The 72,089-nt window shown below is 34.0% G+C and overlaps 4 protein-coding genes across 4 annotated transcripts; all 4 read right to left on the bottom strand.

Annotated features, from left to right (window-relative positions):
- Positions 1-3,782: 3,782 nt before the first annotated feature.
- LOC107961828 (receptor-like protein EIX2) lies at positions 3,783-6,983 on the bottom strand. The gene has a single exon (XM_041082166.1). It carries the CDS (start codon positions 6,981-6,983, stop codon positions 5,463-5,465), a length of 1,521 nt encoding a protein of 506 aa, XP_040938100.1. The 3' UTR covers positions 3,783-5,462.
- Positions 4,152-5,261, bottom strand: LOC121210080 (receptor-like protein EIX2). The gene has a single exon (XM_041082168.1). The coding sequence runs from the start codon at positions 5,259-5,261 to the stop codon at positions 4,152-4,154; it is 1,110 nt and encodes a 369-aa protein (XP_040938102.1).
- A 23,823-nt stretch (positions 6,984-30,806) lies between the features above and the next one.
- LOC121210079 (receptor-like protein EIX2) lies at positions 30,807-33,972 on the bottom strand. Its single transcript, XM_041082165.1, has 2 exons — positions 33,931-33,972; positions 30,807-33,242 (listed from the first exon to the last, which is right to left on the bottom strand). The coding sequence occupies exons 1-2, from the start codon at positions 33,970-33,972 to the stop codon at positions 30,807-30,809; spliced, it is 2,478 nt and encodes an 825-aa protein (XP_040938099.1).
- Positions 33,973-48,303: 14,331 nt separating this feature from the next.
- On the bottom strand, positions 48,304-50,709 carry LOC107961838 (receptor-like protein EIX2). Its single transcript, XM_041080014.1, has one exon. The coding sequence runs from the start codon at positions 50,638-50,640 to the stop codon at positions 48,310-48,312; it is 2,331 nt and encodes a 776-aa protein (XP_040935948.1). The 5' UTR covers positions 50,641-50,709; the 3' UTR covers positions 48,304-48,309.
- Between the last annotated feature and the right edge of the window lie 21,380 nt (positions 50,710-72,089).

The raw sequence follows: 72,089 nt of genomic DNA, 5'->3' as shown, positions 1-72,089 counted from the left end.
TGCACTTACTAATGTTAATAAAATTGATTTTTCTAAGCAAAAAAGAGAAAGAGAGAAAGTAGGATTCGAGAGAAAAACAAGATATCTAAGCTTAAAATTGACTTTAATCTTGGTTGGTAGCTACATTAATGGAGCTAATTCAAAGGCATTAAAGGTGCTAAATCAAAAGGAAGTATATGTTGTGACAAGGAAGAAAAAGATTCAACGTCCACTTAAAGAAGAAAAAATCGAAGGGTGAGCTAAAGGGATAAAGATAGCCTTACTTATGCGTAGGTCTGAGGCATTAGCTATCTTTTCTTCAACCCCAAACTTGGTCAAGGTGTGGGCTCGTTGTTCCACCTGTCGTTCCTTCCCTTTCTTAGCCAACTCCTCCTCCTTCCGGGCTAGGGTTTCTTGGGCTAAGTCTCGCTCAGTTTTGTACTTTTCAGCCTGGTCGCTCCAGTACTTAGCATCATTCCGGGCTTTCTTCTGATCGGCTTTTAGCTTCCACTCAACAGCCTTGACTCTGTCCTCAGCAGCCTTAACTCTCACTTCAGCAGTACTAGATGACCTATGTGTATTAATTTTCTAGAGTTAATATAAAAATATAAAAAAAAAACCTCTCAAAAAAAATTAATTTAATAATTTTACAACTATATTGAAATTCGAATTCAACACCAATTATTCAATCAAACTCTTTTACCAATAGATAAATATGTAATATGGATTTAAATTATTAAATTAAAGAAATATTTTTTCCCAACAAAAGTGTATATGTGGAAGAAGAGAAAAAAAAATCAATTACTCTGCAAACTCTTAACTGTAGTATATAGATAGCATGGTACCGACCATTGCTAGCAACTGGGAATATATAAAGTTAGCCGAAACAAGAAAATATTATTCACATACATTGGACCCATATTTCCAAAAAAAGAAAAAGGCATTTAATTGATAGGCTGATGGACATTTCCTTTCAAGAAAAGTTTCTAATTAATTGCATTTAGAATTTGGGGGCCCCATATTCTGACTATATACAGCTTACCCTGTTTAGTAATTATGAAAAGAAAAAAAACATAAAACCATTAAAGGAAAAAATTTAAGGTAAGTTATAAAAATAGTCATTTTTGTTTATTTTAGGTTATATTTTAGTCACTTATGTTATTATTTTGTTACGAAGTGATCACTCTTCCGTTAAGTTCTGCCATCTCCCAAACGGTAATCCTACATGACAGTCTAACTAGATTTTAAGTGCCAACTTGGATTTTCTAATGGGATGAGAATAGATTTTTTATTAAATAAATTTAATTAATTAAAAATTTTAAACCCTAAATCTTAGTTAAAAAACCGTTCATCTCCCCCTTTTTTTAGTTTTCTTTTTCAATTGACTAAAAAAGCTATTATCATAAAAAATTTGTATTCATGTACAAAAACAAAAGAGGATTCAATGGAGAGTCCAGATATGTCTTCTTCACCGACAAATTTATGTTCTAAAACTTAAAATGAAGTGGTTGTCGACAAATAAGAAGATGGTAATCGTTTTTGTTCCTAATCATTGTATTTTCCAATTCTTCACGTTCTTGAATAATTAGTTTTTCAATCCAATTTTTTCTGATCTGATTCGGCTTGTTTGTTCACATCCCTTTGTGGGTATCCCTTTTTTCTGATCTGAAATTCTTTTAGTAGTTAATATTCATATCAAGAACTTTAATTTAGGGTTTTTATTAAATAATAAAAAATCCAATCTTTTATTTTTCAGTATTGAATAAAAGAGATAGAGGAATGTAAAGAAGACATACATCTATCTTAATGAAACAGTTAATTTGATTTCAACTATTTTGATCTTAATAATAGCTTTTCCAGTCAAATGAAAAAAAAAACCATTGAAAAAAAAAGAGATTGAAGAAAAATTAAAAAGAGGAGATGAATAATTTTTTTAGTTAAGTTTTAGGTTTAAAAATTTTAATTAATTAAATTTTTAATTAAAAATCTATTTTCATCCATTTTAGAAATCCAAGTTGACATCTAAAATCTAGTTGGACTGCCATGTAGGATTACCGTTAGAGAGATAACGGAACTTAATTGTAGAGTGATCACTTCGTAACAAAATAGTAACATAAGTGACTAAAACGTAACATTTCAAACATAAGTGACTAAAATGTAACCTAAGGCAAACAAAAGTAACTATTTTTATAGATTACCCAAAAACTTATATTAACAATTAAATATAAAAAATCACAGATGTAATATGAATTTCAATTGAAGAAATAATCTCCATTTTCATTTTAAACATTTCCAACAAAAATTGAGCTTTCGAACAGGGGCGAAGGCAGAACAATTTTTTAGGAGCTGAATAAAATTTAAAATTTTTATAGTCTATATCTTTATAATTTTTAAATGATTAAATTAAAATTTTAAAATTTTAGGGGGCCAAAGTATAATTTTATCTTTACTAAGTTAAAATTTTTTAAAAAATTTAAGGACCTAAATAGAAATTTTATATTTTAAGAAGAGGAATAAAGTTGACAGCCAATTTGGGAAGGAAAAAGATTTAATAGAAAAATTTTAATATGATTTTTTAAATTTAAAAAGTATAAGTACTTATTTCCTAGATATACAAATTTAGAATATTTTAACCTACAAATTTTAACGTTATAATTTGACCTAAAAACTAATCAATCCAATGTAAAACATGAATAGAAAACCATACTACTAATAAATTGGTATTCTAATAAAGCCAGTCATTTTTTTGTTTTCTCTTTATAATTTTATTTTTAAAAATAAATAATTGTAAAAGATGACTTACAAATTCTTCAAAGTAGAGTGTTGTAATAAAGCCACAATTTACTCTTATTTTTTTCTTTTTAGAGTTGAGATTAAAGTTTACTTTAATAGAATCGGATTCAAATAAAGACTTAGTACAGGAACCAAGGTGAAGGGTTTGATGGAAGTTAAATTATTGGGTCAAAACAGATGGTTTGACGTGAGGTTTTTTCGGAAATTTCAGTGATGAGTGAAAGATTCAAGCTTTCACAACAAAGAAAAATATAACAGCTTTGGGTTCTTATCAGCTTATCCTCCTAACAGGATGACAAGTTAAAAGGGGAGTCCAAAGCTACCCTATAAAATATATCTTCGTTAGGTAAGTGACAGAACGTTGGTATAGAATATAATAAACATTAATCATTTAGGATATAGGATGTATTTAAAATTTAAGAATATTATATTATATTTCAATTTTATTATTTTTAAATTTTGTAAAATTAGGTTAACAAGTGCCCAAGGTTGTCACCGCTGTATAAGGGACATGAACCTCTTTCAGAACATGGTGCATAAGGTGAATACTAGACTGATGCAATATCCATATTTCATAAATAATTCCAAGAATTAATTCAAAACAAGACCTCTATGGTTTAAGAATAAATTCAAATTAACTAAGTCATTCGTTGCATTGGGGTACTCCAAAATCAAAGTGATATGGGGTAACATCCAAAATAAGGTAATGAATAGATAAAGGAAAAAATGTTTTGGATTAATTATAGAGAGGTTCCTAAGTTTTCGTCAAAAGTTAAAAGAAAGTGTTATGTGTCATCATTCAACTAGCTAATATGCCACATAAACAATTCATTAGTGGATTAACGAAATTTTTAACGGTAATGACTAATTCGATCAATTATCTTAATTAGAGTGACTAAATTGAAAAAAATATTTTAAAGTGTCTAAAATAGGACATACCCTATTTTAGAATGACCTTGGGTGTAGTTTACCCTTATAATTTTATACATGTCTAAAATTAGTAATTTTGTTTTGAGAGAAAAAAATTCATTTATGAGAAAGTCACAAAACAAAAACGAATACAAAGAGGAGAGAGATTACTAAGCCCGAGCCAACAGGCTCACCCTATACACCCAAACCTATCGTCCACAATCCTCATTCGTATCAACATAAGACATAATTTCAACATTCTTCAAAATAGATACAAGCGGAAAAGCATCCCATTACGTGTGGGTTGCATATAACAAAGCAGCTCAGGCAAGTGAGTGGGCTACCTTATTAGCACATTGATGAGTCCAAAAAAAAAGACAGATGCTAAAACTAATCTTTCAGCACTAGATGATCATGTAGCAGTACACCTAGCTCAGATGCATCAATTATACATGTTTTTTTCCGTCAAACTACATTCCCATAGCAGCCCAAAACACATACAGCTTACCACAGATTTGGTCCAGCTTTCGATAGTATGCAATCCTCCAAGACCTACTAAAAAACAAGGGAGCCACTACACTCCAAAATCCCAATACAAAGCCAAAAAAAATGCTGACATAAAGCCAATTCACTTTACTTCCTTTATTTCCAACATCAGTTGGAATACTTTTTGAGGTGCAGTTCTTAGTGAGAGGACGTCCGCAAAGATGATTGCCCACATAAGACAAGTTTTCAAAGCTTTGAAGCTGAGTGCTTGTTGGGATATGTCTTGTCAAATTGTTGTAGGACACATTGAAGTGATTCAAAAAATTCAAATTGGAGAAACTTGAAGGGATTTCACCATTTAATCGATTCATTGACAAATCAAGAGATTCCATTAACTCCATGTTGCCAATGTTGTCTGGTATATTTCCTGTTAGGAGATTCCTAGAAAAATTTAAAGACAATAGTCCAACGAGAGTACCAATTTCTTTGGGGATCTCTCCTCTAACATGATTAGCTGAAAGGTCTAAGCTGGTAACAAGTCCTAGTGTGCTACCATACTCATCCTCTCGACCTTTCAACACCAATAATGCTTTCAAATAAAATGAGTAATCAATGAAATACGGTGTAGAAAGTTCATTATTGATTTTGATTTTTGTGGCCATTTCACTTAAATTACTGAAACATTTTGGAATAACTCCAGAAATGTTGTTGTGGGCAAGGTCCAAGTTTTGAAGAAATTGAAGATCACAAATTTTGTGAGGAATATGACCATCAAAGTTGTTTGATCGAAGGCTTAGAACCACAAGGTTCGAGAGCTTATCACCAATCCATGCTGGTACACTTCCACTGAAATGGTTTTCACTAAGATCAAGCATAACTAAACTCCAAGAATTTCTCAACGTGGAGGGTAATTCTCCAAACATGCTATTGTTTCGAAGGTTTAACATACAAGGATTTGTATATCCCAAAGTAGGTGGGATTTTCCTTGTCAAATTGTTGTTTCCTAAATTTAAATAAGCTAAATTTTCCCAATGATTCCAACAATCTGGAATTTCTCCAGTGAGTAGATTTATATCAATGTAAAGAGCTACCATCTCCTTTAGTGATGGATTACAAATTAATTCAGAAAGGGGTCCTGAAAATGAATTATTTGACAAAAATAAATATCTTAAAGTTGAGAGTACTCTTGGCAATGGACCTGTAAAGCGGTTGGAACTCAAGTCAATAGAGTTTGTTACATTCAAATATGAAATCCCTCCGGTAACTTGATTATAGGAAAGATTTAAATATTCAAATTAAGTGGGAAGATTCACAAACCAAGTGGGCATGACGTCTGAAATTCCTACATGGGAGATATCCAAAGAAGACAATTCTTTTTGGAATTTTAACCACAGGGGAAACTTTGAGCCAAGATGCCAGTGACCCAATTCAATAATTTGACATTGAAATGGGGGAATCCAACTTGAGTTTGGTTCAAATCTAAGCCTATTGTGTGACGCCTTTAGAGTTGTCAATCTCGTGAGTTTAGAAAAATGGGTTTCTATAACAACTCCTTCCAATAGATTATACCCAAAATCTAGAGTTACCAAACTTTCCAATTGTCCAAAACATAGAGGAAAAGTACCATTTAATTGATTTTCTGAAACATCAAAGTATTTCAAAGATGATAACTCCCCTATCGATGATGGAATGGGACCAGAAATGTTGTTTTGAGCAAGGGACAAGTAAGATAGATTTTTAAATTGTCCAAGTTGATAAGTTAAATGACCAGAAAGTTGGTTATCTGCCATATTTAATGACTCTAAGGAACCCAAACAACATCTAGACAAACTCTGTAGGATTTCTGATATGTCTTGCTTAATTTTATTACTAGAAAGATGAAGAAATCGAAGATGGTTTAAACTATACAAGGAGTTGGGTATGGATGAATTGAGAGAGTTCTGATGAAGATCAAGAACTTCAAGAAACGAGATGTTCCCAAAGTAATCAGGAATTGGTCCATCCAAAGAATTGAATATAAGATCAATGGACACAAGACCATGAAGACTAAACATCGACTTAGGTACTGAAGATAAGCTGTTCCAAGAAAGATCAAGAACAGCCAGTGATTTTGAAGAATTAACACTAATCAAATATGGATCATCTTCTAAAACGCAAGCTGACAAGTGCAACTCTAGCAGAGAAGGATGTTTAAATGTTACCTGTAGCCAATCAGTTGCTTTAGAAAGATTCGCGTAGCTCAAATCAAGGTACTGCAAGGAAGAAAGTCCAGAAACCCAGTGAAGACTTTTTGATTTGAGATCATTACCTCGAAGATCAAGATACTGCAACTTTGAAAGATTCCCCAGGTTATGAGGAATTGCTCCCTGAAATTGTGCTCGAGAGAGGTTAAGATATGTTAAACTCTCCAGCAAACCGAAAAATTTCGGGATATGTATGCTGCTAAAATTGTTATTGCTCAAGTCCAGGGTACTGAGATGGTTCAACTCCAGCAGTGAAGGATTTATTTTGCCTCCTAGGGCTGACTGCTCGTAAGGTGAAAGAGGAGCAGCCAAGTGCAGTTGGTGGACGTGGCCTGTTAAGTTATGGCAGACGACACCAATCCATTTACAGCAATCCCCTCCTTCAACCCAAGAAGATAACCTGTTTGAAGGATCAATAAGATGATTCTTGAATTTCAAAAGAGCTTCTCTCTCACTTGGAATGCAAAGTAGGTTGGAATTAGCATCACAAATGGTAAAACAGATAGCGGGAATGAGAAGAAGAAAAGGGAAAAAGGAAATAGGAAGAGGAGTAGTCATGGTTGCAATTGCCATGGCTCACAACTCTAAATATATAGACTAAACTTAGCTAAAACACAAAAAATACATGAAGCGCAAGGAAGTTTCTTCCAACAAAATGCATTTAATTGATAATAGTCCGTCGAAAATTTGCTATCAAGGGAAATTTCTAATTAATTGCATTTAATTGTCCATAAAATGTAATATGAATTCTATTATTAAATTAAAAATGTATGCTATCAAGGAAGTTTTTTACAATACCCTAAAAGTCTATGAAGAAAGTCCCACTCCCACCTTTAAGACTTTTTAGGTCTTAAAAGCGAAAGGATATAAAAAAATAAAAAATAAAAAAGAAAGAAAGAAAAGAAAATGGTTTCCAAGTTTTGTGTTTATTATTTGTTTATATCAAACTATAAGTATAATTTTGAAGGTTAAAATATACTTTTAAATTGCTATACACTTTTATATATTTGGATTTTAATTTCGTAATTTTAATTTCAAGAATTTATTCCATATTATTGTTAATTTAAAATTTCAGGTTCAATAGTTATTAACATTAAAATTATTCTATTAAATATTCACTTGATAGTTCTATAACAATAAAATTATATTAAAAATTCTAATTAAGATTAAAAAAAAACACTTGTTGAAACTCAACTAAGTTTATGGAATAAATCTCACTCCCATGGTTTACTTGCTACTCAAATTAGCTCTCAAAGCATTTTCATTTAAGAAAAATCCACGTTAAACTTGATAACACCACAAGGGGAAGCTCAGGGGCAAAGCCAAAACAATTTTTTAGTGGGGCCAAATGAAATTTTAATTTTTTATAGTTTATATCTTTATAATTTTTAAAGGATTAAATCGAATTTTTATAATTTTATGGGGGCCAAAATACAATTTCACCTTTACTAATTTAAAATTTTAAAAAAATTTAGAGGACCTAAATGACAATTTTTCATTTTAGAGAGGCAAGAGCCCATGCTAGCCCCTAGAGTCGCCTCTGGGGAAGCGTGTAGTACAATTCAAAAGTTATCTGGTTGTCAATTATCCATTAACTTTCATTATCTCCTTAACAAAATAATGGCATGGGATGTTGGTTCAAAGGGTTAGTAATTAAGTTTGTCTCTAAACTATAGTTCACATTTAGAATTTTTTTAAAGAATAATTCCAAAAAAACTATAAATTCATTATTTATTTGATAAAATTATAATATTTTTAAAAATACAATTATACAAAAATTAAAAATTCAAAAAAAATCATAAAAATTACCTAATTCCAGGAGTACCCATTGGAAAATTTACATTATGTTTTATATTATATTAGTTTCTTCAAACCAATTATATGTTACAAAATTATAATTAAATATAATTTTTATAAAATTAAAAAGTGAGAATATTTTTAGTATGATTATAGGTGTCTTTATTCGTTTTACAATCAGAGTGTAACATCACGAAATAAGGCCTAAGAGTTTGGGCCAACGAACCTTTATTGTCTATTAAGGGCTGAGATTGATTGGTTAACAATTAGGGATTGATTTGCGAAAAGGATAAAAGTAGGAGTATTTGAATAGTTATTTGTCCAAAGAGTTGAGGAAACAATTTCCTTCCTTAAATGGAATAGAGTCATGCATGTAGGACTTCTTCTGTCATTAGGAGACCCTTACGTTCTAAACTATCCTAGTTACATATGAATTTAAATACTACCAACAAAGTTTTAAACCTATATCATACCAAAACCCTACCATTAGCCAAACCTTCATTGAATTCTTTCTTTATGTTTTCTGTCAAGTTTCTGCAAATAAAAAACCAAGCCCGTTTTTCTTAAAGGCTCAAGGTAAGACTCTGTTTCTCTATTGGATTAGACATTTAGAAGTAATTTTAGAACTTTTAAGAAAGTCCGCAACAAAGGAAACTAGGTTCACCAAAAGACTAGCATGTGTGAACCTAACCTTGCTTGTGTTTATAAATGAGTTTTAATGTGCTTTGATTGTTAGTGATTGTGTATATTTGTGAAGTTGCAAACCTGACAGAGTTGTCTACAAGCAAAGACAAGGGAAAGGCAAAGCTTGTTTAAAGCTTTCGACAAATTGGTGAGTGTTCAGGGATTGCCACTTGTATGTGTGAACCATAGTGTTAATTAGGAGCTTAGGGACTTAACCTAAGTTCCGAGAGTAAGTTTTCTTTAAAACTCTGTTTTATTATTATGTTTGAATATGTGCTTTTATGAACAATGATATGTGAGCTCTATGCTGCGAGCTGGTTATTAATAGTATTTTGCGAGCTCTTTATGAATTGTGAGCTCTATGTTTAAGTAAATGTTTTGATACTATAGTTTTTGTAACCGTTGGATAGAATGGCATGCCATAGGATTATGAGTACTCACCTTTGTGTTTTATGGTTTGGGTGAGAGGCCTTGGGACAGGTTAGGAGAAATAAGGGAATGTCGAGTTAAGCTCCATTCATTGAGATATACTGGTGTGATGGAAAGTGTTAGCTTAACGCTACACTTAGGAGATATGTCAAACTCTTTCAGTTAAAGAGGGGAGTCATAAAGAGATCTGCTTATCCAACAGAAAAAAAAAGAAGTGAATGAGATAGTGTTTTTCCAAAATATTATGTTTTACTAACTTATACTAATTGACAGAGTGTATCTGCAAACCAAACTTCGCGTAAGTATGGTGAACCCAGTTTTCAGAACAAAAAGCTTGATAAAACTCTAGTTTAACTTATGTTTTTGTGCATGCTATGTCATTTTTCTGTTCATTGACTGAGTTGTCCCAGTATGGCCTAAACCGAATTGGCAGCAATTAAACCTGCTTGGAGTGTTGATGACAATGGTTCTTCGATGGTTGAGTAATGAAAGAATTACACTCCTACTGAGACTCTACCAGAGAATTTAATTTTAGATTAATTATTCCAAAAATAATATTATTTTAATATAGTTAATATTAAATTTAATTTAATGTTTATATTGTAGATAATTATTCTATTAACTTAATAAGATCTAATATTAAAGTGATTAAGTTTAATCATAGTTGAACTCTCTAAACTTTCCTTATATAAAGAAAGCCTTGGGTTATTATTTTTTACACACTTGAATTGAGGAGAAACTTGTAGAGAGAAAATTTTCTGAAGAAATTATTTTAGAAAATTTCTAGAGATATTTTTCTTATTTACAACTCAGTCTAAAAGTTTAGAGAAATTGTGAAATTACCCCACTGGTAATGTTTGTGAAAGTTTTCTAATTCGAAGTGAGCCCACACTCCATAGACTTGAGCCTGAGGATAACGGAGAAGACTACTCAGTCGAAGTGTTCATCCTAGACAAATAAAAAAAGGTACTATTTGATTAAGTATTTATTACTTTAGATATAACAACCAAGTTCTTATTTTAGAAAAAAATAAAAAAGTCTGGTTTTTTCCTAAATTTATTTTTCGCTGGGTTTTTCGAACCCGGTTTTCCAACATTGTAGGTGTCCCTTGATGGTCCAAGGACACGTCTTTTTCACCGATCTAATGGAACTACCCTTTTATGGTTTCAACGTAATCCTTGGAATGGACTGGTTAATTGAGCATAAAGCCAAGATAGACTTTGAATCGAAACAAGTTACTTTACGGTGAGGTGATAGGATAAAAATTGTTGTGGTTGGAGAGCTAGCCCAAGTTTTTTCTAATATGGTCTCGACAATTAGAACTGAGAGGATGATGGGAATAGGTTGTAAGAAACTAAGGGTACATGATTTTCGCACTGTTTTGGATTTTCCTAATGTGTTTCTCGATGAGCTACCTATTATACCACCAGATCGCGAAGTAGAGTTCAACATTGAGCTTCATCCTAGAATTGCGCTAGTGTCGATTGCGCCATATCACATGGCACTGGAAGATCTTAAGGAGTTGAAGCTCAAGTTACAAGAGCTGCTCGATAGAGACTTCATTTGACTCAATGTTTCTCCTTGGGGCTCGCCAGTTCTATTTGTGAAAAAGAAAGATGGTTTGCTAAGGCTATGTATAGACTATAGACAACTTAACAAAATGACCATAAAAAATAAGTACCCACTGCCTTTAATCGACAATTTGTTGACCAACTTCAAAAAGCTACAATATTCTCAAAAATTGATTTAAGATTAGGATACTACTAACTTAAAGTGAAAGAGTTCGACATTGAGAAGACAATGTTTAGGATTCAATATAGGCATTATGAGTTCTTGGTTATGCCCTTTGATCTCACAAATGCACCAGTGGCATTCATGGACTTGATAGTTCCATGAATTTTTAGATCGATTCGTAGTTATTTTCATAGATGAAATCCTATAGTACTCGTGAACTGAAGGAGGGCACAACATCTATCTGCGAGCTGTGTTGCGAGTACTACAGGAAAAACAACTATTTGGTAAGCTGAGTAAGTGTGATTTTTGGCTACGCGAAGTATCGTTCCTAGGACATGTGTTCTCAGCAAAAAGAATTCATGAAGACCCAAGGAAAATCGAAGCAATTGTAGAGTTGAAGACACCAAAGAGCATTATGAGGTTCGAAGTTTCTTAAGTTAGTCGGATACTATTGATGGTTTGTTGAAGGGTATGTCGTCCCCTACACTTTGATTTTTTGTCTTGGTGGTAGGCATGGTAAGCATCTCTACCGTCTCACTACTGTCCAGATTAGGCATACTACCTAGAGAATAAGGCTCAGCTCGAGCCCCTCTATGACGTCCACCATGCCCTCGTGTACCACCACCTCACATACCACGTGTGCTCATTTAACTTATCTAAAGTTCAAAAATCTTAAATTTAGCTTAGATTATTTTTAAATCCTAAGTCTAAAGTTTAGTAGAAGCACTTATCTTAAAGCAGAAACTATTTTATTCTATAGTTTTTAAAGCTTAGCAATTTTACTAAAGTAACTACAGTAAGAGTCATTATAGTAAAAATTTTCTTACTTGGATTGGCGTTGGAGTCTCAAATTCTTTTTACGAACTCAAACATCAAAATTAATCAAAATTTGAATTTATTATTGTTAAAAATAATTTTCATTAAAATTTACCCAAAAATCACAGCCTAAGTTTTAAACTTGGCTCTAATACCATCAAATCTAACACCCTAAATTCGTCATAGACATTATGACCAAATCTTGAAGGTTACATTAATAAGTTGAAACTTTGGTCATTTATTTTCAAAATGTATCTCTTTCCAAAACCGAAAATAAGAGATTTTATAAAAACTTTCCTCTACTCTTTAGTAAGAGAATTTGCCAATCATAAAAATGTATATGTGCAAATTTGAAACATCTACTTAGAAAAATTGATTTTTATAAAATCATCATGCTACGACTTTATTTACTTGCTTTGGAAAACGCATAGTCCCAATTAAAATTTTGTAGCAGAAAGTTTCTTAGAATTGTTTAACCTTGAAAATTGATTGTTTAAGTTAAATTATTAGAAATTGTGCCAATTTTAAAATAACTAATTAAAATACTCAACAAATCCCAAAAACCAAAGTTAAAGTCTTAAAAATAGTCCAATAGTCCATAAGTCCATAAAATCTAAAATATTTTTTTTAAAGAGTTTAATATAGAAAAAGTGAACTGAGCTCCCAAGCACTTCCAAATCATAAGTTTGAGGATTACCTGAAAAATATTTATCAAATAGAGTGAGATATGAAGCTCAGTGTGTGCCTTGGCCCACAAGCTAAAATCACAAATAGAATCATACTTAGATACAAATACTAAAGTAGATAGATAAAAATTACACATGCTTAGCATGACATAATCAAACAGAATAAGCTGACCTCCATCAGCTACACACTAACTCCAACCAATCACAGCAAAAAAGGCTACAAGAACTCATCCATCCATCATATTATAATGTGATTCTATGCCACTCAAATAATATATAGCTATGTTTTCAGAATATATATTATGGGTGTAATGCCAGAATTTGATGGTCACTAAACTAACTATAATTACGACAAAGGCAACTTCACATATCGAACAATAGTATAGCTATGGTGAGCAGGGAATATCGTATCTACAGGGACTAAAAGTACTAGGAATTACTAATTTTATATTATTTAGCCGACAAATTGATGAGATTGTTTTTAATCTAAAATTAACTAAACTAATTTACTAAAAATGCAGCAGAGAATGAATTAAGAAAATAATTGAAGATAACCAATGAGATAGACAATACCCAGGAAAGAATCCACCTAGACTTCACTTATTATTCTGAATCTGAATTAAACACTTGTGTCTTGATCCGTAGAAATCCCTAAATTATGTTAATCTCTTTCGAGAGTAAGAACAACTGACTCTAGATTGATTAATTGAAATATCTTTCTAATTAAAACCCCTATTATCGCATTAACTCGATCTATGAATTCCCCTATTAGATTTGACTCTAATCCGATAGATTTATGTCATTCTTTTTCTAGGATTGCATGTAACTCTACTCAATTATGCTAGACCTACTCTTAAACAAGGACTTTTGCTCCACTAAAATAAGCACATTGAACATGAGTTAATATCCTGAAAATATTAAAACACGAAATAAGCATACATAATTGAGAACAAGAATCAAGTATTTATCATGTAAATTAGAAATCAAATAATAAGATTCATCATAGGTTTCATCTTCCATAGGTATCTAGGGAATTTATTTCATAATCTTGAATGAAAACATCTCAAAATTAGGATAACAACAAGACATAAAGAAACTCAATAGAACTTCGAAGGAAATTAAATGGAGATCTTAAATCTTGAAAAATATCTGCTTCTAAGTTTATTCTGATGGTATTCTTCGAGTTTCTTTGATCTTCTCTGCGTGCTCCCTTAGAACTTCTCCTAATTGATATTTATAGACTTTAGAATGCTCAGAAAGACTAAAAATTGGGTTTTTCCGCGTATTTGGGAAGTAGGGTGCGATATCGACATGGGCTGGCACATGGGCGTCTGGCCATCCCGTGTAGCTCACACAGGCATGTGGCCAGGCCGTGTGGATACTAGAAACAGCTCTATTTGTCTGATTTTGGCTCGTTTTTTGCTCCTTTCACTCCCTTATGCTTATCTAAGTATACAAACATGAATTTAGAGGATTAAGATCATCAAATTCACTAATTTACATAATAAATCATCCAAAACTGCATCAAGAATGAGATTAAAAACATGTTACTTTTATGGTTTATCAGAATCATATAATGCAGTAAAATTGTAACAACTCGTTTTTAGTCAAATTAGAATAGTGATTTTGAGACCACAAATTCGAGGTTGAAATAATCATTTTATTATTATTTTAATGTTTACAGCATGATAGTGTGTTTGTGTGAAAATTTCACTAAGAAATTGTATTCATTGAATACTTAATTTGATAAAAAGGACTAAATTGCGTAAAGTGCAAAAGTGATTTTCTAATAGTTAAAGGTATTAAATAGCTATGAAAATTTAAATTAAAGGTCCTTATGTGGTAACTAGCTCATTTATAGAGTTAATAGACAAAGATGGACATCTTTTAATGGCTTGAAAGGTTATTTGATTAAGGCTAAATAAGTAAATTAGTTATAAATTAATATTAAGTAAAAGAAAACCAAAATTTCACTTTCTCCATCTTCCTCCTAACCAAATTTAGACCTAAAGAAATACCATAGATAGAGCTTCAAGGTTCAGCCAACATCTTTTATGCATGTAAGTTATTTTTGACTCAGTTTTTAATGATTTCTATGTTTTTGAGATCGTTACAGCTTAGTCTAGCTAGCCTAGGGACTAATTTGAAAAATTGTTAAAGGTTTAGGATGTTTCCATTGCTGAATATGTACGAGTTTTAATCATTAGTGATAGATTATGAATGTTTGATGATAGTTATACAAGTTTTGTAAAGTGATTTTTGAGAAAAATGTCAAATAAGGATTTAATTGAGAAATATGAAAAATTTTGTGGGTAAATTGTAAAATAAATGAAAAATATGGGCTGATATGTGTACTAGGAAAATTCGACTAGCATGGGTTGGTATTAAATTGCATGAATTTGTGATTTTATGAAATAAGGACTAAATTGTAAAAGTTGTGAAATACTAGAGGCAAAAGTGTAAATGTTCTTTAATGAGTGTTTTGTATTAAATTAAATAGAAATCTTATTAAATAAATTTATTTGATATTATATAGATCAATAAAAGCGAAATTCGAGCTTAGATCAGGGAAAGAACAAGATTTTGGATTCATCTATTCGATTCGCCGTTTTTGCATGCGAGGTAAGTTTGTATGATTAATAAGCTTAATGTTATATGTGTTTATATGCTTAAATATTATAATTGTGATATTACGACACTGCGGAATCTATCGACAAAGCATTGAGATAGTGAGAATCTCGATTAAACCTTAGGAATAGATAGGATACTAGTGCCATGTCATTAGGGGTTATTGTGATTATGTGATCTGGGTGCTGGTCCTGTACGTCCTACTGGTGACTGAGTATACCAGCATGTGTTGGGGTTACTTAACAGCTTGTGTGAACAACACTATGTAGCTACGTCTTGACTGACAGCTTGTGTGAGCAGACCCTTTGATAGCTCGAGAGTGAGCATATATGTGATATGAGATTGAGATAGCATTGGCTATGTATGTGGCACTTCGGTGCGAGATTCCCGAGTATCCAATATTATTCTGAATGGTTCAACGGGAAAAGATGATGGTACGAGGATATAAGCAATGATACAGATCAGCTCAGGTACTTGTGATAAGTTTGGCAAGTAAGTGATAATTGATAAGTTTATATGAAAAGTAAGTGAAAGTTAATGAACTTATACATGTTACCAATAATTATGGCAATGGGAAAATTGTTGAATTAAATGTATTACTTATGTTGTAACATTCTGAAATTTGGGGTTAGAAGTTTTGAGGTTTGTGGTTAAGGTCAGTGAATGGGTTGAACATTTGGGTTCAATTTCGTATTTTAATGTCAGAATGGGCCTGCTGGTCGGTGGTTAGTTGTGTGTTAGTGTATCTCTAGGTCTCATGTGCGAATCTCTATGAATGTTTTTGTTATTTATTGTTTTATGTTATTTTATTTTGTCTTAAAAAGAGAAGTTACCTTTTTAAATAGAAAAAAATGTTTACGTTCTAGAATTCTTTTACTTTTCTTTTTCTTCTCCATAGTTCATCTTTTTCTATTCTTTTCATTTTTATTTCGTTTGCTTCTTTTGTTTTTCGCAGCCGTCAAAGGAGATCATCCTTGTGCGTTTTGTTTTATCAGATGTACTGCTTGATATCATGTTCTAAGGTGTGTGTTCTGAAACGGTTTAACTTCGATTTGGAATTTTAGTGAAATTTGATAATGTCTTGCGTGTTTATGAAATTGATTATTTTAAGTGTCATATTGTTATTGATTTGCAAGGGATTTTGTATGTTTTGGATTAATTCTTGGTTACCAAGTGTTGGGAATCGTCTCAACATCAAAATCACGAATTTCGGGCTGTTTCAGTGTGGTTTCGTGACCACACGGGTGGCCACACGAGTATGTGCCCCACATGGGTGGCTCACACGGCCGTGTGAAATTGGGAATTAGGGTTTTTGGGTGAATTTTGGTGCCACACGGCCTGGTCACACAGGCATGTGACCCACATGAGCGTGTGAGTTCTCCACACGGCCATGTAGCCTCTGCTCTTTATTTTTGGCATATTTGGACAGTGAGTTACACGGGCGGCTCACACGAGAGTGTTTCCCCTTCACAGGGGCGTGTGGGGCCTCCACATAGGCCTGTAGACCCTCACATGACCTGGGCACATCTATACGGCCATGTGGTCCTATTTTGCAGAATTTTTATTTTGAGTCATAAATTGTCTGTTTTATGTTTTTGTGTAATTTGACCCTCGGTCAAGCCTCGGTAAGTGTATTTGGGACTTGGTTTATTTTATTCGTATATATATTCGTGCATTTATGGGCTTTAATTTTATTGCTCGTTTATGTGACGAATAAGTATGAGTTTATTATTTTTGTCACAATTGAACATTTGAATACAAGTGTGATTAAATTTGAATCTGTTCAACTGGAAATGCTAATGTCTATTTCTGTATAATATCTGTATAATGTGTAAATTGTTGCATAGCATAAAAATTTTAGGATCTGGCTATGAAGAGAAGGAAGACAGAATTAGCAGTTTTAACTGTGATACTTTTGTACAGTGGTTTATCACACTATACTATACGTATATCAGCTCAGCTATATACAGTTACTTAAGTGGCATAGTTCCACATTGTGGTGTGTTGGGTGGATGAACCTATTATGGTTCTATGCGGTGTGTATGGTGGACGGGCCTACCATAGCCCTTATATGGGGTATTGGATGGACGAAGTGGTGTTTGGTTGGAGGGATGGGATTTTGAATTATGCATCTGTTCGCATCTGAATATATGTTTGTCTGTCAGAATATTTTGTCTGTTGTGTGAACTTTTGGTTATTGACAATATAGCTAGTGTCATGTATATGATCTGATTATTCTGTATGATTGAAAAATCGTTTCTGTGGTTTGATATTATACTTGACATACCGATTGAGACTTTTGTAAGTGATATTTTTACACATATGCTTGTCTGAAGCATTTATTGTGTCACTCCATCTGTTGTTGTCTGTCATGTTTCAGACTCACACTGAGCTTGCGTAGCTCATCTCTGTAGTGTCTTTCCTTTTAGGTACTTTCCATGTTTGGAGCTAGACTCGGTATACCGGAGGTCTCAGAAAGATATGGTTTGATTCGGTTAATTTTAAGTCGGTTTGTAAAACGATTATATAAATTATGGTACAAGTTTTTATGCTGCACTTTTGTAAGATGTTATTTGGACTGAATTTTAGAAACTGTGAATTTTATTTTCGAATGTTTGACTCCGGTTTAATATTGTTTCAAACATATAGAACAAAATTGGTTTTCGTGGTTTGAATTAAAGTTTTTGTTTCCGATCACTTCGCTGATCAATGTAACCTCTGAGATTCGATCTAAACTTCTAGGCTGGGTTTTGGGGTGTTACATATGTTCTCTAAATTGTGACTGTATTGGCAATTATACTTATTAATCATATTAGCTTACTAAGCTATAAAGCTTACTCTGTTTATTTTTCCATGTTTTATAGTGATTTCAAAGCTAGCTCAGATTCAGGGTTCGTCGGAGATCGCTTCACACTATCCAACTATCACTTTGGTACTTTTGAGCTTATGTTTTGGTTATATGGCATGTATAGGATTATGGCCATTTTGATATGTATTTTGGTAGTGAGTTTAGCCATTTGAATTGGCTTGTAAATGTCTAAGGTTTGGTTTGTATATATAGCCATGAGAGTTGACTTAATTTGGTTAGTTTGGTTGTGCATATATATATGTGCATATGGCTTATGATATTTGATTGAGGTTGGCCTTGTGATGCTTATTGATAGTAGGTGTTGTGGATGTCTGATAATGCTCTAGAATAACGTATTTTTATATATTAATCACGTGTTTATTCTGAGCTTGATCCTACTAATTTGAGCTATTTATGTCTTTTTATCTTTTAGGGACTGATTTGGAGGCAAAAGCAAAATTAAGGGACAAAAGTGCTAATTTGGAGACACAATGGGCTGATATGCGACGCAGGAAAAAGATTGTGCGAAAAGTACGAGCATGGAAGACACAAGGACTAAAAACGCAAAAAGAAGAGATTTTATTTTATAAGACTCCATTTTATTAGGATAATTAATATTAAGATAATTATTAAGATTATTTAATTTTAGGATTTTATTTTAATTATCTTTATTTATCTTTAATTAAATGTAATTATCTTTTTAGAGTTTAAGTTAAATTAGACTATCTCCCTAGCACTATAAATAGGGGGTGAAGTGACTATTTGGGGGGTTCATCTTTTTCTGTAAACACTCTCCCCCTGAAGGTCTAGGCATTTGTTTCTTCATATTTTCTTTCAATAAAATTCTCTTCCATCTTTACATTATTTTCTTTTCCACCATTATCATTAGCCACTAAAACCTATCTAGCCGAAAGTTGTCAATATTCCCCAAAAAGGATTCTTGAGGCCTAGAATCCGTACTTAGCATTCTCGCCAAGTATTCATTGTTTCTCCGCATTACGGGCTAATGCTTCCGTCCATGGCCCTTAAGAAGTAAGCTTTTCAGCATATGCAAAGGCGGCCGCTTTGTATGTTTTGGAAGGATTTCATAGTCGATTTGTTAACTTACTGCGTCAGAGGTTGGCAAGTCAAAGAGACAAAATGGTGTGGGATTTGCCATTGAGAAGCATTGATCTAGCATAGATTACTGGCTAGAGTTAGGTTCCCTAAAAATCGTAAGTCTAATCTTTGGAGCTGGTGGTCGTAGGCGTCCTCTTCCTCTATAACTGGATTACTTGAGTTGAAAAGGGTTACTTAAAAGCCAAGGATTGAACCCAAGGCAGAATGAGACAACCGGAGGCTGGAATCTTGCCACATAAGAAACTTTCTCTTTACCCAACTCTATTTATTTTTATATTCCTCATTTTAATTTCTGTAATTTATTTAATTTCGCAATTTCAATTCACTTTAAATTCTGTTTTTATTTTTCCAGATTCTTAATTCTATTTTTTTACTTTTCAGGAACGCAGGTTTTCTTGGCCAAGAAATTGTCCAGGATTTTAAGAAACGAGCATTCGTACAATCCAGTCCCTGAAGATTCGACCCTACTTCCCTTTTACTATTATCTTTACTGTTATTTTTCATTATTTTGTAGGGAATAGGATATTTTTAGTGCTCTCAACAATGCATCAAATTTTGCCGCCGTATCCGGGGATCTGTAACGCACTAATCTTGTTTTTTGTTTCTTATGATCAGATCTGCTCCAGGAACTCTTGCGTTTGATCCAGAGATCGAAAATACTGCAAGAGCTAATTGAAAGGAAACAAAGCTAAGAAAAAAGCAGTCAGCGGTGGTTGGGACTCAAAATAATCCACCGTCAGAAATCAGAATCGACGACGAAGCAGAGTCTAGGGTTAATGAAAACCCTACTCAAACTTTTGAAGGTGAAAAAGTAGAAGCCGATTCCTTAGAAGAAGTGCTTAACACTAGGGTTAACGAAAACCCTAACTTAGCATCTCAACCTATGGCTTAGACAATTCGGCAACTAGCCGAAGCACCGACAGAACAACCGACACTATGCATTGCGTATCCTACTATGGATACTAATTTTGAATTAAAGTCAGGCTTGATCCAACTACTGCCAAATTTTTGGTGATTACAAAATGAAAATCCTCATAAGCATTTGAAAGAATTCCATATGGTTTGCCTTAGTATAAAACCTCAGGGGGTAATTAAGGATCAAATTAAACTGTGTGCTTTCCTTTTTTCCTTAGCAGATTTTACTAGGGAATGGTTATTTTATTTACCTCCTAGATCTGTAACAACTTGGGCTAATCTGTCTCGTTTATTTCTCAACAGGTTTTTTCCAGTGTCACGTGCGGCCGAGTTAAGAAGAGAAATCGTGTGCATAAGGCAAAAAGACGCAGAGACTCTGTATGACTATTGGGAGCGATTTAAAAAGTTGTGTGCGAGCTGTCCACAACACGGTATTACAGAACAGTCTTTGCTCCAGTACTTTTATGAAGGCCTGAAACCCATGGACATGAATATGGTAGATGCCGCGAGTGGAGGTGATGTGTCGTTGAGAGCACCAAAAATATCCTATTCCCTATAAAATAATAAAAATAACAGTAAAGGGAAAGTAGGGTCGAATCCTCAGGGACCGGATTGTACGAATGCTCGTTTCTTGAAATCTTGGACAATTTCTTGGCCAAGAAACTTGCGTTCCTTAAAAAATAAAAAAAAACAGAATTAAGAATTTCGATTTGGAAAAATAAAAATAGTATTTAAATTAAATTGAAATTGCAAAATTAAATAAATGACAGAAATTGAGATGGAGAATATATAAAAATAATAAAGAGAGTTAAAGGAAAATAAATTCTTATTGGTAGATTCCAGCCTCCAGTTGTCTCATTCCGCCTTGGGTTAAATCCTCAGCTTTTAAATAACCCTTCTCAACTCAAGCAAGCCAGTTATAGTGGAAGAGGACGCCTACGACCACCAGCTCCAAAGATTAGACTTATGATTTTTAGGGAACCTAACTCTAGCCAGTAATCTATGCTAGATCAACGCTTCTCAATGGCGAATCCCATGCCATTTTGTCTCTTTGGCTTGCCAACCTTTGACGCAGTAAGTTAACGAACCGACTGTGTAATCCTTCCAAAACATACAAAGCAGCCGCCTTTGCATATGCTGAAAAGCATACTTCTTAAGGGCCATGGACGGAAGCGTCAGCCCGTAGTGCGGAGAAACGATGAATACTTGGCTAGAAGGCTAAGTACGGATTCTAAGCCTCAAGAACCCTTTTTGGGGAATATTGACAACTTTCGGCTAGATAAGTTTTAGTGGCTTATGATAATGGTGGAAAAGAAAATATAAAAAAGGAAAAGGGGATTTTATTGAAAGGAAATATGAAGAAACAAAATCCTAGACTTTCAGGGGGAGAGTGTTTACAGAAAAAGATGAACCCCAAATAGAGTCACCTCACCCCCTATTTATAGTGCTATGGAGATAGTCTAATTGAACTTAAATTCTAAAAAGATAAATACATTTAATTAAAGATAATTAAAATAAAATCCTAAATTTGAATAATCCTAATAGTTATCTTAATATTAATTATCCTAATATAAATAAAATGGAGTCTTATAGAATAAAATCTCTTCTTTTTGCGTTTTTAGTCCTTGTGTCTTCCACGCTCGCACTTTTGGCACAATCTTTTTCCTGTGTCGTATATCAGTCCAATGTGTCTCCAAATTCACACTTTTGTCCATTAATTTTGCTTTTGCCTCCAAATCAGTCCCTAAAAGATAAAAAGACATAAATAGCTCAAATTAGTAGGATCAAGCTCAGAATAAACACATGATTAATACATAAAAATACGTTATTCTAGAGCATTGGAGGAGCGTTGGTCAACATGACTCCACAACAAGCAAGAGACTTAATCTCCACAATGGCTACAAATTCTCAGCAATTTCGAGCCAATCTTGAACCCCCTAGAAGGGTTCATCAGCTAAGTAATTCAACCTTAGAAGATAAAATTGATAGACTTACTAATATTATGAGCTCTCTTGTTGCAGAAAAAGCCAAACCAGCCCGAGTATGCGGAATATGTGCTACCCCTGAACATACAATTGATGCATGTCCAACTTTGAATGATGATACTATGGCTCATTTAGATGCTATGGGAAATTTTCCTGGGCCACCACAAAGGCGATACGACCCTTACGCTAACACCTACGACCCATGATAGAGGGACCACTCTAACTTAAGTTATGAGGCCAATCCACGATATAACCAGCCATACCAAAATCAGGTTCCACAGCAACCACATGATTCAGTAATTCTCTAGAAACATTAGTCAATAAATTAGCAGTTAATATGCTTGATTTTCAACAGAAAATCGAGGCATTTATAAGAGAATTGACCATATCAATTGAGAAATTGAACTTTCAAGGGAAGCTACTGTCACAAACAGAACCTAATCCAAGACAACATGCAAATGCAGTGACTTGCAAAGTGGAAAGGTACTAGAACCAATTCCTGATAGGAATCTTGGCCAAGAAATCACCTAGGAAAATCTCGAAAGCGATTAACATGTCCGAGTAAAATCCCCACTGCCGAAAATCCAACCTCCATTCCCAGGACGATTAAACCAGTGTCGAAAAAGTAAGGAAGACAAGGAGATCCTCGAAACATTCAGGAATGTCGAGATCAATCTACCACTGTTGGATGCCATCAGACAGATTCCGCGGTATGTCAAGTTCCTCAAAGAGCTTTGCACCAATAAACGAAAACTAACAGGTAATGAAAAGGTAAGTGTTGGTGAGAATGTATCCGCAATGCTACAGCGAAAAATGCCGGCAAAATGCAAAGATAGGGGTATGTTCGCTACACCATGCAAAATAAGCCATTTGGGGATCAAGAAGGCCATGTGTGATTTAGGGGCCTCCATAAACGTCATGCCTTTTTCCATTTATGAATCACTTAACACAGGTTTTTTGACAAAGACAGGTGTTATCATTCAATTGGCAAACAGGTCCATTGTGCGTCCCGAAGGAGTCCTCGAGGATGTATTAGTCAAAGTCACTGGGCTTATCTTCCCTGCAGATTTTTATGTGATAAAAATGGAGGAGGATAACGCTACTAGGTCTTCAGACATCTTGTTGGGGCGACCTTTCCTTAGGACTGCAAATACTAAGATTGATGTTCGAAGTGGAACCCTCACGATGGAGTTGGACGGGGAGATCGTGAAGTTTAACGTTTATGGCACTATTAGTCACCCAAGTGAAGTCTTGGACGTAAACCATGTCGACATAATTGACTCATCAGTAGAAAAAACTTTTGAGTCATCTTATAGAGATAAATCTAAAATGATGTTTGATGATTTTGAATCTATTAATAAATTATTGGCTCCCATGAATACTAAACTTCTACCTTTTGTTGTGCAGGCACCAGATCTGAAATTAAAACCACTTCCCGAACATCTCAAATGCACATTTTTGGAGAATGATGAGACCATTTCTGATTTAAAGGGGATCAACCCTTTGGAGGAAAATACGGAACCAAAGAAAGAGGCGCAAGGACGATTAAACCCAAATATGGTGGACGTGTTAAAAAACGAGAATTTCCAAGCTCATAAGAATGAAATAATTCAACTGGAATAACCCCAATACTAGTTGGGGCGTCAAGCTAGCGACATTAAATAAGCGCTTATTGATAGGCAACCCAATTTTTATTTTTATTTTATTTTATCTTATTATCTTATTATTTATTATTTTTAGATATTAATGAAATTATCTTCTTCTAGGTAAATCGAAATGAAGATAGGAAGAAAGGAGGAACGACAAATCTACAGCCAAACAGCCCCTACTCGACACTTTTGTCCAGCAACTAGCGGATCTCATTGCAATCATACGCGAACGACAGTAATAACACGGGGAGTTCCTCTACACCTTTTTCTCCTATTTTATTTATTCCACATCGAGGACTATGTGTTTTAAGTAGGGGGGAGGCATTCCTTATTATTTCTGTCATTTTAGCTGCTGATTTGGTTGTTGCAGCCCATATAATTTTTTTAAGCATATTTTACCTCTTTTCTTGCCCAAGAATTTGAGCATAATGATGCATGTTTGGAAATGTTTAATTAGTTGAATTGTATATGTGAATTTGGTATAAATGTAGTGGCCCATTTTGTGACTTGTGTGTATTGTGGATAATGGTATTGAATTATCATGAATTAGGCTTGATTTAGTTGGTTTGAATGCCTATATATGCTATGTTTTGGTGCCAATTGTGCTGATGTAGGTGTAAGTAAGTTTGGGTGGCAAAATGGCTTGATAAATAGCCTATTTTTTTACCACACAGGTGTGTTTCTCAGCCGTGTGTGACACACGGTTATGTTACATGGTTGTGTGTCCCCTGCTGTTGCATTATAAACCAAGTCAATATGCTCCACACGGTCTCACACACGGGTGTGTGACTTGGCTGTGTGGCATAAGTCAGTATACCCTACAGGTTTGGCACGACCTAGCACGTGGCTTGGCACACGAGCGTGTGTGGCCATTTTTAAGGCACACGGACTTGCCAACGGGCATATGTGTTGGCCATGTGACCCAAGTCAGAAAGTTACGCGAGGTCAGACATGAGCTGGGACACGGTCATGTGCTTCCATTTCGAATGTCCAAACGGCCAGGGTCACACGGGCGTGTGCCCCTTGTTTTTGGAAAAAATTTCTAAGTGTTTCAAAAGTTTCTAAAGTTATCAGTTTAGTCCCAAACCACCCCGAATGCATGTTTTGGGCCTCGTAAGCTCATATTAGGGACGATTTGAATGTTGTTGACTGATAATTATATGAAATTTGAAGATGCATGTGAAATGTATGTGTAATTGTATAATATGTTTGGTAATACTCCGTAACCCTATTCCGGCGTTGAATACAGGTGAGAGGTGTTACAAAAACTGCCAGAATCATACTTCCTCCATCACATCCATATATCCCACCCCAAATGCACATGGAAAGTCATGCTAAAAGATCATGCATAAGCATCATAACATGCCATGCCTACTTATAAACAAATCAAATACATGTTTTTCATACATACGAGATAATACAACATATCATACAGGTAATCTTACTCAGAGTCTAACACCGTTATCAAGCGAATGCAAATAATATTTAAAATACTCACACACAGCCTGCACAATGCCCAATAAATTGTACAAATTGGGTTCACACGCCATGTGGCCCCCACACCCTACCACACAATCTAGCACATGACCAACCAGACGCTCATGTGACCCATACAAGTTGGCATATGGCCAAACGGACGACCACATGGTGTCATCTGCCAGTTTCAAATTTTTACAAAATTTCCATATTTTTATGACCTTTCACAGTATCTACGGGTTAGAACACACACCTGATTACTGTTGGAAATGTAGGCACTACACCAACAATAATTTTTACACACAACATTCACAACTAGACCCAATTAGCAACCAATATCAAAACCAAAACTTGAATTCGATATTTAACACTTAATAAAACCAACCTCAAAAGTAACATTTGGTCACTTACCCAGAAGAGGATTGATTCCACTACAATTAACTAGAAGAATGAGTAACCATTGTAGGATCCACCACTAAAATAAACCCAAAAAAAAAGATCAATAACGAAGATTAAAGAATGACTAAAACCCCTATCTGTCACATGGAACCAAATTAATCCACCTTATGAAGATTAAAGATTAAAGAATGCACTTACAAGACTTACACGAAAACAAAAATATGAATTCCTCGCTCAAAACGATAAAATGCCAGAAAAATGATAACAGAGAAACGAAAATAAAGGAACAAAGATTGAATTTGCAATTACAAAAACAAAACAAAAGAGAAAGGGAAAAGAATAGAGGCAAAATGATAAAGAAAATTTGTAGAAACAAAAATGACCAAAACAGAAAATGGGGAGAGAGTGGAAAGAGAGGGACAACAGAATAAAGAGAGATTTTAGGGATATTTTTTTATAATTTTAAAAAATAAATCAGATAAAAATATTATCTAATCTAATTAATAACCACCTATCAGATTACTTAGCAGTTGAATTTTACTGAAACTCTGACAAGTATGGGCAGCAACGACATGTATACAACAAAAATTAATTTCTTTAATTTACACACAAAAGAGTTCAAACCTGGGAACTATGTGTAAACTAAAGCCTTACTATTGAACCAGCAGACTCATTATTGCCAACAAACTAGCAAGACTAAAATATAAACTACACATGATGAGCCAAATAAAGAAATAAAAATAATACAAAATTTGTAAGGAAAGGGATTTGAATATAAAATCTCAGGCACATAAACAAAGTCATTAACCACTAAACCAAATAGATTTACTTGACATAATTAAGCGATTTAAACCTAAAAAATTTGGGGCGTTACATACAATACCGTTAAAAAAGGAAGATTCAGGCCTACAGGCACACAGAAAACATCAGCAACGCAAGCTTCCTTAAAAATACATAATAATTTAGTTTTTAAGGGCACATCGTCGAATAAAGTCCAATACCCAATACCCAACGACAGCTTTCAAAACCGATACATTTATTCAAGCTGCCATCTTTATCTAACTCAATAATATTACGCCAAACCGTGGACATTTTATGAGTATGATGCAAGGAAGGCAGCCATGAAAGTTTACCCAATCCATGTTTCACTACCAAGAGTTTTCTCCAAAAAGAATTATGCTGTGTACTATATCTCCACCACCATTCGGTTAGTAGAGCAGAATTTTTATCTATGAGTTTCCCAATGCCTAAAGCACCACATCTTTTAGATTTAACAATCAACTCCCATTTCACACACAAAAAAGGAAAACCATCTCCCATTAATACAAATGACATGGCATCATTGTTTCATACAATCCTTTACCATTAATACAAGAATTAAATAACCTAATTTGATTAAATTAAACATTGATGATGTATATGAAAATTAATGTAAGTTTAATGATTTAAATTGTAAATTACTCATTGGATAAATTTACATTGAGAGTCAAAGCATAATTAGGCTATTAGAGATGAGTAATTGTCTTCATACATTTTGTTTGAAACTTCAAGTTAATCTTACAAATTTCCATGCCTTCAATCCATTTTTTTGACATTATCTAATGAAATAATATTTTATTTGAAATTAAGCATTACTCCAATAGTAGAATTGACCACCATTAACCGGTTCAACCATTTTATATTACTACTATGACCATTGTGGCCAATGGTTGCTTCATTGCTGATGTTTTTAATAGTTATGGAATACCCAAAACATTTTGTATGTATCATATTGTTCGTTCCTTTTTCAATTTATTCAAAACTTCGTTTTTTGTATAATATAGATATAAGAAGCTTTGTTAATGACATATTATGTTTAGTTTGCTTTGCCGATATATCGATTGAATTAATGTAGGCTGCTCACTTGCTAAACCTTCCAATTATGTCCATATTATTATGCTAAGTATTGTTATAATACTTGCTATCACCGGTCCAATATCTAAAGGGGTTCGGGTCGGATTCTATTGAGCTCACACATCGAGTTTGCAGACCGAGCTTGTAGGATAATGGGTGTTCGCAAGTTGGGTACCTGCATTCTCCTGCAAAATCATACGTGAGATCGTGTATGAGATCACAAAAACACGTGTTAAGTCTAGAGTAGGATTCTTGTTGATATGTATGAAACCTACTTAAGATGTTATATCAATGAACAGTACACATATCATATAAATACACAAACACCGCTATCTAAGAGAGATAGAGAAAACACTTAACAGAATTTAGGTTTTAACTGGCTATGATCATCACGTGCTTCCCTTTGACAGGTCTTTTCAACTTCTATTGAATAAGTTTAGCTTTCACATGAAGCTTTCCTTCAATGAATATCTGCTTTTCTTCATCTTTGAGTTTTGTTTTCCTTCAATACCGATTACTGAATTATGAGTTTTGTTAATAAATTTGGAAAGAAAGCCCATTGAGGTCTTTTTTCTTATTGTTATAAATTTTTGGAAAGAAAGCCCATTGAGGTCTTTTTTCTTATTGTTATAAATTAGGAATTTGGTGGCAAAGTAGAGTTGGAATGGCAAAGAGTAATAGGGCTGGGCTATCTACAGACTTGTTGACAAAGAGTTGTCATGGTTGCAATCGCCATTGGTCACAACTCCAAATATATAGTGTAAGGTTAGCTAAAACACAAATATATTGAGCACATACATCAAGCGCAATGAAGTTTCTTACAACAAAATGCATCGGAAATTTGCTATCAAGAGAAATTTCTAATTAATTGCTTTTAATTTTCCACAAAATGTAATATGAATTTCGATTATTAAATTAAAGAAATGTTATAAAGTTCAGTCAAACAAAATGGATGCCGTGGACCCTTAATTATTTCTTCACGCATAAAACAATATTAAATATATTATAATGAAAAAAAAATCTAAAATTATAATAACTAAAGTAAATTATACAGCATCTACCCACCCATTAATAGGCCTAAAAGTCATTTTTTTTTCTTCTTTTTCTTTTGTAGCCTCTTTTCCATTATTCTTTTCTGCTGTTTCTTAATTGCTGCTATTCCATTTTTCCCCTTGTATTCGTGCACGGTGAACGAGGAGTAAGTTTCGTCTAATAATTTCTGTTCTTTTACTTTGAGATTGTTTCTTGAACAAGATAGGAGTTGTGCTTATACCTAATCTTCTTTCTTAGATTTGATAAGCGCTCTTGTGTTTTCGATTAGGCAAAGGGAGTGAGAATCTTATTCCTCCAGCAGAGTAGTTCTCGTCTTTGGTGTTGTTTTTGAGCGGTAAGTATATGAATCTCGTTTTAGGGACTGAATTTTGACAAAAGAATGCCAATTTGGGTGGGTCTTTGATGGTTAATTAGTATGATTTGTTAATTGATTGTAGGTTTCATGAGTTCCCAATAGTGTGGTTAATCAATTATGTCATCAGGTGTGTGAAATTAACCCGAAACATTATTTAAAACTCGAGAAAATTACGAAATAGGGAATGTTTTCGAAACTGTCCAGTGTCACACGGCCGTGTGGAGCACACCACCCTGTGAAATAACATGGACATGTGGTAAGTCCTGTGGATTACACAGGCTAGCTTTTCGGGCCGTGTGGGGGCTTGTTGGGCCAATTTTGATGCCCGATTAGGGGCCAATTAGAGGACTTAGAAATTGAGTCTATGGGCATTATGTAGGCCTGAAAAAACATAAGTTTTAGTATGCAAACATAGGTTTGTGTAGAAAGCATGTTAAGTAAGTCTCAATAAGTATATTAATGTGATATGATATGCTTTATAAATATGTACATTAGCTATGCAAGCTATATGATTTATGAGTACCACATGCTGTGTTATGTTCCGTACGAAAATATATGTATATGCATGTCATACGATTTATGTTGTATGTATGTATGATATTATGCCTATGTTTTGGATGGGATTTGATATAATGGAAGAAGTTTTATATGGCAATATTTACTGCAACTATGGCAACTAGAATGCAAATTTCTATCTGGCAGTTCAGCTGCATATTATGAGTGACATACCTCCACATATTGGTGTGATGGGATGGATGTACTCTTGTAGTCTTAATTGGTGTGTTTGGCTAGATAGAGATAGTGTATAGCGGATGGGGGTAGGATATGTTTTGTTATATGATATGCTTTGATATAAAATCTAGTATGCTATGATATGTAATAAGCTATGCATCTATATGAAATATGACACATTTTGAAATATACTATGATTTGTGGGCCAAATTACACGCTGGGTGTAAAGTTCACATGTTTGTTTGTTTTGATTCAGGTGATCCTCGAGTTTAGGATTGGATGGCGACTCTAGAGCTAGGTTTTCACATTTTTGGGTTTAGTATGTTATGAACTTTCAATTTTATGGACTTTTTATTCGGACTTTTGGACATTTAATTTTTTCTGGGACATTAGAATTTATTTTGGTAGTTGTTTTGTTAAAGCTTTGGTTTTTAATCGGAGATAAAAACAAGACGACTAACAATAAACTAAAGGTAAATAAGACCAAATTGCTATAATGTGTCCGCTGCCAAATTTTGTCAAAAATTGCTAGAATGTTTTACATCGCTAACAATTTAAGTAAAATGGATTTGTTTTTAGTAAAACTATTAAACATGCTTTTTCCTCAAAGCACTCACGGGTTTTTGAGAATTGATACATTTTCAAAGAATTATTCAAATAAGTTTTTTTTACGTTGAAAGTGGGGTTTCGTCAAAATTAAGAATTAATATTTTCATGTACGATGTAACCTCACAGTCTGATAGTAACATCTAGGTCGGATTCGGGGTGTTACATCGGACTTGCTCGAGTGGATACCTTTGGAAACTAAAATAAATTTAAGAAAATTATAATTAAAATTTATTTATTTTTATTTTTAAATTATAAAAAAGTTTGTTAAAATATCTTTAAATAATTGAAAAGAGATAATTGATAATGTGATGGGAAATGTCTACAAAATAATTTCTCCAACAAAACATATTCATACATTATCATAACACAATTGGATCCAATCTTTGTTAATTAAATTATACCAACATAAAATGTCATTGCAAAAAGGAAAACAAGAATAAATTAAGAATAATAAATCTAAACTCGGAGTTTAGTTCAATTATTCATTTAATCCCTTTTAAAATGAGACATTTAATAGATTTGAGATTAGAATCCTATATAATCAATAAAAACACACAAACCTTAATTATACACTTTTTTTTCCATCAAACTACATACCCATAGTAGCCCAATACACATACAGCTTTCGACCAACATGGTCCAACTTCCGATAGTATGCATGCCTCCAAGACCTGCTGAAAAACAAGGGAGCCACTACACCCCAAAATCCCATTACAAAGCCAAGAACTATGCTCACAAAAAGCCAATTCACTTTACTTCCTTCACTGCTACTTCCATTATTTGCAACATCAGTTGGAATACCTTTTGTGATGCAATTTTTAGTGAGAGGAGGTCCGCAAAGATGATTGCCCATGTAAGAAAAGTTTTCAAAGCTTTGTAGCTGAGTGCTTATTGGGATTTGTCCTGTCAAGTTATTGTAGGACACATTGAAGTGATTCAAGAAATTCAAACTGGAGATGCTTGGAGGGATTTCACCATTCAATCGATTCATGGACAAATCAAGAGATTCCATCAGCTCCATGCTGCCAATTTCGTTTGGTATATTTCCTGTTAGGAGATTCGCTGATAGATTTAATGACCGTAGCTCAATGAGACTTCCAATTTCTTTTGGAATCTCTCCCGTGAGACTATTAGTTGAAAGGTCCATGCTGGTAACAAGCCCTAGTGTGGCACTGTATTCATCCTCTCGTCCTTTCAGCACTAATAATGCACTTAAATAAAAGAGAGTAGTTCTGGTACTTACCCACTCATAAATATAGTTACTTTGGTTGCTTCTGTTGGCCATTGCAGTCAAATTACTAAAACATTTTGGAATAGTGCCTGAAATGTTGTTATGGGCAAGGTCCAAATTCTGAAGATATTGAAGATCACAAATTCTATGAGGAATATGGCCATCAAAATGATTTGATCGAAGGCTTAGAACCTTAAGTCTTGAGTGCTTGTCTCCAATCCATTCTGGTACACTTCCATTGAAATGATTTTCACTAAAATCAAGCATAATCAAACTGGAATTTTGCAACGTGGATGGCAATGCTCCAAACATGCTATTGTTCCGAAGGTTTAGCATTGAAAGATTTATATGCCCTAAAGAAGGTGGGATTTTACCGGTCAAACTGTTGCTTCCCAAATTTAAAAGCCCCAAGTTCTGCCAATGATTCCAACAATCTGGAATTTCTCCTGAGATGAGATTTTTATCAATGTAAAGAACTTCCATCCTTCCCCTACTTGGTGAATTACAAACTAATTCAAAAAGAGATCCTGAAAATGAATTATTTGACAAAATTAAAAATTGTAAAATTGGGAATACTACTCTTGGCAATGGGCCTGTGAATCGGTTTGAACTCAAGTCAACAATGTATGTCACATTCAAATATGAAACCCCTCCAGTAAGTTGATTATAGGAAAGATTTAAATATTCAAATGGAATGGGAAGGTTCAAAAACCAAGTGGGCATGACATCTGAAATTCCTGCATCAGAGATATCTAACACAGACAACTTCTTTTGGAACTTTAACCACTGGGGAAATTTTGGGCAAAGATGCCAATGACCCAATTCAATAATTCCACATTGAAATGGGAGAATCCAGCTTGAGTTCGGTTCAAACCTAAGCCTATTGTGTGATGCCTTCAGAGTTGTCAATCTGGTGACATTAGAAAAATGGGTTTCTAATACAACTCCTTCCAATAGATTATACCCAAAATCTAGAGTTTCCAAACTTTCGAGTTGTCCAAAACATAGAGGAAAAGTACCATTTAATTGATTTTCTGAAACATCAAAGAACTTCAAAGATGATAACTCCCCTATCGACAATGGAATGGGACCAAAAATTTTGTTTCTAGCAAGGGACAGGTAAGCTAGATTTTTAAATTGGCCAAGTTGATCAGTTAAATGACCAGAAAGTTGGTTATCTGCCATATCCAATGACTCTAAGGAACCCAAACAACATCTAGACAAACTCTGTAGGATTTCTGATATTCCATCTTCAATTTTATTATATGACAAATCCATCTCCTTCAATTTGCACAGATATTCCAGAGAGGTTGGTAATCTTCCCTCCAACATGAAATTTGAAGAAAGATCAAGGTGAGTAATAGAGCTCAAGTTTCCAATGGCACTCGAGATTGTTCCTTGTAACTGGTTTTCACTAAGACTAAGGAACTGAAGACGGTTTAAACTATACAAGGAATTGGGTATGGATGAATTGAGATGATTCAAAGTAAGATCAAGAACTTCAAGAAACGAGATGTTTCCAAAGTAATCTGGAATTGGGCCTTCCAAAGAATTCTCATTAAGATAAAAAGACAGAAGAAAATGAAGACTAAATATCGACTTAGGTACTGAAGAAAAGCCGTTCCCAGAAAGATCAAGAATAACCAGTGATTTTGTAGAATTAACACTAATCGGAGATGGATCATCTTCTAAACCACAATTTGACAAGCGCAACTCTAACAAAGAAGGATGTTTGAATGTTACCTGTAGCCAATCATTTGCATTAGAAAGATCCGCACCACTCAAATCAAGGTACTGCAAGGAAGAAAGTCCAGAAACCCATTGAAGACTTTTTGGTTTGAGATAATTGTTGGGAAGAAACCGAACAACCGAAACAAAGCGAAAGCACAACCGGTGTTCTTTCTCTCCTTATAACTCCTGTAAAAATTATGGCAAGCACAATAGCACAAGATATGTTCTCTAGCAACCTTAATCAACCACAAATCAACTAATGCAACCACAACAAAAATAAATAGAGACACCGATATTTTTACGTGGAAAACCCTTCTAAATTAAGGGTAAAAACCACGGGACTTTAGAGTCCGATAAAGAGCTCCACTATCATCAAATGTTCAACTACAAGATCACAATATCAAGCCTACAACAAGCATTCAACACCGACAAGGCTAACAACATGTAATCTTTAGCAAAAGAGAGAAAAATGAGAGAACATCACCAAAAACGTAGCTGCTGAAAAATGGGTATTTCCGACGCTACAAGACTCGGATGAAAAATCCGACCGTACAAAGTCAAGAACACCTTATCACCTAGCTGCTGTCCAAAAATCAGCTCAATCGAACCACGGATGGACCTTCAATCGAAGAGTTGATCACTGCTGCACCAAGCTTGAAAAACTGATTTTTCTATTCTCTTTCTCTCTATTTTTTTTTTTTTTTTTTTTAGCTCTCTGCTAAAATTTTTGCCCAACACCCGTTAAAAGAACCCCAAAGTGGCTTTTGACAAAACCAAAGAAGGGACAAAACATTATAGCATAAAATATGGGTTTCCCACATAGTGGGACCCATACCCAACAAATCTCCCCCTCCAACTATGTGGGGAATGCCTCCATACCGGAGGTCAAACAACATGCTTCAAACTTTCCTCTTGGTAAGGCCTTCGTCAACATATCAGCACCATTATCATTAGTGTGTATCTTCTCAAGCTCTAACAGCTTAGCTTCAAGAACATCTCGTATCCAATGGTACCTCACGTCAATATGCTTAGATCTAGCATGAAAAGTTGAGTTCTTACCAAGATGAATAGCACTCTGGCTATCACAGTACAGGACATACTTCTCCTGAGTAAAACCAAGCTCATGCACAAACTTCTTCATCCAAAGCATCTCCTTACACGCTTCGGTTGCTGCAATGAACTCTGATTCGGTGGTGGACAATGCAACACACTTTTGCAGTCTCGATTGCCATGCCACAGCTCCCCCTGCATAAGTGATTAAGTAACCTGAAGTAGATCTCCTCGAGTCAATGTCTCCGGCCATGTCTGAATCTGTATACCCAACAAGAACAGGTTTCTCATTGCCGAAACAAAGTTTCATGTTGGAAGTGCCACGAAGATATCTCATAATCCACTTCACTGCATTCCAATGCTCTCTGCCTGGATTAGAAAGAAACCGACTAACTGTACCAACGGCATAAGCCAAGTCTGGTCTCGTGCAAACCATTGCGTACATCAAACTACCCACGGCTGAAGAGTAAGGAATTTTCTGCATCTCTTCCTTCTCCTTTTCTGTGGAAGGACTATGCTTAACACTCAATCTAAAGTGCATAGCAAATGGAGTATTCACCGCTTTAGCTTTGTCCATACTAAACCTTTGAAGTACTTTCTCAATGTACCTCTCTTGTGATAACCATAATTTCTTGGCCTTTCTATCACGTGTCAGTCTTATGCCAAGAATTTGCTTTGCTGGCCCCAAATCCTTCATTGCAAAGGATTTACTCAACTCTTGTTTCAACTTCTCAATTCTAGAAGCATTCTGACCAACAATAAGCATATCATCAACATAGAGCAAAAGAATAATAAAATCATCACCAGAGAATCTCTTAACAAACACACAATGATCAGAAGTAGTCTTCTTGTAGCCTTGCTCCCCCATAACAGACTCAAACTTCTTGTACCATTGCCTTGGAGCTTGCTTCAAACCATACAAGCTCTTCTTCAATCTGCACACATAGTCCTCTTTCCCTTGTGCAACAAAACCCTCTGGCTGCTCCATGTAAAGCTCTTCTTCCAAGTCACCATGAAGAAAAGCAGTTTTCACATCCATTTGTTCAACCTCTAGGTCATAACAAGCTGCCAAACTCAGTATAGTTCTGATAGAGGACATCTTCACAACCGGAGAAAATATTTCTTCAAAATCAACCCCCTTTTTCTGAGTATAACCCTTGACGACCAATCTAGCTTTGTATCGTGGAGATGAAGACTTCTCTTCTTGCTTCAACCTGTAAACCCACCGATTCTTCAAAGCTCTTTTGCCCTTAGGCAGTTTCACCAATTCAAAAGTATGGTTCTCATGCAATGATTGAAGTTCGCCTTTCATCGCTTCAACCCACTGATCTTTGCATTCACTCTCCATAGCCTCTTCATAACATTCAGGTTCTCCCCCGTCAGTCAAAAGAACATATTCATCAGGAGAATACCTGACAGAAGATCGTCGATCTCTAGAAGACCTTCGAAGTGGAACTGCTGGTGGAGCTATAGGTGCTTGTTGTTGATCATTCACAACATCATCCATGGGAGTATCAAAGTCACCTATAGTCTGATGGTCACCACTAACATCACCATGCACATCATCCTGGATAGGATCTGGTGAAGAGTCTAGGGGAACCGGATTCACATCGATCAAGTCACCACTACCTTGTGAATCCACTTTCTCCGTCTTATCAATGTCATCAATGGTCTGATCCTCAATGAAGACAACATCTCTGCTTCTCACGAGTTTCTTCTGAACTGGATCATAGAGTCTATAACCAAACTCACCATCTAGACCATAACCAATAAAAATGCATTGTCGAGCCTTGGCATCCAACTTGGATCTTTCATCCTTTGGAACATGAACAAATGCTTTACAACCGAACACACGTAGGTGATCATATGACACGTCTTTACCAAACCAAACTCTATCTGGCACATCACCTTTCAAAGGAACACTAGGAGACAGATTTATCACATGTGTCACTGTATTCAAAGCTTCAGCCCAAAACGGTCTTGGTAACTTTGCATCTGACAACAAACATCTGACTCTCTCAATCAATGTTCGGTTCATTCTTTCAGCTAACCCATTTAACTGTGGAGTCTTTGGTGGTGTTCTCTGATGTCTGATTCCCTGTCGCAGACAATACTCATGAAACGACCCTGTGTACTCGCCACCATTATCAGTACGAATGCACTTCAACTTCTTCCCAGTTTCCCTTTCAACTGATGCTTGAAACTGTTTAAACACCTCAAAGACTTGATTTTTAGACTTCAAAGTGTAAACCCATAGCTTTCTTGAACAATCATCAATGAAAGTCACAAAGTAAAGTGCACCACCATGTGATGTTACTTTTATCGGACCACAAACATCTGAATGGACCAACTCTAGCAACTCTGATTTCCTATGAGGAGGATGGCTTCTAAATGAAACTCTTTTCTGCTTTCCTGCTAGACAATGAGCACAATTCTTCAGTGTAGCATTCTTTAAACCTGAAAGTTGATTCTTCTTCGCTAAACAGTTAAGCCCCTTCTCACTCATGTGACTGAGTCGTTTATGCCACAACTCACTTGAGTTGTCATTCAGTGTCACATTCACCGTCTCTCGAGAAGTCAAAGCTTGCATCAAGTACAAATTTGAGCTCTTCTTTCCTCGAGCCACAACCAATGAGCCTTTAGTCAGCTTCCACTGCCCTTCACTGAAGGTGTTACAGAATCCCTCATCATCAAGCTTTCCTGCAGAAATCAAATTCAAACGGACATCCGGTGCATGTCTGACATCCTTGAGAGTTAACTTTGTTCCGTTGTTACTTACCAAGCTAACATCTCCCATACCAATAACCGAAACCAAACCATCATTACCCATCTTCAATACCCCAAAATCACCAGGAGTATAAGATGTGAAGAATTCCTTCCTCGACGTGACATGAAGTGATGCACCAGTATCAATCACCCAACTAGTCTCGTCGCATGCTAGGTTGACCAAATTCTGATCACAAATAACTAACAAATCTTCACGAGTAACAGTAGCAACACGCTCGGATTTTTCATCGTCATTCCGGTCGTGTTTATCACCACCACTTTTGTTCTCTTTCTTCCACTTGAAGCAATATTTCTTGATATGGCCTTTCTTACCACAATGATGACACTCAAGATTCTTGTATCTCGATCTTGACTTGCTTCGGCTTTTATCTCTACCCTTTCCATCTTTGTCTCTGTTTCTCCCCCTGTTCTCGATAACCAACACCTCGGACTGTGATGTAGAACCCTGAGATCTTCTTCTAACCTCTTCATTCAACACACCACTCTTAGCCAAATCCAAAGTAATAATACCCTGTGGGGCAGAATTAATGAGTGAGACTCGAAAGGTCTCCCAAGAGTCTGGTAGAGTAGCAAGCAACCAAAGTCCTAAAATCTCGTCATCAAATTTGACACCCATACCAAGCAACTGATTCATCATACTCTGAAATTCACTAACATGGTCAGCTATAGACATTCCTTCTTTATATTTCAGCGCCATCATTTTCTTCAGCAAAAATAACTTGTTATTGCCCGACCTCGAAGCATACAAGCTTTCAAGCTTCTCCCACAATGTTCGAGCATGTGTCTCCTGATCAATGTGATTGTAAACATTTTCTTCAACAAATTGCCGAATAAAGCCACACACTTGTTGATGCTCAAATTCCCATTCTTCATCACTTTTCGAATCGGGTTTTTGAGTAGTAAAGACCGGAAGATGCAAAGCCTTCACAAACAACAAGTCCTTCATTTTATTCCGCCAAAGTTGATAATTTGTGCCATTCAACATAATCATCTTGCTCGTATTAATTTCCATAATTATCTGACACAATAACCAAGCTCTGGTACCAGTTTGTTGGGAAGAAACCGAACAACCGAAACAAAGCGAAAGCACAACCGGTGTTCTTTCTCTCCTTATAACTCCTGTAAAAATTATGGCAAGCACAATAGCACAAGATATGTTCTCTAGCAACCTTAATCAACCACAAATCAACTAATGCAACCACAACAAAAATAAATAGAGACACCGATATTTTTACGTGGAAAACCCTTCTAAATTAAGGGTAAAAACCACGGGACTTTAGAGTCCGATAAAGAGCTCCACTATCATCAAATGTTCAACTACAAGATCACAATATCAAGCCTACAACAAGCATTCAACACCGACAAGGCTAACAACATGTAATCTTTAGCAAAAGAGAGAAAAATGAGAGAACATCACCAAAAACGTAGCTGCTGAAAAATGGGTATTTCCGACGCTACAAGACTCGGATGAAAAATCCGACCGTACAAAGTCAAGAACACCTTATCACCTAGCTGCTGTCCAAAAATCAGCTCAATCGAACCACGGATGGACCTTCAATCGAAGAGTTGATCACTGCTGCACCAAGCTTGAAAAACTGATTTTTCTATTCTCTTTCTCTCTATTTTTTTTTTTTTTTTTTTTTAGCTCTCTGCTAAAATTTTTTCCCAACACCCGTTAAAAGAACCCCAAAGTGGCTTTTGACAAAACCAAAGAAGGGACAAAACATTATAGCATAAAATATGGGTTTCCCACATAGTGGGACCCATACCCAACAATAATTACCTCCAAGATCAAGATAATGCAACTTTGAGAGATTCCCAAGGTTATGAGGGATTCCTCCCAGGAATCCAGTTTGAGAGAGGTTAAGATGTGTTAAACTCCCCAGCAGACCAAAAAATTTGGGGATATATATGCTGCTAAAATTGTTATAGCTCAAGTCCAGGGAACTGAGATGCTTCAACTCCAGCAGTGAAGGATTTATTTTGCCTCCTAGTTTTGACCGCTCGTAAGCTTCCCATTCAAAATATGGTGCAAATTCATCAGGCTCTGAAAGAGTAGGAGCCAAGTTCAGTTGGTGGACGTGGCCTGTTGAGTTATGGCAGACGACACCAATCCATTCACAGCAATCCAAACCTTCCACCCATGAAGATAGCCTGTTCGAAGGATCAATAAGATGATTCTTGAATTTCAAAAGAGCTTCTCTCTCACTTTGAATGCAAAGTGCGTTGGAATTGGCAGCACAAATGGTAAAACAGATAGCGGTAATGAGAAGAAGAAAAGGGAACAAGGAAATTGGAAGAGGAGCTGTCATGGTTGCAATTGCCATTTCTCACAACTCCAAATATATAGAGCAAGCTTAACTAAAACACAAAAATCATACATGAAGCGCAAGGAAGTTTCTTCCAACAAAATGCATCGGAAATTTGCTATTGCATTTAATTTTCCACAAAATGTAATATGACTTTCGATTATTAAATTAAAGAAATGTTATAAAGTTCAGTTAAACAAAATGGATGCCGTGGTCCCTTAATTATCTCTTCATGCATAAAACAATATTAAATAAATTAAGAAACTAAATAAAATTATAAGAAAATTTTAATTTTAAAGAGTTTACTTTCTTTTATATATTTTTTTTTGGAAATCTTTAAAATTTTAAAATTCTAAATTTTATATACTTTTTAAATTTATAAAGGGTGACATATAAAATAAAATAATGTTAACGTAAACAAAAATATTGTCGACGTACATTAGGGGCAAGGGATGTTATAAAAAATTTCCACAAAATGTAATATGAAATTCGATTATTAAATTAAAGAAAGGTTATAAATTTCAGTCAAAGAAAATCGATGTTATGAAGGAAGTTTTTTACAATACCCTAAAAGTCATTGAAGAAAGTCCCACTCCCACTTTCTTTTAGGACTTTTTAGGTCTTAAAAGCAAAAGGATATATAAGAAAAGAAAGAAAAGAAAATGGAAGACATGGAATTTGAATGACATTATTTTTCTCTATGTTTAGCTCTCATTAAGCAAAATTTTGAAAACGATTATTGAAAATAATGATTTTTTCTTGCCCTCAAACATTAATTGAAAATAAGTAAATTTATCTTTTACTCTGCTTTATTTAACTCTTAAATTTATTTTTAAAGTCAACAATAAAACTTTTATATATATTAGCATGATTTTTAAGTTTCGTGTTAAGTTAATTATTTATTTGTATCAAATTATAAAATAAAATTTTAAAGGTTGAAATATGTTTCGCTATACATTTTACATTTGGGTGTTAGTTCTGTACTTTTATTTTTAGGAATTTAATTCATATATTTTTTTTAATTTAAAATTTCAGGTCCAATAATTATTACCATTAGTAAATTTAATATTGTGATGTTTGAATTTTAAAAAAAAAAAAAACACATCCACTTAATAGTTCTATAACAATAAAATTAATATTGAAAATTTTAATTAATATTTTTTTCTTAAAAACACTGTTTGAACTCAACTGAGTCTATGGAATGAATCTGATTCCTGCTGTTTACTTGCTATTTAAAAAAAAAAAAATTGATTCATCAAAATAACTTTCAAAGCATTTTCATTTAGGAAAAAGTCGATGTTAAACTTGATAACGCCACAAGGAGTTATCAAATCTAGCAGTTAACCAAATTTATGGCCATTTAATCGATCAACTTGGGCAATTTAAAAATCTAGCTTACTTGGCCCTTGCTCAAAACAAAGTTTATGGTCCCATTCCATTGTCGATAGGGGAGTTATCATCTTTGAAGTTCTTTGATGTTTCAGAAAATCAATTGAATTGTACTTTTTCTCTATGATTGGGACAACCGGTAAATTTAGAAACTCTAAAATTTGGGCATAATCTATTGGAAGGAGTTGTATTAGAAACCCACTTTTCTTATTTCACGAGATTGATGTTGGTGCAAGAGGCAGCAGCAAGCTGTTTCTAGTCTTGCTTGAGTAGTAAGCCTCGAGGCTTGGTGAAGAAGCAAACTCGGAAGCAGAAAAACAGAAAGATGAAGCTAGCAAGTGAAAACAGAAAAAGAGAGAAAAAAAATTGAATGAAAATGAGCTGATAACTTTCATTAACATTTCAACAAGGCATTAAGCCATTACATATATCAGTCAACTAGTAAATCAAACAAGTAATCACCTAATCAACTACCTAACTCCACTAATTTGCATTGAAACTTACAAGATTAGCTTGTACAACTTGCATTGCTGACTTTTCAGTCAATCAATATCAAAACATTTACCTACTTAGTTCAACATGAACTAGATTACAAAACAATCAAAATGGAACTAAAAAACAGCAAATAGATTTGGCAGCTTCAAACTTCAGTTGCTGCACACCATGGCACCACTGCTTGCTGCGATTCCAGAAGCATGACCACCCTTGCATGTCGTGCATGGCCACCTTTGCATGGGAACTAAACTTAACAATTGATAACTTTGAAAGCATCAAAGAACATGTTGAGATTTGAACCAAACTCAAGCTGGATTCCCCCATTTCAATGTGAAAGTGTTGAATTGGGTGATTGGTATCTTGGCCCAAAGTTTCCCCAATGGTTAAAGTTGTATCATTTAGATATCTCCTATGCAGGAATTTCAGATGTCATGCCCACTTGGTTTTTGAACCTTTCCACTCAATTTGAATATGCAAATCTTTCCTCTAAATCAACTTAGAGGAGAGATTTCATATTTGATATGAAGATATTATTGACTTGAGTTCAAACCAATTCACAGGTCCACTGCCGAGAGTATTCCCAACATTAGATTTTTTAGTTTTGTCAAATAATTCATTTTCAGGATCCCTTTCTGAATTAGTTTCTAACTCATCGGGAGAGGGATGGATGGGATCTCTTTACATTGATGCAAATCTTCTTTCTGGGGAAATTCCAGATTGTTGGAATCATCGGTTTTTGAATTATTTAGATTCGGAGAACAACAATTTGACCGGAAAAATCCCACCTTCTTTGTTACATAAAGATCTTAGACTGCTCAACCTTCAAAAAATAGCATGTTTGGAGAATTACCCTCCACATTGCGAAATTCTACGAGTTTGTTTATTCTTGATCTTAGTGAAAATCATTTCAATGGGTTGTTTATTCTTGATCTTAGTGAAAATCATTTCAATGGGAGTGTACCAGTATGGATTGGTGATAAGCTCTCAAAACTTATGGTTCTACGCCTTCGATCTAATAACTTCAATGGCCATATTCCTCATAACATTTGTGATCTTCAATCTCTTCAAAACTTGGACCATGCCCATAACAACATTTCAGGAGTTATTCCACCATGTTTCAGAAATTTAAGTGCAATGACCACAAAAACTAAGACCAATAGTGAACTTATTTCGTGGCCAATCCTTGGTCATTCATTAATTTTAGAGCATTATAGGTGATGAAAGGGCGAGAAGATGAATATGGGACCACACTAGGACTTGTTTCTAGCATGGACCTTGCTTCTAACAGTCTCACAGGAGGGATCTGTAAAGAAATTGCAAGTCTCATTGGGATGTGATCATTAAATTTGTCAGGGAGGCGACATGGAGTTAATAGAATCTCTTGATTTGCCAATGAATCAATTGAATGGTGAAATCCTTCCAAGTTTCTTCAATTTGAATTTCTTGAATCACTTCAATGTCTCCTACAATAACTTGACATAATAAATCTCATCAAGCACTCAACTTCAACTTCAAAGCTTTGAAAACTTGTCTTACGTGGGCAATCATTTTGCGGACCCTCTTCTCACTAAGAACTGCACCGCAGAAGGTTTTTCAACCGATGTTACAAATAATGGAGGTGGCAATAAAAGAACTAAAGTGAATTGGCTTTATGTCAACATTGTTATTGGCTTTGTAATAGGATTTTAGGGTGTGATGGCTCCCTTGTTTTTAATCAGAAGTTGGATCATGTTGGTCGAAAGTTGTGTCTTGAGCTCCTATGGGTACGTAATTTGATGAAAAGAAAAAACATGTATAACTAAGATTTGTGTTTTATAATTGATTATATAAAATACGAATATCAGATCTAAGTAATTTTCAGTTTAGACTTTTGTACTTAATACATGATTGGTGTTTTTCCTTTTGCAACAACAAATGTCATTTCAAGCTCGTATAAATTAATAGAAAGTGTGTTTTGATAATGTATGATTGGGTTAAAGAGTGCAATAGGGTAAATTTTTACTAACTTTTGTCCAGCTGATTAACTTCAACAATTTACAAATCTATCATATCTTGTTTAATTTATGTGTTTCTAGAAAATTTTGTGAGGAATTCAAAAAATCATGCTGGCCTCTCATTTAGTAAATTTCTTTTTTTTTTATTTTTTCCCTAGTGATGGGCACGATAGAAAAGCCAGATTTAGGCTAAACAAAAACAAAAATGATGAGAACCTCATTTGATGAATTAATAATTAAGAGTGTAGTTTAAGTCGTACTAATTGCATTTGTTGTTTTAAGTTTTGACCTGTTATTTTGACCTTCTATATATAAGGTATAATGACTATCGAAACCTTTTCGAAATAAACATTTTATTTTGAAACAAATGAAAATGGGAGCCGTCCTCAAAACTCATTTTAATAAAATGTTAGGTTTATTAAAACTATACTTTTTGGTCTACAAAATCCAGGAAATAGATTTGGGAGCCGGTTACACATGAGAAAGGATTAGCATCCTCGTGACACCCAAAATTGGTACCTAGTAGGTTACTTGATGTCTTAGTATCGAGAATTAAAAATTTGAAGAGAATTTAAAGTATGATCCCTTTTTGTATTAATACATTACTTAATTAAACTAATTTTCGCGAAAAGGGCTTATTTCAGGTTAATCGAGAAGGAAGGATCATGTCTCGTAAGTTAGGACACTATGCCTTAAATCCTCAAAGATAAGAATAAACGTCATTTGTTCATTACTTAAATCTCGTTTTTTATTTTTGAAATAAATATTCGACCATTTCGATTTTAGAAAGAAGTCATATTCTGTAAGTTAGGAACAAGACTCTTCTAATTTCAAAAATAATGAACATTTGTCTCGATTTAAAAATTTTCCTTTTTTAAGCATCGTGCAAAAACGAACGTAACATTTAAAGTGACGTGCATTTAACTTATTCGGGCATAATATAAAAATGGATAAGTATATTTAAACATGGTTCGGGGCATGGTTATAGTAATAATAAAATAAAATGGAAGTATAATAGAATGCTTAACAAAAATGAAGTTGCTACACGAATTCAATTATAAATAAAATATAAGAAATGAAATAATAGTAGCGATGGCAATAATAATGCATCATGAATAATATAACTATAATAATAATAATAATGACGACTTTGATTGGTAGCAATAAGGATAATAATGATGATCATAATACCATACTAGATATTAGAATAAATAAGATATCTCAAAAATAACAAATAAAAAATAAAAGATGCATAGTTACAAAAGTAAATATGAATGACGTGAGAGTAATAAAAGAAATAATAAAATAAGAATAAAAGTTAAAATAAAACAATACCGATAATAATAATAAATGGGCAAAAATGCACAAATAAAAGGAAATGTAAACAATATAATTTTTTAAATATATAAAAAGGTGAAGAGATAATAAATAAATAAATAAATAGAATAATATATATATATATATATAAATCTATAAAGGGTTGAAATTAAATAAATAAAGGATTAAATCGGAATTAAAATGAAATTAAGAGCTTAAATTGTAACAAAATAAGGACTAAATTGAAATTTAAATGAACTTTAGGGGCATAAATTGTAAATAAAAAAAGGAAAAATAAGGGACCAAAATGAAATGCACTAAAAGAAATAGGGACTAAATGGGAAATTATCCCAAAATTTCAGGACAAGCGTCATTCCCCAGAGAGTTAGCATACGAAGGACCAAATTGAAAGAAATGTAAAATTATCAGTGCAATTTAAAAAGAACAAAAAAAGACTTAGGACCAAATTAAAAAGGGGTCCAAAAGCGGAAGGATCGAGGTCGCAAATAGACACTTGCCGTGAAAACACACAGATCGTTGAGCTAGTCGAGTCAATTTTGGCAGATCATGTTGAAAATGATACCGATTTAAGGTTTATTGAACCAAGCCATAACGATGCCGTTTCCACCCCTATTTAAGTTAAAAATTTTCGAAAATTTTTCATTTCAGCCCCATTTTAAAAAAAAAATTCGAAAACCCATATTTTTTCTTTGAAATCTTCTTTCTCTGGCCACAGGTGCCGTCGCACATCCGCCATGGCCATCGGTTAGCAGCGACGGTGACTGCCGCCTCCGGCGACAGAAAAATCCAAAACAACACCGTTTTGCTCCCCGTTTTACGTAGAACTCCGATTTGACGTTGAAAATACTAGACTAAAGCCAAAAACTCAAAAAAAAAAAAACCTTCGGTTCCAAGCGTTCTCTGCCACGGCCTTGGGCGAAACCCCAGGGATTCAACAACCTCTCAGACCAGAGAAGACACCGATGATGGCTTGAAGATGAAACAGCAAGTAAAGATTTTATTTCTTTATTTCTTTATTATTTATTATTTTTCGAATATAAAAAATAAAAGAGTAAATCACCTTTGTTTTTAATGTTTGTATCTGATTTCCTTTTCTTCCAAAAAAAAAAAAATCCCCCCGAATACAATCTCTTCTATGGCTTTTATAGCCATTACACACTGTTTATTATACATTTTTTTTCTATTTTCTCTACTGTTTCTACTGTTTCTACTGCTTTTGCGCGTTTGTGTTTGCTACCCTTGTTCTTCCTTTTTTGCAGGTGTCCTTGGACTGTCAACGACGATGAGCAATAGGCCCTTGCCATTTTGGTGAAATGGCAACAGAAAGGGTAGACCTTGGGACAAGGAGCCTTGGGCGGTGTGCCTGTGAAGGGAGGAGCAGCGCCAGAAACCTTAGGATTTTTGGCATTATGAAAAGTTTTAAGTTTTTTAGGTTGGATTATTGGTTTGGGCTTGAGTTGATTAGTTTGGGTTTGTAAAATTTTTTTATTATTATCTTTTATTTTTATTTGGGCCCAAACTAAATTGGGCCTCGACAATAAAAAAAATTCAACTATCTATTTTTATGTCTTCAGTTAACTTTACTCTTTTATGTAGTCTAAATTAGGCTTCAAATTTTTCTTTATTGATGTGACATTAATTTATATTTATGTTGCATCCAAAAATAAATTTAAAACTATAATAGAATGTTGAATAAATCATAAATCATAAATTATTTCAAAAATGAAATAAATTTGATAAGGAAGTCAAGTACTGGACAAAGTCTATGGAGTAAATTCAAGACCCATGATATCACCAGCCAATTAAGATTTTTTAGGTCTTTAAAATGAAAATTTTAGGAAAACATAAAATTTATATAAGATCATCCAATTAAGATTTTTTAGGTCTCTACGTAACGTGGAATTTAACAAGTCTTAAAATTCCTCAAGAAGAGTAGGTGAAGTCAAGTCAACAAAGTCTATGGAGTAAGTCTCACTCCCTCGGCATGCTCTGTTTACTCGCTAATATTTTCTTCATTATATACAGTAAGCAAAGAAGAAAATCCATCTCTAATATCTTTTTAATTAAATAGCTTTCATACCATTTTCATTAATAAATATTATCTTTCACTTCGTTGATTGTGCTTCACTTAATTTTTCAATAATATAATAGTTGTTGGCTTATGATTGATGGGGTTTTTTAAAGGTAATTTTCAGTCGTTGTGCAATGCATGTGGGATCAGATATAGGAAGGTAAAGGAAATGGAAAAAGAATGGCAATGTTGGGCATGAACAAAGGATCAACGAAGATGGAGAGATCAAATTTCATCACAAAGCTACAATCAACTCTAAAAATAAAATCTTATTAAGTATGTTATTGAGGTTTATTATTAAGTAAAAGAAGCGATGATTAAAGTCGAGGGCAAAGCCAGAATAATTATTTAGGGGAGGCCGAATAAAATTTTAATTTTTTATAGTCTATATTTTTATAATTTTTAAAAGATTAAATCAAATTTTTATAATTTTGAGAGGCCAAAGTGTAATTTTACTTTTACTAATTTAAAATTTTTAAAAAAATTTAAAAGTTTAAATAACAATTCTACATTTTAAAGGGCCGGGCCCTTGCCACCCCCTAGATTTGACACTAATTAAAGTTCTTATTAGATATTTATTTAATATGAATTCCAACTATATTACCTCTGTCACTTACCTTTAATATTATATAAAAAAAATCTATTGCAGCGTCAAATTTTCTTCCATGCATGTCTTAAAGAATTAGTTAATAAAATCTTACTCATATTCATTTAGATTTTGTTAATCAAACTTAATTATTGTTTTAAATGGTTAAATATAAACACATTATAATTGTCGAAACTATAAAAATGCTAACAGGTTACGATATTTTTTAATTTTTTTTATGTTTATTAAATGCACCTCATTGTACTCTTTAACCCAACAACATTTTCATTATTGGCATACAATTAAACACAATCACACATCATCAAAGCTCTAAGTTCAAAAAATTGAACAAGCTTGAAATGCTATTTATTTTTTCAAAAGGGAAAACATGAGTACTAAATCTAAACTGGAAGTCTAGATCAATTGATTCATGTAATCCCTTTTAAAATATAGCATTTAATAGATTTAAGATCCAAATCCTATATAATCAATTACATACACACAAAACTTCATTTATACATATTTTGTTTTTCATCAAACTATATACCCATAGTAGACCAAAACACATACAGCTGTCGACCAACATGATCCAACTTTCGATAGTATGCATGCCTCCAAGACTTGATGAAAAACAAAGGAGCCACTACACCCCAAAATCCCATTACAAAGCCAAGAACTATGCTGACATAAAGCCAATTCACGTTACTTCCTTCACTTCTGCTTCCATTATTTGCAACATCAGTTGGAGTACGATTTGTGCTGCGGTTTTTAGTGAGAGGAGGTCCGTAAAGATGATTGCCCATGTAAGAAAGGTTTCCAAAGCTTTGAAGCTGAGTGCTTGTTGGGATTTGTCCTATCAAGTTGTTGTAGGACACATTGAAGTGACTCAAGAAATTCAATTTGGAGAAACTTGGAGGGATTTTACCATTCAATTGATTCCTCGACAAATCAAGAGATTCCATCAACTTCATGTTGCCAATTTCGTCCGGTATATTTCCTACTAGGAGATTCCCTGATAGATTTAATGACCGTAGCTCAACAAGACTTCCAAGTTCTTTTGGGACCTCTCCAATTAGTCTATTAGTTGAAAGGCACATGCTCGTAACAAGCCCTAATATGGTACCGTATTATCCTCTCGTCCTTTCATCACCAATAATGCACTCAAATAAAGGAAATTAGAACTGATACTCGACCACTGAAACATATAGCAATGTTGGTTGCCTTTGTTAGTCATTGCACTAAAATTACTAAAACATTTTGGAATAGCTCCTGAAATGTTGTTATGGCCAAGGTCCAAGATCCGAAGAGATTGAAGTTGACAAATTTTTTGAGGAATGTGGCCATCAAAGTTATTCGATCGAAGACTTAGAATCTCAAGTTTTGAGAGCTTGTCCCCAATCCATGCTGGTACACTTCCACTGAAACGATTGTCACTAAGATCAAGCATAATCAACCTCGTAGAATGTTGCAACATAGATGGTAATTCTCCAAACATGCCATTGCTACGAAGGTTTAGCACTGAAAGATCTAAATGTCCCAAAGAAGGTGGGATTTTTCCGGTCAATTTGTTGTTTTCCAAATTCAAGTAACCCAAACCTCGCCAATGATCCCAGCAATCTGGGATTTCTCCGGAGAGAAGATTTGTTTCAACGGCAAGAATTCTCATTGGTCCCTTTCTTAATGAATTACAAACTAATTCAAAAAGCGGGCCTGAAAATGAATTATTTGACAAAATTAAAAATTGTAAAGTTGGGAATACTCTTGGCAATGGGCCTGTGAATCGGTTTGAACTCAAGTCAATAATTTCTGTCACGTTCAAATATGAAATCCCTCCAGTAAGTTGATTACAGGAAAGATTTACATATTCAAATTGAGTGGACAAGTTCAAAAGCCAAGTTGGCAAGATATCAGAAATTCCTGCATCCGAGATATCTAAAATAGATAAATTCTTTTGGAACTTTAACCATCGAGGAAACTTCGGGCCAAGATGCCATTGCCCCAATTTGATAATTCGACATTGAAACGGAGGAATCCAGCTTGAGTTTGGTTCAAATCTCAGCCTGTTCTGTGATGCCGCTAGAGTTGTCAATCTCGTGAGATTAGAAAAATGGGTTTCTGATACAACTCCTTCCAATTGGTTACACCCCAAATCCAGAGTTTCCAAACTTTTCAGTTGTCCAAAACATAGAGGAAAAGTACCATTTAATTGATTTTCTGAAACATTAAACAACTTCAAAGATGATAACTCCCCTATGGACAATGGAATGGGACCAGAAATATTGTTTCCAGAAAGCGACAAGTGAGCTAGGTTTTTAAAATGCCCAAGTTGATCAATTAAATGGCCAAAAAGATGGTTATGTGCCATATCCAATGACTCTAAGCAATCCAAACAACATCTAGAAAGACTCAGAAGGATTTGTGATATGTCTTGATCAATTTCATTGCTTGAAAGATTAAGGAATTGAAGGTGAGATAAACTAAACAAAGAGTTGGGTGTGGATGAATTGAGTGAGTTCCCACTAAGATCAAGAACTTCAAGAAATGAGATGTTCGTAAAATAATCTGGAATTGGGCCTTTCAAGGAATTGCTACTAAGATCAATGGACACAAGATCATGAAGACCAAATATCGACATAGGTACTGAAGAAAAGTTGTTCTCAGAAAGATCAAGAACAACCAGTGATTTTGTAAAATTGACACTGATCGGGGATGGATCATCTTCCAAACTGCAAGCTGACAAGTGCAACTCTAACAATGAAGGATGTTCGAATGTTACCAGTAGCCAATCAGTTGCTTTACGAAGATCCGCATAACTCAAATCAAGGTACTGCAAGGAAGAAAGTCCAGAAACCCATTGAAGACTTTTTGGTTTGAGATCATTACCTCCAAGATCAAGATACTGCAACTTTGAAAGATTCCCCAGGTTATGAGGAATTGCTCCCTGGAATCGTGCTTGAGAGAGGTTAAGATATGTTAAACTCTCCAGCAAACCGAAAAACTTCGGGATCTGTATGCTGCTAAAATTGTTATTGCTCAAGTCCAGGGAACTGAGATGCTTCAACTCCAGCAGTGAAGGATTTATTTTGCCTCCTAGCAGGGAATTGTTCTTTGATCGATGGTAAACTTCCCATTCAGCAACTGGTGCATCAAAATGGGGCACTGAAAGAGGAGCAGCCAAGTGCAGTTGGTTGATATGGCCTGTTGAGTTATGGCACACGACACCGAGCCATTTACAGCAATCCCCACCTTCAACCCAAGAAGACAACCTGTTTGAAGGGTCAACGAGATCGTTCTTGAACTTCAGAAGGGCATTTTTCTCACTTTCAATGCAAAGCATATTGAAATTGGCATCACAAAAGCTAAAACAGATAGCTAGAATGACAAGAAGAAATGGGAATAAGGTAATTGTAACACTTTTCATGGTTGCGATGGTACCAACCATAGGTTGCAACTCCAAATATATAGAGTAAGCTTAGTAAAACAAAAGTATTGTGCACATACATCAAGCAGAAAGAAGTTTCTTCCAAATTTCCACAAAATGTATTTAATTAATAATAGTCTATCAGAAATTTCCAGTCAAATATAAACATCATTTTATTCAAAATGAAATTACATATCCATAGTGCTGGACTAAGATAGAGTAAGCTAAAACAAAAACATTGTCCACATCATAGGCAAGGAACTTTTTCCAGTACCCCAACATTCCAACTTGAATTTTCCAAAAAAAAAAAAATAAAGCTATATAACTTTGTCAATTTTAATAAATTTGGACAAAAAAAACAAAATAGAATTATTAATATTTGTTCACGCAAGATGCAATGTTGATATGTTGATATGATGTGACATTATTAATTTGTTCCTAATTATAAATATTTTAATAGATTTAATCCTCTACTTTTATAAATTCTATCAATTTAATAATTAAATACAAATATAATTAAATAATTATTATATATTATGAAAAAGTATAAAATGTAATATTATTTACATTATTTTGTATCAACACATACTCTGAATCTAATACTTACACCTGAGTCCAAATAACATGATCCTAAACAATATTATTAGATTAGTGACTTGTGCTTTCAGGAATCAAAGAACGAAAAAGGAAAAAGCAAAAACAACATACAGTGGCCGAAATACACAAATAACCACATAATGAATGACGACAGATTCTACTAAATTTAACTTGCAAAAATATGAACTTCAATTAAATTCTTTGCTTTTAAGAGATTAGTGTGTCGTTAAGCTAGTTATGAAGCTTGCAAAGGAATGTGATTTTGAGGAGATTAAGGTTAACAGTTCAGTAATTCTTGATGCTGAGAAAGCTAAAGTCGCCATGTTGACAACAAAAAAATTTGCAGAAGCTTCAATTATTCTTAGTTTCGTGCCTATAAATTTCGTATTTAATGATGTGCCTTGAAAATTTTGCATTGATAATATATAATAATATTATATTTTTCCTCAAAATATATACAAATAATATTATATATTTTACTTTTTCATAATTATATAAAAATCATTTATTTATATTTATATTTATTTATATGTATTTAAGAATCAAACTGATAAAATATATAAATATAAAAAATTAAATATGCCATTATACCAATTAAAACTATATCTTCACTTAGTTGACCAAACATAAATTTTTCTCCACTACCCCAAATTTCCAGCTTAAATTTTCCGCAAAAAAGCTATAGATTTGTCAAACTTATACAGCGACCCGAACAATTCATATGCATTTAATGTTATACTGACATTATTTTATTTTATATCAAAATAGTATCATAACATTATTTTATCTTATATTTCGAAATAAAATAAAATTATAGTCAATTGAATGTTTCTTTTTGGGGAAGTTCTAATTAATTGCTTTAAAATTTTGACATGTCGATATTTATTATATATACTACAGTAATATAGTAATATGAGGTTACAATAAAGAGAAATAAATAGTTATGTTCACATTACAATTTTTTTTGACACACGATATTTTTCATTTGAAACACATATTTATAATTTGAGAAATTTACTCTTTTCTTCCTTGCCTTTTAATTTTTTAAGTCATTCTATACCTTTTGTTTATTTTTTTTCTTTATAAGCTTTTATTTGTTAAATATAAAGTTGATTTTAAGTAAATTATTTATTTATTTTAAGATCTTACTTAATTGAATTAAATTTTAATGTTATCATATTAAAATTAATGAATATTAATTTGTTAAGTTTAAAATATCGTTTTAAAAAAAGAAACATATTAAGAATAGTTATCAAATTAAATTTTTATTTTTCAAATATAATAAGAGTTAATTACATTAATTGATTAAATTAGAAAAAAAAAGATAAATATAAAATTACAAATATTGAATCTTAACAATTTTGACATTAAAGTAAATTAATTTTTAACAATATATATAATAAATAATAGGTAAGAAATTATTAATAGGATTATTTAAATTATAATATATTAATATTAATATTCAAACTATGATGAATTTTTGTATTATTTTAATAGTAAATATTTTTTAAATTTAAATAATTGTAATATAACTAATTCAAAAATAATTAAATATTTGTCTTTGTTGATACAGAGTACAACAAGGGAAGAAAATAAGGAAAAACTAGGAACAATGAAGGCTAGTTCACCTGTAAAGATCAAGAGCTAGAATAAGGACAAGAAGACAGACTGATTAAGAGGATAAGTGCTTAAAGTAACTCTAGAGTGCCCCAGTCTATAGTTTTTCAAGGTACTTATAGGAAAGGTCCCCTTGTCTACTGATATGATATGACTAAATAAGTGTTCAATTTCGCTAAATATGTAATGGATAACCATAAACACATTTATGAGATTCTATTAAAATAAAATAGTCAAACCTAAATACACTCCTTATTATATTGAAAGTATGTTCAAATTTGGATAATGTTGTCTTTTAAGCTCGGGTGGTCCTAATAATTAACCTTGGCTCTGACACTTTGTTTGTTTTAGTTGAATATTGATGAGTCTTTGTCCCATTTGGTTGCTTAGAAGACTTAAAATGGTATAATTGTGTAAAGATAACGATGAATCAGTCATCATCAACCTGTTTATTACATTACTTAATTTGTCAATAAAATTGAATTGTTGTTGGCTTATGATTGGAAGGGTTTTTTCTTTCTTTGGGACATAATTTTCAGTCACTGTGCAATATGGAATAAGATAGCTGTTGAATATATTACCTAATTTGTCGATGAAATTGAATTGTTGTTGGCCTATGATAATGATTGGATAGGTTTTTCACTTTAGGAGGTAATTTTCAGTCACCGTGCCAATGTGGGATAAGATATCTAACAGGATCTTGCTTCTTACACCTGGCACATACTTACATGTTCTCTTTCATTTTTTTCCATTTCATAGAAAGGTTAAATCTCAGATTGGTCCTTTCTAATATGTTTAAATTCAAATTTTATGTTTAAGGAGCCTTTGTTTTTTACGTGGCACACACTTACATGTCTTTTTTTGCATTTCATGAAAAATGTTAAATTTTAGTTCTGGTCCTTTTAATATATTTAAATTCATAACATATATGTGAAAAGAAGTGGAAAGGACCTTCCTTGTGACACGTGGCACACACTTACATGTTCTCTTTTTTTTCATGTCATAAGAAAAGGTTAAAATTCAGTTTTGGTCCTTTTAATATGTGTAAATTTAAAATGAAGCATTTAGGTGAAAAGAAAGAGAAAGCATTACCTTTCCCAAACTTCACCACCGATTTTCGAAGAAGAAGAAGCAACTTTCGGCCTTTAGTAGTTTCAAATTTCAATCCCAAATTCAATTTAGTCCTTTTCTTGTAATTTTTATATTTTTGAAATTGTGGGAGCTTAATCCAGTTAACACATGTCTCAAATTGTTAAACTGTTAAAGTTTCAAAAAGTTACCATTGTTGAGCTATTGAAGTTTTAGGTGCTAAATTGATAGGTTCTAAGCATATAGGTGAAAAAGGACTAAATTGTGAAGTTAATTGAAAGTTCGTAAATTAGGGACTAAATTGAATAAATTATAAAATTGGTTGTAGAAATGGATAATATGAGGTCTTTAATGGCTAATAGTGAAAACTAATTTCCATTTGGAATTGTAGATTTAAAGTTATGTTAGTCCCAATTTTAAGGGCTAAATTGAAGGAAATGCAAAATTTTAAGAGGTATTCGAATAATAAAATTGAACTGATACATGCAAATAATAGAATGATATAAGATGTTTGGAATTGATAAATTTAATGGAATAATTGTATATATCAAAAGTTGGACCAAATAAAAAATAATCGAAGAAAAGATAAAATTGTTGAATAGTCCTTAAAGTTTCAACTTGTTTACTGTTTTAACCAAGTAAGTTCATAGGGTATGGTTATATATAACTGTAACATATTCTTAAATTATGAAATTGTTTTTGTGGTTGTAATTTAAATTGTTTACAATTTAGTACAAAAAGGTGTGATAGATTAAATCGTAAAGAAATGATAAATTGAATATGATAAATTCCAATTTGAGACATTCAATGAATTGATATTTGATTGTGATTGACTAAATAGGATTGGTATGAATTTGATTGATTATCGAGATAGAGGATTAAATTGAATAATTTGTGAAATATGTATGACTTGGAATTGAATGTGATTTGAATAGAATTTGATATTATACCACCACTGAATTATTATTCGTAACTAAAAATGACGTAGGATCATTGAAAGGGAAGGCGATAGTCGACAATGAGTGACATGAGCTTTCAATTTATATTTCTATGACCTGAAACTAATTTTAGTTAATGCATTTTATGATATATTCCATTATATAGCATTATGGTAAGTTATTAATAGATATTGAGAGAAAATGCTAAAAGAGGAAGTGAATATTGAGATTTAGACTAACTTGAATAGAATAGAAGGTTGTATGATTTAATTAATTTATGAAATTAGACGTGAATAGTGATAGTATATAAAAAGAGCATGTACTTGGTGGAGTCCCTTGTATTTTGCTATGTTTGAGATATTTGAGTTAGAAGCTAATAATGCTTAGAAGTATGTTTTGTAAAGTTGGCAATGAAAGTTAGTATAATTTGATTATATGTTTTAGTATTGGTATGGTGATAGAAAAGTTTTGAAATGGTTTGTGGTGATACAAATTGGTGCGTATTTAGTTAAGAATGAGTAAATTATAAATAGGCCCGAATATGGTATGAAATGTTATAATAGTGATGGGATTTAGTAGTTAGGTAAATATGCTAAATAGTTTAAATGATTAATGCCTTTGTTACATGAAGGGATATGAGTCTTATGTGTTTTGGGCATAATGAGAAGCATAGATGAACATCAATATGAATGGCAAAATTTTAAAGGCTCAAAGGTAAGACTTGAACTTATGAATGATGTGGAATTTAGATTGGTTGAATAGTTCATGTCATAGAAATCTTAGTTATGTATAAATGAGTTAATTGATAAGTTGTGGTGCCAAAATGTGACATATTGGTTAGTTGGTTATAAATGTTTAGGTATGTTTTGGAATGTTTTTGTGCAGGTCTTATTGGGTGCATATGCACACCAAGTTAATGCAAACTTAGTTAGGCATGAAATGGGCATAAAATGGAAGATTTTGACATTTGGTATTACTTAGCAATTTAAATCAAGTCTTCAAATAAACAGAATACCAATTTAGTTTCGATACTATAAATTGGTATCAGTACTTATAAATGAGTATTGGTACTATAAGCCAAGTATTGGTATTTGTGTTTTAAAGATGAATTTTTCAAACTTCAAAGCTAAATTTTGTATCAATACTCTTCAAGGGTATTGGTACTTCTTTTCAAAATTCTGAAATATTACAATTTGGCCTTATTTCATGTTCGAAAATAATTACGTTTTGAAATAAACTAGATGAATATTGATTAAAAATGAGTAAATATCACGAAACTCTACTACAGGTGTATAAATACAATATTTAATTATTGATGGCTTGCCAACCAGTTAAATGAGCCTAAAAGTTGATACAGAAGATAATTAATGGTTTGATTCGAACTAGTAGTGTAATATGGTGTGATTAAATGAAACGTAATTGAACAAATGTTAATACTTATAGATGATAATGGATAGAAATTAAATTTCTTATGAATTGAATATTAAATGGTAAGTTAGTACGTACATATATTGAATATTAGAGCTTGTATGTTGATAGGTGCTAAAAGTAACATATTTTAACCTTATTCTTAATGCAATTTTGGGTGATTATTCGATGTTAATGGTGAATTTTATAATCCTAATCCTTTAAATTCATATTTTTATACTTATGAGAGCATTTGAAAGCAAAAGGAGCAAAAGACTAGAGAAAATCAAAAACAAGTTTCAGGAGCCACACAAGTTGGGCCATTCCACACGGTCTGGACACACAACCGTGTGAGCCTCATGGGCTACCACACGGCCATGTGCCAAACTGTGTGGTAATCGCAAATCACACTCCAAACCTACAGGAAAGCGTATTTTTTAGATTTTTTAGGCATTCTAAGACCTATATATGACAAAGATAAGAAGAAGGGAGTGAGCCGCCATAGAATATTTAAGAAAACAACTTGAAAAACACTATTAAAGTTTATTCAGAAGCAGATTTCCATCAAGATTAAAGATTTCCTTTTGATTTCTTTGGAGATTATTATGTGTTTCTTGGTTTCTTATGGTTATATTGTCTTTGGGATGTTTTTATTTGCTATCATGAACTAGTTTTCTAAATACCTAGGGAGATGAACCCTATGATGAATTTTGTTATTTGATTTCTATTTTTACGCAATAAATACTTGGATCTTGTTCTCAATTATGTGTGCTTAATTCTTAGTTTAATATTTCTAGACTATTAGTCTAAGTTTGATGTGGGCATCAGAGAAGGAATAGGCATTGTTTAAGAGTAGATCTAGTGTAGTTGAGTGGAGTTGCATGCAATCCTAGAAATAGGACAATATAAATCTACCGGATTAAAGTCAAATCTAATAGGGGAATCCATAGATGGAGTTAATGTGATAATAGGGGTTTTAATTAGAATGAAATTTCAACTAATCAATCCAAACTCAGTTGTTTTAGTCTTGAAAAGAGATATTAGCATAACTTAGGGATTTCTACAGATCAAGATACTAAGTGAAGAAATTGTGTAATTTAGATTGATAATGATAGATGAAATCTAGGTGAATTCTTTCTTAGGTATCGTTTCACTTTTTGGTTGTTTACTCGGTTATTTTGCTGATTTGTTCTTTTTCGCGCTCTTAGTTAATTAATTTAGTTAATTTTAATTTCAATCAATTACTCCAATTATTCGGTTAAATAATAGAAAGATAGTAATTACTAGTAATTTTAGTCTTCGTGGGAATGATATCTTTGCTCACTGTAGTTATACTATTAATCGATAGGTGCACTAGCCTTAGTCAGATTTTTAGTTGGTTTCGTGGACATCATATGAATATAAGCATGTTATATCGTATTGGACAGTGTTAGAATATAGAATTTGATAATGAGATTTAACATGAACTGCAAATATGAAAGATTATGCATAACGGGTTATGACCTAGAAGATTGGTATGAAATTGGGATGAATTAATCAACTAAATTTGGAATATAATATGCTAACATGTTATACTCTTGAACTAGTTATGGAACTTATTTAAATGGACTTAAGCAGTATAAATAATTTACTTAATAGGATGTTTTGCATAGGTGTAATTATTGAGTGTTTTCATTAACTTATTCACATTAATATTAAATTTGTAGAAATGTCATTGAGTTGATTACTCAGTATATGATTTCTTTTCCGTGCGCAAGTTAGGTTATATTCAAGATCTTGAATTTCAGCTTCAACATCCAAAAAAGATCCCTGACTCAATAATGTTGGTATATTTGCGTTTTTAAATAGTTTGGCATATACCTATTTAGTTGAGTCACTATTAGTATATCTTTATGTTTATATGAGCTTGAGTATCAAATTAGTATTTATTGAATTTAGTTAATAGTGTTATTATAGTTCATAAGTAAGTTATATAAGTTGTGATGTTTATTCGTATCTAAATAAATTGTAGTTGCCTTGGCAACGAATGTGGCACACTACAGCTTGAACCCGGTGGTCAAGTTGAGCATGGGGTGCTACATATAAAGATGTCCTTAAGCTTTTGTCAAAAGTCAAAAGAAAGTGTCACGTGTCATCGTTCAATTGGCTAATATTCCACATTAACAATCCATTAGTGGACTACAAAATTTTTAACGGTAATGACTAATTCAAACAATTATCTTAATTAGAGTGACTAAATTGAGAAAAAAATTGAGAGACAAAATACCTTATAGTTTTATGCATGTCTAAAATTACTAATTTTTTAGAGAAAAGAAATTCATTAATGACAAAGTCACAAAACAAAAGCGAACACAAAGAGGTGACGAACTACTAAACCTGAGCCAACAGGCTCACCCTATACACCCAAACCTACCATCTGCAATCCTTATTCTTATCAACAAAAAACATAATTTCAACATTCTTAAAAAAAAATATAAGAGGAAAAGTATCCCATTCCGTGTGGTTTGCACATAACAAAGCTCATCACACAAGCGAGTGGGCTGCCTTGTTGGCACACCATCGAGTCCAAAAAAGGACAGATGCTAAAGCTAACCTTTCAACACCAAACAATCATGTAGCAGCACACCTAACTTAGATTCATCAATTATACATGCTTTTTTCCCCATCAAACTACATACCCATTGTAGCCCAAAACACATACAGTTTACCCAAAATTAATATTTTAATTTCTTTTGCTTTGTTAAAAATTTAAATATAGCCAACATAACATGTTTTTTTTTTAATATTTACATAATATTTATAATCACCCAACTAGTAGTATATTTTTGTTTTGGTTACCTAGGAAAAGGACAAACACGCACAGGATCGAAACAATGGAGAAGGAATTGAAAAACAAAAGTTATGAGCTGGAACAGTTTCGGTGAATAGAATGTGGAAGAACAAAAGTGAAAAGGAAAATTTTGGGGGAAAATTGCAAAAGGGACGGTAAAAAGGAAAAGAATGAGAGAGATTGTGGGAAATGTGGAAAATGTGGGAGAGATTTTGGGAGTTTTTTGAAGGATAAATCTAAAACAAATAGACGGCACAAGTAAGAAAAAAAAAATATTTTCAGTTACTTGCATAGAAATTCAAACACAAGATCAAAAGGAGCAAAACTAGATGCATAATAAAATTTATTTATTTTATAAAATAATCTAAAGAAAAAAGAGAAAAGTTTGAATCTGGTTTAAGTTTCTTTTGTGGTTTTTAAAATATATATATATATATATAAATATAAAAGTATTGTTTCAATAAATAAATTTCATGTTTGAAAATTTTAAAAAATGGGTATTCATTTATTTATAACTTTGTATGTATTTTTATTGAAAAATGAAGTTAATTTTTTTTTATTTTTTGAGAAGTAAAACTAATTAAATTGGAAGTATGTGTAAAGTTCAGGGCTAAATTTGTTAAATTTTTTAAAATTAAGACTAAATTGATAAAACTTGTAAATATTAGAATGCTAAGCTGTTATTATGCAAATAAAAAATGTCATCGTTAATGATTTAATGGAGTGTTCAAAGTAATAAATTTTGATGATGTTAATGACTAAAAAAAAAAATTAAACTTGGTGACCAAAACTGAAACACACTAATAGTTAAATAACTATTTTTATAATTTACCCATTATATTATTATATATTCAATTTTATATGATATGTATTTCATAATGTATAAAAATAAAATAAAAAATATATTACAAAAGTATAGAATAGGTCGAACTCAGGCCTTCAATGTTAAAACCCATGCCCGACGCATATTTTAAACATACCTATTTTTCTGTTGTAGCCCATTTTTTGGTCTTTGTAGTTTTGTCAAAACCCTCACATAATTTGAGTGAGCCTTCAGGCTTGAGTGCATAGCCTAGCTCTTGAACAATGAAAAATACTTGTATAATATTCTGTAACAAGTATAATTTTTGCTATATTTATTTCATTAAAAATCAGTTTCTAAAAAATACTTTTAAGAAAGTTTGTCAAATAATAAAAAATATCATCTTTTTTGAAAAAACGGTTCGTTTTCGATAAATCATTTCTCGACAGCTGTAATATTCATTGAAACAAGCTCAACCTAAGTTGAAGTTCTTAAAGTTGTTTCATAAGCTTACGGTGAATGAAATTCTCATTCGAAGGATAACATCTTTCATTGAATTTAATTAAATGGAATGTGATTTTATTATTTGATACGTAAAAATTAGTTTCTCACAAATAATGACAAAAAAAAATATTTCAGTGGCAAAAAGCCACAAAGAATCACTCAATAATATTATATACACAAAATATCTTGGGTATAGCTTGGGATACAGCTAACAAGAGCCATAAAATATACAGAAAATATTTTAAAGAAAGGCAACGATAGGAATTAAACAGGAAAGTGTAGCATATTACTAAAAACAAATCAAATTAGTGCTTTTATAAGATGGAAAAATTTACCATCTAAAATTACTAACTTTATTTTTAGCAGTATAATGTGAACTCTTTATTTAAAATGTTGTCAATTTCGTTCTTGTTTTTCCCTAAAATCAGGTTTTTGTCCCTTTTATTTTCTCAGCAATGAAAAACTTTCCTCGGAATTTTTTTTTGAAACACATAAATTAAGGACATGATATGCCAGATCTCTAAATTGTTGAAGTTGATGAGGTAATAGGCTGAACAAATTAAAAATACATCCTATTGCACTCTTTAACACAACAACATCTTCATTATTGAAATTGTTAGGAAATGACTGTTCATGGAGAATTAGGGAACTTCTCAAGATTGGCAAAGTCATCCAGACTGGTGAATCTTCCAAGTTTGGCGGATTCCTTAAGATTGGCAATCTCACTGTAAGTGGCGAGCTATCTCAAAGTGGTCAGCTCATTACTTTGGCGAACTAAGTATGTGAACTGGGATCACAAAAAAGGTGCAAGCTGGTTGAAGATGAATCATGTAACTAGGAAGCGATTGGATTTAAAGAGCTTGCATGCAAAATTTGCTTGAAGATTATGTTTACTATTTCTTAGAAGATTTGGAATTTATTAATATAATATATTTTATGTTTATTAGTATAAAATCTTTCTTGTTTCTTTTCATAGTTAGAAGCTTTTATTGTTATTAGAGCCCCTGTTACATTGTTCAAATATAGAGTGGAAAATATATAAAACTTTTGCAGACAATTTCGTTGCAAAATCTTTGGTTTCTTCTTTGCAATGCTTCTTTCTTATTGTCATAAATCCAATAATTGACATCAGAACTACTGTTCTTAAGGGTGGTGATTGTTTCTTTATGGGTTAAACATGACTTTTGCAAGTTTTTCTCCATCTTCGACAATTGTTTTCAATGGTGAGAACTATATGGGTTGTTAAGATGAAGACCTACCTGCAAGTTTATGATTTGTAAGGAAAACATCATTGCACTCTCATTGTTCAAGTTGATCAATTAATGGGCAGAACGAAGTTTGTAAAAATCCACCTTATTGCAGTCTTTAACCTAACAACATTTTCATTATTTACATACAATTAAACACAAGCATACATGATCAAAACTTAAGTTCAAAAAATTATACAAGCTTGAAATGCCATTTATTTTTGCAAAAGGGAAAACATGAATCAATTACTGAGTACAAAATTTTAAACTTGAAGTTTAGATTAATTGGTTTATCTAATCCCTTTTAAAATGTGGCATTTAATAGATTTGAGATCTGAATCTTATAATCAATTACAAACACACACAAGAACTTAATTATACATGTTTTCCCTTTTAAACTACATACCCAAAGTAGCCCAAGACACATACAACTTTCGACCAACATGGTCCAACTTTCGATAGTATGCATGCCTCCAAGACCAGATGAAAAACAAGGGAGCCACTACACCCCAAAATCCCATTACAAAGCCAAGAATCATGCTGACATAAAGCCAATTCACTTTACTTTGTTGGAACATTGGCAGCAACACATAAAATAACAACCTATTTGCTTAAGAACTAAGATGAAACCAAGAGCAAAACAAAGAACTTGAGCACTAAAATGGATGAGAAAAAAAAATCAGAAGCAATTTTCATTGATTGATAATGAAAATGAATACAAAGTTAACAAGTCAAATGACCATTACCTAATAATTTACCTACTCCCACTAATAAGAGACTTAAGCTAACTTAAATTACAAGACAAAGCAAGCTGGTATGGCTAGCCTTACATCCATCAAACTCAAATCAAAACTAAACAAAAAATGCAAACTTTCATGTCAAGTTACAAGCTAACTTGATCAAATTACATATGAACTAAAATAACAAAATGAAACAAGACAGCTAAGTTAGTTGCTGCTCTTGAACTCAACTCGATCGTGCCCTTCAGGCTGAGCTGCTACTGCTTCATGCATCCTTCCAAGCTGCCAACGGTCCAATGTTGCATTGCAGGCCAAATCTCAACACTCATCCTTGGACTGTATGCAACAAACACCTATTAGCTTCCTTAGTGTTTCAAACTTTGCTGTACCAAGTGGCTTAGTCAAGATATCAGCCAATTGGTCTTGTGAACAACAATGCACTAAGCTGACTTCTTTAGATTGCTCAGCTTCTCTAACAAAGTGGAACTTTATCTTAAAGTGCTTGGTTTTGCCATGAAAGACTAGATTCTTGGCTATGGCAACAGCCGACTGATTGTCAACCATGATCTCAGTAGGATCACATTGGTTCTCATTTAGATCATGCAGTAACTTTCTGAGCCAAATGGCTTGATTCACTGCTGCTGCTGCTGCTATGTATTCTGCCTCAACAGTAGATTGAGCAACAATTTGTTGCTTCTTTGAACTCCAACAAAACACAGTCGAGCCAAGGGTGAAAAAGTACCCCGATGTGCTTTTCATATCATCAATACAACCAGCCCAATCGCTATCTGAATAACCAACCAGTTTCAGCTTCTTTTCTTTCTTAAACAGCATACCAAGCCTCAAAGTTCCTTTAACGTATCTCAGCACCCTCTTGGTAGCCCTGAAATGCACTTCATTACAACAATGCATAAACCTTGCCAACAAACTCACACCATGCATCAAGTCAGGTCTGGTTGCTGTCAAATAGAGCAAGCAACCTATTAAACTCCTATACTCCTTCTCATTGACCCTTACATGATCTCCAATGCTTGACAGCTTCTCTCCTTGAGCCATAGGTGTGTTTACAGGCTTGCAATTTTTCATGCTAAACTTGTCAAGTATCTTCAAAGCGAATGCATGATGGCTGATGAAAATCCCTCGATCAGTTTGGTTCACTTCCATACCAAGGAAGTAGGTCATGATCCCCAAATTAGTCATATCAAATATCTCTTGCATCTGTGCTTTAAACTCATTGACCAGAACATCCTTGCTTCCAGTCACTAGCAAGTCATCGACATAAATCGAGACAATCAACAATGTCTCATCCTTGGATTTCTTCATATAGAGGGTTGGCTCACTCAGGCTTTTCTCAAACCCGAGCTTAGTCAGGTAAGCATCCACCCTATCATACCATGCTCTAGGTGCTTGTTTCAACCCATACAGAGCCTTATTCAGCCTATAGACCTTGTCTTCTTGTCCTTGGACTTGGAAGCCATCGGGTTGCTCTATGTAAATCTCCTCCTTGAGAAAACCATTCAAGAAGGCTGACTTAACATCAAGTTGATGTATCTGCCATTTTTCTGTGCAGCCAAACAAAACAGTAGCTTGATGGTATCCAACCTTGCAACTGGGGCAAAGGTCTCCTCAAAATCAATTACATACTGCTGGCAATACCCCTTAACCACCAACCTTGCCTTGTGTTTGTTCAATGAGCCATCAGCATTGAATTTTGCTCTAAAGACCCATCTAACTCCAATAACCTTCTTTTTTGGTCTCTCAACCAAGTCTCAAGTCTGATTCTTTTGAATCATGTCCATTTCTGCCTCCATAGCTTTCTTCCAATTCATGTCCCTAGCTGCTTCTTCAAAGCTCGAAAGCTCCACAATGGCCACATTGCATCTCTGATAAACATCAGCAATGGACCTAGTACCTCTCACAGGAAGGTCATCAACATTGCCATTACTAGGCTCACTTTCAATTAGCTCCAAGTTGCCTTCAGCCGAATCCTCTTCAAACTGACTTGCATTCAAACCATCCCAGTTCCAGGTCTTCTTTTCATCAAATCTGATGTCTCTACTTACCCAAATCTTCCTTGTTGAAAGATCATAGACTCTATAACCTTTCTTGTCACTGCTATAGCCTACAAAAATACAAGAAACAGACCCCTTCTCGAGCTTGGTCCTTCTTTCTACAGGTACAAGGACATAGCACACACATCCAAAGACTTTCAAAAGAGAGACAGAAGGTTTGAATCCATGCCATGCTTCAAAGGGTGTCTTATCCTTGATAGCATGTGTTGGGAGCTTGTTGAGTAGGTACACCGAGCTATTGACAGCCTCTACCCAAAATGAGTTTGGAAGCTTGCTTTGGAATAGCAAGCACCTAGCCATATCCATTACAGTCCTATTCTTCCTTTCACACACTCCATTTTGCTTAGGAGTGTACACTGTGGTTAGCTGATGATGGATCCCAGCCTGCTCACATAACCTCTTGAATCTATCAGACAGATACTCAGCCCCATTGTCTATTCTTAATGTCTTGATCCTACAACCAACTTGGTTTTCAACCATCGCTTTGAACTTTCCAAAAGCTTCAAACACATCAGACTTCTGTTTCAAAAAGAAAATCCAACAGAATCTGGTCAGATCATCAATGAAAAGTACAAAGTACTTACTCCCATTCAGTGAATGAGTCTTCATTGGGCCACAAATGTCAGAATGCACCAACTCAAGCTTCTCTCAAGCTCTCCATGCTTGATCAACTGGAAAAGGAAGCTTAGCTTACTTGTCAAGTTGACAGACATCACAAACGCCTTCAAGTGGCTCGACCTTGGTCATATCCTCTGTCAAACCAAGCTTATGCAGCAAATCAAGTAACCTGAAATTGGCATGGCCTAGCCTCCTGTGCCATAGGCCAGCATTGTCACTTTGGCTCAAATATGCCCTTTTTTCAAGCTAACTAACATCCAACATGAAGCACTTGTCTGCCATAGGTACTATGGTAATTTCCTGACCAAGAGAATCTTCAATAACACAGGAACCACTCCTAAAGAACAAAGAATAGCCTTTTTCAACCAACTGACCAACACTGAGTAGGTTTTTGTCAATATCGAGCACATACAACACATCAGTAATCAACTTGTTGCCTGAGCTTGAGCTGATCAACACATCACCCCTGCCTTTAGCTTCAATTATGCTCCCATTGCCAATTCTGATCCTTGAGCTAAAACTTCTGTCAAGCTCCTTAAACAGGTTCACATCAGCAACCATGTGATGTGAGCAGCCACTATCTACAAGCCAACTACATTTGCCTTTGCTTGTGGTTGCAAGGGAAGATGCACTGAAAACATGCTCCTCTTGAGCTTGTTGATCCTCAGTAGGATGTACCTGATCTTGTTGCTGTACTGATACTTTGGCTTTGTTCTTACAAAGTTTCTCAACATGACCATATTGCTTGCATTTCCAGCATTGAACATTTGGTCTTCTCCAACAGTTTCTTTTTGAGTGTCTGGTTCTTTTGTAATGAGTGCATGGTGGGTAGCTCCTCTTGCTTGAATCCCTTCTGAATTTGTCCTTCTTGTCAAGCCAAGGCTTCTTGCCTTTTTGATTTGCACTGGAGCTCTCTTTGGCCCTTGCTTGGAAGACTCCCTCAGAGTGTTCTTCCTGCCTATTAGCCCTTCTCTGCTCCAAAGCATAGAGTGAGTTCACCAATTCTGATAGAGAAATGGTGGTGAGGTCTCTTGAGTCCTTCAATGAGGATATCTTAGACTCGAATCTCTAAGGAAGTGTGGTGATTACCTTCTCAACCACCCTACTTTCAGCAAAGTCTACACCAAGCAACCTTATATTATTCACTATGGCCATTATTCTATCTGCATACTGCTTAATGGTCTCAGCATCTTTCATCTTGAGATTCTCAAAATCTCTTCTCAGATTAATCAGATGTTGTTGTCTAGTCTTCTCAGACCCCATGAATTCCTCTTTCAACCTGTCCCAAGCTTGCTTAGGTGAGTCACATGCCATAATGCGAGTAAAGATCACATCAGACACTCCATTCTGCAAGCAGGCCATGGCTTTAGGCTTCTTGGCAGACTCCTCAGCATGCTGTCCCATCTGAGCAACAGTGGGATTGGCTCTCAATGGAGGTGGCTCGACATCACTCTCCACTACACTTCACAAATCGTATGCCTGAAGGTAAGTCTTCATTTTTACCACCCAAATGTGGTAGTTTTCACCAGTGAACACAGGAGGTGGAGGTGGTGTGAAGCTCATCCTGCTGCAACAAGTTCAACAGCTTCGGTTTCCTACTTTCTTAAGCTTGATTTCACAAACAGATAACAACCAACAAGAGAAAGCCCTCAAAGACTTAGGCTCTTGATACCATTTGTTGGAACATTGGCAGCAACACATAAAATAACAACCTATTTGCTTAAGAACTAAGATGAAACCAAGAGCAAAACAAAGAACTTGAGCACTAAAATGGATGAGAAAAAAAAATCAGAAGCAATTTTCATTGATTGATAATTAAAATAAATACAAAGTTAACAAGTCAAATGACCATTACCTAATAGTTTACCTACTCCCACTAATAAGAGACTTAAGCTAACTTAAATTACAAGACAAAGCAAGCTGGTATGGCCAGCCTTACATCCATCAAACTTAAATCAAAACTAAATAAAAAATACAAACTTTCATGTCAAGTTACAAGCTAACTTGATCAAATTACATATGAACTAAAATAACAAAATGAAACAAGATAGCTAAGTTAGTTGCTGCTCTTGAACTCAGCTCGATCGTGCCCTTCAGGCTGAGCTGCTACTGCTTCATGCATCCTTCCAAGCTGCCAACGGTCCAATGTTGCATTGCAGGCCAAATCTCAACATACTTCCTTCACTGCTATTTCTATTATTTGCAACATCAGCTGGAATACCTTTTGTAGTGCATTTTTTAGTGAGAGGAGGTTCGCAAAGATGATTTCCCATGTAACAAAAGTTTTCAAAGCTTTGAAGTTGAGTACTTGTTGGGATTTCTCCTGTCAAGTTGTTGTAGAACACATGGAAATGATTCAAGAAATTCAAATTGGAGAAACTTGGAGGGATTTCACCATTAAATTGATTCATTGAAAAATCAAGAGATTCCATCAACTTCATGTTGCCAATGTTGTCTGGTATATTTCCTGTTAGGAGATTCCCTGAAAAATTTAATGACCGTAGCTCAACGAGACTTGCAATTTCTTTCAAGATCTCTCTTGTGAGACTATTAGTTGAAAGGTCCATGCTAGTAACAAGCCCTAGTGTGGCACTATATTCATCCTCTCATCCTTTAAGCACTAATAATGCACTCAAATAAAAGAAATTATTACCGATATCATGCCACTCAAACATATAGTTGCTTTGGTTGCTTCTGTTGTCCATTGCACTAAAATAAATGACAAGACTTGATTTGGTACTTATCCATTCATACATATAGTAGATTTGGTTGCTTCTGTCGGCCATTGCACTCAAATTACTCAAACATTTTGGAATAGTGCCTGAAATGTTGTTATGGGCAAGATCCAAATTTTGAAGATATTTAAGATCACAAATTTTATGCGGAATATGGCCACTAAAATTATTTGATCAAAGGCTTAGAACCTGCAACCCTGAGAGATGTCTCCAATCCATGCTGGTATACTTCCATTGAAATGATTTTCACTAAGATCAAGCATAATCAAACTTGAAGAATTTTGTAATGTGGCTGGCAATTCTCCAAACATGTTATTGTTTCGAATGTTTAGCACTAAAAGATCTATATGCCCTAAAGAAGGTGGTATTTTGCCAGTCAAATTGTTGCTTACCAAATTTAAAAGCCGCAAACTCTTCCTATGATTCCAACAATCTGGAATTTCTCCTTGTTGTTCCAATAGGGTTGGAAGCGTGTAAATTATTGTACTAAAAAATCACACAAAGTTCAATTCCCAGGAAAGAGAGGTGGATCACATGGATCTCTTAAGTACCAAGTCTTTCCTTAGTCAGAATATCCCATTTTTGCCTAATTTAATAGCACAATTAAATACTACTATTATACCCTCAAATATTGAAAGAAAAATAGGACAAGAAAGAACACAAGAGTTTTAACGAGGTTCGGTAAATTATACCTACGTCCTCGGGCACTAACACCAGATGATAACTTCACTATCTCCAAAATATTACAAACAAATAGAATTCCTTAAGAATTCTCAAATGGGAGAAGAGAGAAAACTAAGAGAGAAAGAATGGTTTGGATTATTTGAAATGAGAAATGGGAAGGCCTATTTATAGTTGAAATCCAAGGATCAAACCATAAATAGCCCATTATCTCAAGGACCAAAAAAGAAAATATCCCATGCCAATTTTTCAAAGTCATTTAAGGTGCTAAACTTGCACCTTTTATTTTTGACATTTTAGTCAAAATTTGATGGCTGCCATAAATGGTAATAATCTGCCATAAATTTGATACTGCAAAACCATGCAATTTTCAACTATTTACCATGCAATTGTCAACAATCTCCACCTTGAAGATTTGATTAGAATAATCACATCTTCACATATTTCCTTCAACTCCCCAAATCCGATAAAGCTATCTTTTGTAGTGCCTCCAAATGCGCTCACGAGCGCCATACACCTGAAGGTGCTCAAATTCTCAGGATGTTAATCAAGTTCAAACAATGATTGAACTTGATTGTTGTTACCACCTTGGTCATCATATCTGTGGGATTATCAGCTGTCGGAATCTTCTGAAGTAGAATTTTTCCTTTTTCAAAGACTTCTCGCACAAAGTGATATCTTACGTCAATATGCTTGGTTCTTTAATGATAGACCTGATTTTTCGCTACATGAATAGCGCTCTGACTGTCACAATAAAGACTAATGTGACTTTGAACAACTCCCAAGTCTTCCAACAATCCATTAAGCCAAATAGCCTCCTTAACAGCTTCTGTAACTGCCATATATTCTACCTTTGTAGTAGACACAGCTACTGTATACTGTAAGGTAGATTTCCAACTCACTGGGGCTTTAGCAAGAGTAAACAGGTACCCCGTAGTTGAGCGACATTTATCTAAATCACCAGCAAAGTTAGAATCACATATCCAACTACAAATTGACCAAGTGCTTCATCCTGCTTAAAAACTAAACCAACTTCTACAGTTTTTCGAAGATACCGTAGAATCCATTTCACAGCTTGCCAATGTCTTTTTCCAGGATCATGCATATAACTGCTCACAACTCCAACAGCTTGTGAAATGTCAGGTCGCGTACACACCATTGCATACATCAAACTCCCAACTGCATTAGCATATGGGACTTTTTCCATGTATTCTCTTTCTTTTCCAGTCTTCGGAGATAATTGAGCACTAAGTTTCAAATGAGAAGCAAGTGGGGTACTTACATGTTTTGTGTTTTCATTTACACCAAAACATTGTAATACATTTTTCAGATATTGCTTCTGATTCAAACAAAGCTTGCCTCTCTGTCTATCTCTACTTATCTCCATGCCGAGAATCTTTTGGCCTCACCTAATTTTTTCATCTCGAACTCTTGATTCAACTGAGCCTTCAGCTTATCTATCTCTTTTTGGCTCTTCGAAGCAATTAACATATCATCAACATACAAGAGTAGATAAATGAAACATCTGTCATACAGTTTTTGTAAATACACACAATTGTCATATTTTCTTCTTGTGTACTTCTACCTTCTCATAAAGCTATCAAACCGCTTGTACCACTGCCTCGGGGATTGCTTCAATCCATATAGCGATGTTCAACTTACAAACCCAATTTCTACCACCAGCATCTTTGTATCCTTCTGGCTGAGTCATATAGATCTCCTCTTCTAACTCACCATGCAAGAAAGCTGTCTTTACGTCAAGTTGAGCTAGCTCCAAATTCAACTGTGTTACCAAGGCCAACAAAATTCTAATGGAGGAATGCTTCACAACAAGGAAAAATACATTATTATAGTCAATTCCCTCCTTCTGAGCGTAGCCTTTAGCTACTAATCTTGCCTTGTAGCGAACATCTTTCTTGCTAAGAGATCCATCTTTCTTTGCAAAGACCTGCTTGCATCTAATTGCCCTTTTACCTTTCGGTAATTGCGCCAACTCCTAAATATTGTTCTTCCGGAGAGACTGCATTTCTTCATCCATGACGATTTTCCATTTGTCACTTTCTAAGCTTTGCATTGCTTCTTGATAAGTGACAGGAATATCATCATCAATAACAGGAAGGGCGTAGGCTACCATATCAGTAAATCGAGCAGGTCTGCAAATTTCTCTCCGTGGCCTTGCAACTGCAACTGGTTCTGGTGTACTCAACTGTTCTTGGGTCAGAACCTCTTCATCCTCTAATTCCTCCATTGTGGCTGGAGAATTAGACTTATTAACTGGGCAAATCCTCACCTACTCAAACTCCACCTGTTTTGGAGTACACTCCACCTGCTGTGGAGTATCGCTTGTCTGAATATCTTCATCTGCTACCTTTTTCAATGTGGCAGATTCATCAAAGGTAACATCTTTGCTACAAATCATTTTCTTTGTGTCGAAGCACCAAAGACGAAATCCCTTTACTCTAGAGGTGATTCCCATAAAGAGAGCTTTCTTTGCCCTCAGATCTAATTTTGACTCCTTCACATGGTAATATGCAGTGGATCCAAACACATGTAAGGAATCATAATCTGTAGTCATTTTTCCAGACCATACCTTCATAGGAGTTTTTCTTTCTAATGTAGATGATGGTAAACGATTAACAAGATGGCCAGCGTATGTCACAGCCTCAGCCCAAAATTGCTTGCCCAACCCAGCATTGGACAACATACACAAAACTTTCTCCAGCAATGTTCGATTCATACGCTCTGCCATTCCATTCTGCTGTAGTGTATCCCTAACTGTGAAGTGTAAAACAATACCATACTCTTGGCACACATCGAAGAACGGATCACTTTTATATTCCCCTCCATTTTCCGTCCTAAGTCGCTTGATTTTCTTGCCAGTCTGGTTTTCAATCATAGTTTTCCATTTAAGAAAAACACCAAGCACTTTATCCTTAGTTCTCATGGTATACACCCAAACTCTTCTGGAAAAGTCATCAACAAAAGTAACAAAGTAGTGTTTTCCTCCCAATGAAGGTGTTTTGGAAGGCCCCCACACATCTGAGTGAACATATTCCAAAATACCTTTTGTATTATGGATAGCAGTGCTGAATTTCACTCTCTTTTGCTTTCCCAGAACACAATGCTCACAAAATTTTAACTTGCAAGCCTTTACACCTTTCAGCAATCCTTGCTTTGCCAGAATTTACAAGGATTTTTCACTGGCATGTCCCAACTTCATATGCCACAACTGCATTTAGTCCAATTCTTTGTTACCGGAAGCTGCAGCTACTGCTCCAATAACTGTACTACCTTGGTAGTAATACAAGTTATTTTTCCTGATGCCCTTCAATATCACAAGTGCGCCAGATGTCACGTTCAAAACCCCATCTCTCTTAGTAACAACTGAACCATTGGATTCCAAGGCTCCCAATGAGATGGGATTTTTCTTCAAACTGGGCACGTACCGAACATCAGTCAGAACTCTGTTTAATCCATCTTGATTCTTTAATTGGATTAAACCTATCCCAACAGTTTTACAGGCATTTTCATTGCCCATATAAACAACTCCTTCATTTAGTTCTACTAAATCAGAAAACTATTCCCGGTTAGGA

The sequence above is a fragment of the Gossypium hirsutum genome, chromosome A11, assembly GCF_007990345.1.
Source record: "Gossypium hirsutum isolate 1008001.06 chromosome A11, Gossypium_hirsutum_v2.1, whole genome shotgun sequence".
In the NCBI taxonomy this organism is placed as follows: Eukaryota; Viridiplantae; Streptophyta; class Magnoliopsida; order Malvales; family Malvaceae; genus Gossypium; species Gossypium hirsutum.
This window is presented reverse-complemented; position numbering and strand designations above follow the sequence as displayed.

Coding starts and splice junctions, on each gene's coding strand:
- LOC107961838 (XM_041080014.1), bottom strand. CDS start 50,640: ATGGTTGGTACCATCGCAACCATGAAAAGTGTTACAATTACCTTATTC.
- LOC121210079 (XM_041082165.1), bottom strand. CDS start 33,972: ATGTTTTGTCCCTTCTTTGGTTTTGTCAAAAGCCACTTTGGG. Junction 33,243..33,930: donor TTGTCAAAAGCCACTTTGGG/GTTCTTTTAACG, acceptor TCTTCCTTGCAG/TACCTTGATTTGAGTGGTGC.
- LOC107961828 (XM_041082166.1), bottom strand. CDS start 6,983: ATGGCAATTGCAACCATGACTACTCCTCTTCCTATTTCCTTTTTCCCT.
- LOC121210080 (XM_041082168.1), bottom strand. CDS start 5,261: ATGGTAGCTCTTTACATTGATATAAATCTACTCACTGGAGAAATTCCA.